Below are 72089 nucleotides of genomic sequence, written 5' to 3' on the forward strand. Positions count from 1 at the left end.
AATAAATCTTTCAATCCAAACACTGTAATGTTTGCCCTCTACATGTCCAAATTTTCTTCACTAAAATTTGAGAAATGTTGAAGTGGGACCTGCTGCAGAAAGAGTTGAATTTAAACGCAAGTCAAAATATCGAGCGCAAGTCCAGAATGCTTGCATTTGATTGGTTGTAAATCAAGCTATGTTTGATTTTTAGAGTTGCGTTTGATTGCAACTCTTTTGTGTAACAGAGCCCAGAAGAACTCTCTTGTATTATCTCATGAGTTCTTATCATCCTTCAGTACATTTAAATGAGATTCAACTTTGAAGTGAGCTGCAATAAACATTGAGCCAAGACATGGCTCTCTGGACTGCTGAGCACTTTGAAATCAACAAAGCAAAAACACTTCTTGCCCCTGCACAATGTCATGGGAGAGTGAACAATATCATTTTGTATATATTCAAAGCGGTATTTTAGAAGTGTTTGCTTCCAAGTTTTGTTTGTCCTTTTTACCTTGCACTAATCAGGGTAATGAGAGAAACATAGACAAATAAAGAGACAAAGAAAGGGGTAGAAAGGAGAGAGGCAAAAAAAAAATGCTGAGTGAGAAGGAGAAGGAAAAGAGAGAAAGAGAAAGAGGGGAAATGAAGGTATAATTACAAAAGCTAAGAATCACTTTCATTGCCATTAAAATCCTATTATGTTCATATTCTGCAAGATATAAAACACAGATCATACATTTTCCAATAACAATAGAAACACAAATCGTTAAGACAGTATGCAAACACTTGGAGCCTCGGCACAGGCACAATATGGATAAAAATCACAGCTGAGCAGGCAGAACTACCATGAAGAAGACTGTGTTCTTAAGTGCACAAATGTAATTTAGTAATGTGATAGACATGGACTTAATCTTCATTTTGAGCCTTTATATTGTGATCGACACAAACAGAATGCTGACTTGGAGGAGAACATATGAATCTTACGAGGTCAAAGTTGATCTAATCTTGATTTTAAAAAAATGACAACAATCATTCATTTTCATAATGTGAGATAAAAATATGTATGGATATAACATGAGTCAAAATATAATGGAAGGGTTGCCAATTTGCATGTTTGAAATAGTGATTTTAATGTTTTCATTACATTGCCAAGTTGGAGAGTGTAACGACTAGCATTTATAGGCATGCCATTACTTACATGTAAGTATTTTTTTCTTTTCTACTGTAACTCTCATCATTCAGAATAAAAAAGAAACAGCAATAGTGTTCGATTAAAAGGAGACATGTCTGATAAGTATTGATCAGAGTTTGGCTTAACAATACCTGACTCACTCTTATAACAATTTGTGTGTTTACTTTTAGATAAGCACGGGAATTACACATCAATAAAATTCCTATGATATTAGCATACCTGAATTAAACCATTGCTTTGATTCAATTGTAGTCTCATAAACTAAAACAGACGTATCAAACCCCTTTATTAGACTATTTTGTTTACTGATGATCAAGATGACAAATGTTTGTTGATGGACTTTAGATTGTATGCAAATGTGATCATATACTACGTTGTACATTAGACTCTGGAATCTGGGGAGTGTTTCACAAAGATTGAAGTATGACTTAAATGCCGATGCATTCACAATATGCAACGTGCAATCTTATTGATTAACACGCAGTGGTGCGTGTCTTCTTGGCATGATCTGACCAATGCAGTCATGCCTATAATAAAGCGTGCAACTGGGCATTCAAGTGCGACTCTAAGTCACACTTAAATCTTTGTGAAACACCCCCTGGACTAGCAAAGGCAGGTTTATTTATCACCTGCACTCGGGGAATGATATTGCATTTGGCATCAATTGATTTGATATACAAACAAAATATTTTGCTAGGTGTAAATGCTATCTTCATACCGGTAATTTAACCGGCTGTAATATACCGGCTTGACTGGATATTGAAAACAACATTTTTTTTTGTTTTAGAATGGTCAGCAACTCCTTGAATAAGATGATCTAACTTTTAAAAGAGAGGATAAAATATTTTTTTTAATAATAATTTTTAAAAAGGTGAACATAGATGTAAATTTGACACATAAGAAATAAGTAGGGCCCTAATCAGCAGTTAAAACTTTGACTCACTTCAAGTTAAACAAAGTATTTAAATAGAGTATAGTGCTTTTTCAAGGTTCTACATTTTGAATACAAAACAGCTGGGGTGTCTTTTAGAGGCTTATTAAAGCATAAACATCTACTATTGGAAAAAACTTTATTTTGAATTTGTCAAACAATACCCATAACATGTTATAAAGGTGAGCTGCTCTAGCGAAATTAATGTGCTCTTGATTAATATATGATTTCAATTAAATGTAAACATTTGCAAGCAAGTCACAAATAAGTCATCAATAATGGACTGTTGATGTATGTATATATACATGTCAATTTACCACAGTAAACCATCAGCTTTACATCAGCATATTAAGTGCTTGTTTTAAAAAACCAACATGTATTTTTTATTCAAGGTAAAGCATGATAAGTTATTTTTAAATGAAAATAAATGAGACTTTTTTCTTTTAATTTCTATTAATCGTTAATAGGCTCATATGACTCGTCGTTAGATAGAGAATTCTCTGATGGAGTGTTATAAACATTAAATGATGCATCAATCAAATTTGTCCCCTTCCCTTCCATCTTATTCCCAGCGCAATTACTGTCCACAGAAGATGATGAGAAGGATTTTAAAGAAGACAAAGAATGGAACAGATTATGTCCTTCTACATGTACACGTATGTCTTCAAAGGAATGAATTGTTCTACTGTTTTTTTTTTTAAGTCCTTGAAATATTGAAATACTAAATAAAGCTGGCCAGAGACAAAGTGCATTCACAATGACATTTCCTATGAATATATATATTTCATCTGTGTCATACGTGTCTCAAAGAACAGACATATGAAAAGGTTACTGCATGTGGAACATTACATGTACAATGGCAGATTTTAATCTACATCGTAAATGCAATCAATAATTTCAATGAACATGTACGATAGAAAATTAAGATAACTTTTTTGTGTGTAGTTTATACATTCATAAATTCGTTAAAGCATTCCATTGAAAACATTTTTCTTTCAATTATTATTGCTTGACCAATAGTATGGACGGTGCAAATATTTATCAAATAAAACACTGAATTCACAGGTTATCATCAATCACAATACCAATAACCCCTGATGGTTTACAACTTTACCGAAGATAACAGGAACACTTTTAATGAGAGATATGAGTGTAAAATAATAAGCAAAGTGACCTTTCAAGACATACATGTACTGTAGGCATGAAAGGGCAAAAATGAAAAATAATAAGCTCTCTAAGAGATGCAAATTACAAATAAATACAAGGAAAAGATAATCCAACAGGAATGAAAATACTTCTTTTGCCACAAACAGAACATTTACAAGCTCAATATCTAATACAAGGAATAACATATCACAATGAAGGTTGCTGAATACAGTATACTTTCAACACTAAAAGGTGATTCCTGCCAATGCTCTTTACTTACATTTAAAGGAGAATGAAACTCTTGGAGCAAGTTAGCTTTTGTGAAAGCAGAAAAATCAAAGAATAAGATCAACAAAAGTTTGAGTAAAATAGGACTAGCAATAGAAGAGTTATGAGCATTTGAATGTCGAGATCACTAATGCTATGGAGATCCTCCCATTGGCAACGCAACCAAGATCTATGATATCACAGATGAACAACTCTCCCCTTTTGGACACTGAAAATATACCCCAAAACATCTCTTTTTGCTCATTCTAATCATATGACAAACGATTCATCAATGATATAATGTTGTGAAACCTCTGTACTTGTCCTCTCATAAAGAGAACGCATCACCTTGTGATAGATTCTATAAAAGTGAGAATATAAGTGAAATAAGTACTAAAGCAATGAGGGAGTTGTACGTGTGTGACATCACAGATCTTGGTCGCATTGCCAATGGGAGGATCTACATGGCATTAGTGATCTCAATATTCAAATGCTCATAACTTTCTTATTATTCATTCAATCTTCCTCAAACTTTCAACAATATGTTTCTTTGATTTTTCTCTTTGATATGGATTCAGCTGGTTTCAAGGGTTTCATTCTCCTTTAAGAAAAAAAAATATGACCAATGTTGGTCAAATGCGAAATGCACTTTGGATAATTGTGTAATGGTGAATTATTAAAGATGCATGGAAGTTCAGAATGCAAGCAATACTAATATTATTTACTTTCAAGTACAACATTTTCATTTTAATACAAGGTTCATAAGTTATTGAGTGTATTATAGATGACACTACGTGGACAAGCCAGAATATACATGTAGTACCGGTACTCTGGAATATTAATGTATACTTGAACCACTTGAGAATAATTGTATGTAATCATTCTCTTTTTGTCAAATATCTAGGGTTAAATCCTACATGGCGGCTCCTTGTTTGCACAAAAGCAAGCTAGACTTAATTGAGACAACCCAATTTTCAACTTCTTCATACATGTAGTGGATTCATGCATGTATGTGTACATATATGCCTATAATATGTTTTTTATAACGGCATTTCTTAACCTCATACAGTACACCAGAATTTTTTAGCCATCTGGGGCCTGTTGCATAAAACTTTTTACCTGAGAAAACTCTGGTACAAACTGAAAACTAAGGTTAGTCTGATTTCTGCCATTGACTTTAACACAGGGCAAAAACTCCAGTAAAACAACCTGAGATTTCTCAGGTATAAAGTTTTATGCAACGGGCCCCTGGAGTACATGTATGCCGACGTACGTAGGCTATGGCATGCCATTTTCTTATTCCAATTTCATAAAATAAATCATTGCCTTTTGTAAACACACATAATTATTCACAAAGAGAATTTAAATCATGATATATTGTGTTGGTAACAAAATTTAAATCGTAATACCAAGAAATTGGATTTAATGGAGAAAATGACTGGCCGCATGTACACTGACAGCACCTTTTAATAGTAAGGAACTTCTCCCATGTTTTGGCTATTCAAATCTCCACTCTTCGTTTTAATAGTCCAGTGGTATCTACTTAAGCCAAACAGGCTTTCATCACCATGATTTCAGGGTTTGATACTTTAGCTTTGATTTTTTTTATTTTTTTTTGCTGGGCAAGCTAGAATGGGGGCTATCCCATATAACACAAACCAGTAAAAGTATTGACCAGTATTATCTGTCTGGCTAAGGCCCCCCAATGAGGCCCACCTACATGTACATGTATGGTATGGGACTAAGCATAAATTGACAGTGTATAAAAACGTCAGAAGTTTCAGTTTGAAGATTGTCCAAACTAAAAAATAAGCCTATGCCTTGCTTAAACACCAAGCGGAGCATGACTGAAACATTAATATCAATTCAGCAAGTAGATCGGCTCTTTCTATCTCCCGGTCTATATGATGGAGTTGACTAAAAGGTTAAGTAGCTACAATAGTAATAAATAATTTTTAAAAATCTTCAATATCTTTTTCTTGAAAGGAGCATAAGTGAAGGAGAAGCAGCAAAATGCTTGAATAAATAAATCCAGAAACTCCCTGAAAATAATATTCCTTGACGTCTTTCATCTTTATCAACCGATTGGCTACTGAATTCTGTAAATCCCTTCGGCTTCCTTCAGGGACAACCCGCTCTCAGTAGGCAATAGGTTAGAAAAAGAGGAACAATTTAATCTACTGCATTCAATATGAATGTATTGATGCTATATAAATTACATATCCTCAAGGAGAACTGCACTTGTTTTCACTATACCAGTACAAACTAATGACGTCAATTAAGTTCCATCAGCAGCATCTTGTTTATGCTGCTAATAGACAATAAATAAATTCCTACACATAACTGAAATTACCTTCGTGTGATGGTGTGCATTTGGGGGCAGTAAACAAGGTACAGAATATTGTGAAGACAATTTCTTTTCTAAAGAGAACAAAGATTCCTGATAATATCCACAACAGAAAACCATATGAGCCAACCTATTCCAATGTCCTCTAGACATTGTTACTTTGGCATCACGCCTGTATCTTGGTCAGCTATTCCCAGTTGGGAGTTGGACTGGCCATTGTTGGGTCACTTCCTTTAAAGCCTACCAACTCACGGAGCAAAGCCTAGCTCTTCGGATCCAGGTGACACTCTGAGGAAAAACCACATGGATCACTTGTTTGGAGTCTCTTCCTCTTGATTAGACTTTTGATGACCTCAACTGGCAGCACTTGCTCTCAAGACCTTCCGAATTCTGGACTTGGATAAGCACTTTCAACTCTGTTAGGTTGGACACCTGAATACACTACAATTGTATCTCAGGCTTGGCCAGTAATGCCATGCTATCAAGATCTTACCTATGTGACATCATCAAAGATTTGCTTTTTAATAAGTATCATCACTTGCTTCAAAACATTCACCGAGTTTCTAGACTGGGGTAAGCACTTCAGGTCAATGACATAAAGGTTTGCTACTGGACACTACTGGACATGCTACATGAATGATCATGTCTTGAGCTTGGTCAGTGATGCCATGCCATCAAGATCACATCCTTCTGGACATCATCAAGGATTTCGCTTCCATGAATACCTGAGGAGTTCCAGGAGTATGGCTAGTATGGACTTGATGAAGGATGGATCCAATACAAGACAGACTGCTCATACCAAGACTCTACCGGGCCGAACAAGGATCCAGAATGAACGACACCGACTGTTATCACAAGCGACCACCATGGTCCTACAAGAACTGCATCTATCGAGTCTTTGTCTCGTCAGTTATTCCTGCATGGCTCACTTGTTTGAAAACCTATCTATGAGTTCCTGGAGCGGTGCCAGCTCCTTCCGGTCGATGAGGTTGAATTCCTGGACAAAGTAGATGAAGTGCTTGAATGAGGTGTTTAGGTGGGCTTCCTCCTGGAGGTTGACGATCTCGTCAAAGTGTTGGTGGTAGATGTGGGCATACACCCGGAATAACCTCTTCAGAATCGTCTTTGCTATCGTCATGAAGTTCTTGGGGAAAGGCACACCTGTTGAGGCATTTGGTAGAGAAAGTGAAAGTGATAGTCAGAAAGAGAAAAGTTGGTCAAGTTTTTAATTACTATTAATTGATAAAATGACTATTATTTAGTGGCAAATATATTCTCCCAAACCCTTAAGTTCAATCCATGTAAAACCCTCATTTGCCGCCAATAATTAACAGCTGTAACACATATCTTCACATAATATTTGTTGACTAAACAAATTCTGCTAAACATGGATGAACCCTCTGCTGCCAATGATTAATAGCCACACCACTCTTGCATGAGGTAAAATACATATCCTTATAGATCATATCTGTTCATTAATGTACTGACTAATGATTTTCCCAAACCCTGATTTTCAATACATGAATGAAATTGAAAAGGTTTTATTGAAATTATTGCACTTTGCAGCCAAAAGGCTGAATTGCGTACAATTTACAGGCATATATACATAGAGTGTACAGATTTAAAAACATCAAACTTGAAATGATGACGAAAATATAATGCAACTTAATATATTATGTATACTAAAAGGAAAAGATGAAGTAATAAAAAAATGCAAACACAATGAAACCTCTGATGCCAATGACTAACGGCCCAAGGCATAAAATAACATCTCCCAACTGTTCATCTGAACATTTTTTTTCTCTCTGAATTTGCATTATACACTCTCACCAGTCATGACAGAGAGATTCGATATTTCAGTATGTACGTTCTAACTGCTCTCAAGAGAAATAGAAAATGAAGGATGCATGCCATTTACACACTTGGAACGATACTTTATTCACAAAACAGTTTCCTTGGGGTGTTTCACAAAGAGCTAAAGTCCTGCACAGAGCCAAAGCACACCTGGGCCTCCGTGTTACAAAGAGTTGCGATTGATCTGATCAACCATAACTATGGAAATCCGGAAATGTTAACAGTCTCAAACGAATGTTTGTTCAAAATATTTTCTTGATATGCTGTTTATTCATACGTTCATTTATTTCTTGACGTGCTAACGTGCTTCTCTTTGATTACAATGGAAAAGGTGCAAATTTCCTGTAGAAAAAAAATTATAACATTGATAGATTTCCATTCAGTTGAGGTTGATCGGATTAATCGTAGCTCTTCAACCTCATTGTTAATTATGCAGTACTTATGCACAGGTCTTGCACGGTCTGCCTCGTGCAGCGATGCTTCATACACAGCACACAGCTGGGAAGTTTTGAGTAACGCTTTGCGTGAAACACCCTCCTACAGATACAGTACCCATTACAAGGTAAGAATGGATCCTCGTACAAACCTATTTTTGAAGGGAATATTGTTTCATCGTCCAGTTGATCTTGGACCCATGTCATGAGGTAGTCGATATATTTAGGAGCTGAACATTTGATCGGTTTCTTCACAGTCTGACCATCGGCCCAATGGTATTCATATCTGTAAAAAAAAAAAAATTAGTCACAGCGATACATGCATGTATCATGAGGCCTTTATCATTTTCAAGCTCTAAGCTTAAGATGAAGGTCTCCCACATTTCAAAATATATTATGTCGATATATGTATAATTTTTTTCTGCTATTTGTTTTAATAATAAAAAAAAGAAATTTATCAGGTATAAATATATTTCAATTAGATTGTTAGATTGTATATATGCATATGTTATTAATTATGTCATTTGCTTATTGTTATGTTATGCTAAGAAAAAATGATTACACTTGTATATACTTTTGTCATTGGAATGTGGAAATAAATAAATCAAATAAAATGTACAACCAGGAAAATAATCAACCATTTTAGTCTATACAGACTAAATGTGGGGGTGTCATGGTCTAGTGGTTACGACGCTTGTCTTTCCATCACAGGGGCAAGGGTTCGAATCCAAGCCATGGTGTGTTTTCCTTCAGCAAGAAATTTAACCACATTGTGCTGCACTCGACCCAGGTGAGGTGAATGGGTAAAACCGGTGTGATTTATTCCTTGAATGCTTTAGCGCCTATACGGCAGCTCAGCTACAGCCATAATAACATGATACCAAGTATCAAGCGCAGTAGAGTATATGCAATTATAGTAGCTGTGATATACAAATGGAACATATTATTATTATAAAAGAGAAACTGATAATGATAATTCTAGATCATATGGCTTTGAAACAATTAGGGTACAATGTACAATGATGATTACTTCGAACAACTAATAGCTGGATTGCTTATTCTGACATTTTGTGAAAACTGTCCCCCCCCCCCACCCCATCTATCAAGGTCAGGTGACAAACCTAAATTTTCAAACCCAAAAATTTGCAAATGGCATGGGTTATATTTTCATGAAAGACCGTCTATTTTATAGCAGATGATGCAGATCTCTTGAAAGTTCAAGGTAAGCTTTAAAAATACATACAGTACACCCCTGTCCCGAAAATATATGTTTTTCAAAGTTTGACAGTATCAGGAGTAAAGACTTACTTTGGTCCAGCGGACATGACGGGACATTTATCTGTCGTGCAGAACTCTGTGATGGTACCATATAACATGTTGATTTGATTGAAGAAGTCCACAGCTGTACAAGGAAAGAATCAAAGAAACAAAAAAATGATGATGATAATAATAACAATATTATGCTTTCATGTAGAGCTCTATTGGAATGAAATAAATCGCTGTACAGATTACCCTGATCGTCAGATCCTGGCTTGCCTGCACATAATGTATGCACCTTTTCCACTCCCAGGGGAGCGTGATAGTAAATGTATGTAGAATACGACGGAGGCGCGATAGCTCAGTCGGCAGGGCGGGGGTTTCGGATTCCGGTGACCCGGGTTCGATTCCCAAGTGGTGCGCTAGTGCCCTTTGGCAAGGCATTTATCCTCATTACCAGGTCCCTCGGAGAGGACCTTAAGCCGTTGGTACCCTGGTTGCTTGCTCACAGGCATTCTTGCTTTCTTAGCAGTCAGGTAAAAACACCTCGGTATGTCATGGAGTGCTTCATACCGATGTGCTTCACCTGGGGGTATTAAAGATGTAGAGTTGGAACTCCATTATTGATGCTCACATTCTCAACTGATATACTTAATGTGGGTTGACAATATTTGCAGTGTTTTCTTATGTTATTACATAAAATCATATTTTTTTCATTATTTCATACTTGTGTGAATAATATGTCTCCCTTATAATGAAATAAGTTCCAGCAATAAATATCTAATGCACTAAATCAGTTGTCAATCCAATTTTCTAATTCTTGGAGGAAAAAATTTGAATAAACCTAATTTCATATAATAAAATACAAAAGAACAAGTGGAGATGTGACATCATCAGCCCACCTAATGAATATTCATGACGACTGTTTTCACAAAATATTGATTAACTGTAAAATTCAATAACTTTGTTATATGTTATCCGATTTTGATGAAATTTTTGGCATTTTTCTCAGTGAATTCTACTCTATTTATTAAGCTATACATACTTTCAGCCCGCACCATCCCTTTAAAGAGGGGAAGCTTTAGGGGTAAAAGAAAACACACAAGTGTTGAAAGATAGACTACCTCAGCGAAGAGATAAATTAATGACCGAGTCTACAGATCTGCAGTTGAATACAGCCATAGGAAATGAAATCTGAGACACGTTTATAGGGACATTGTGTAAACACATCACTCTCACTTATCATCACATTCATGATGTACATGTGAGTAAAGCCTACAACTTGCTATAAAAAAAGACCCCTGCAGTTAATGATTAATCTCAATTAGCATTTGGGATGATCCATTATTATTAAACTTCTCAATAGGCTGGAGACCCATGGGGAAAAGAGTGAGAATTAGAAAGAGGGACTGGAGAGAGAGGGAAAAGAGAAAGAAAGAGAGATATATACAAACAGACAGACAGACTGAAAGCAAACAAACAGACAAAACCTTAGAGACAGAAAAAGACAGAGACACAAGATTAAAGGACAATTCCACCCGGACAAAACGTTGATTTGAATAAAAAGAGAAAAATCCAACAAGCATAACACTGAAAATTTCATCAAAATCGGATGTAAAATATTTAAAAAAAGTTATGACATTTTAAAGTTTCGCTTAATTTCACATTCACAATTTAACAGTTATATGCACATCCTGGCTGGTATGCAAATGAAGAGACTATGATGTCATCCACTCATTATTTATTATATGAAATATTCTAATTTTCTCCTCATTGTCAAGTGATACAACGATTATATCCTCCCTGAACATGTGGAATTAGCATTGTTTAATACTATATGGTTCAGTCAAGATGGTCCTTATTGTCAAATCTATAAAAAATGAAATATTGTATAATTCAAACAATTGCATACCACGGAGTTGTGCATATCACTGTTTTGTGAAAAATTTAGAAGAAACTTCAAAATGCCATAACTTTCTTATTTTACATCCCATTTTGATGAAATTTTCAGCGTTATGCTAATTTGATTTTCCTCTATTTATTCAAATCAACCTTTTTCTGGGGTGGACTTGACCTTTAAAAACAGTTTCGATAGTCTTGTGAATGTCAAAATGAGGTTTTTGTTTTTCAAAAGTAATATTTGACCAAAAATGCAAAACAATCAATTCTCGCTACCCCAAATAGGAACAAAAATCTCATAATGCGCGAGACGAGATAATTTTCACTCCGTCGGGTCGTCATCACCACTTCCGGTTTAGAGTCATGCTCGCGCGAGGTTCGCGATACTGAGTTTTCCACCACGCTGAAATCGATGCCAATCAGCGTAATATGTACAGAGTATAATACTTTTTATTACATTTGGTCAGTTTTGATTCCATTTGAATTATAAATAAAAATAAAACATATATTTCACGTAAAAATAATTTTTATTCATGTTTTTATTTGGTTATAAAAAAAATCAAACAAAAAATGAATATCTTAAAATTTTGCATTTAGCGACCGGCCTGACATCACGACAGTATTCAACTAGACGCTAAATATATACAGCATTCATTTCGTTCAATTTTTCGTCGACCACAAAATTGATAAAAATCAGTTTTGGAACTTAAAAAAATTTTAACTGACAGATGAATACCGTGCAATGGAAAGCGTCGGGCAGAATTAGTGACTTTAGCAGAAAAGGCCGTTAAACTGTATCGTGAAAGAGAGGGTTGTGATCACGAACTTTCCGAGCGAAAGCGACGTTGTGTTGTTGTGCATGACGGCACTGTTGATCTGTATGGCAAAACAGTGCATTGGACTTCCGAACAGGAAGTTGTAATACCGAAAAGCTATCCCATAATGCAATTATAAAAAAAAGGGATTACAGGGATTTTCCCGGATCTCGGCGAAATCGCTATTTGGGGTAGCGAGAATTTGATTCGTTAATGTCTATTCATACTGTCCTCCTTGATTTGTATGCTGCGTAGAAAGGGTTTAAAGAAATTATATGAATTCTTGCAATTGCTGTATTTGTTTCGATTTCTTTATGTTCATTTTTTAAATATTATTTTATTATGTATTTTATATAGAGGGCCAATTTTCACAAGCTCCGGCTTCACTTTGGTCCTAGGTAACCATTATATTACGCTTTGTGATTGTTTCATTTTTTATATAATTGAACTTGAAAATGAACTGTATGAGTAGCATGCACTGTGCATACTTAATGTACACATACATACATGAACATGTACAGTATGCCCTACTGCATTGTTACAGCACAAGTTCATCCATTATACCGTTCCAGAACTATCTTCCTTAAAGGGGAATGAAACCTTTGAAGCAAGTAGGCTTGTGTCGAAACAGAAAAATCAAAGAACAAGAACAAAGAAAGTTTGAGAAAAATCGGACAAATAATGAGAAAGTTATAGCATTTGAATATTGCAATCACTAATGCCATGGAGATCCTCCCATTGGCAATGCGACAAGGATGTGTGATGTCACATGTGAAAAACTTTCCCTTTGATGGACTATAAAATACCCCCAAAATGTTTCTTTTTGCTTTTTCTTATGGTGATACAAACTCTTTATCCATGATGTATTCTTTAAAATTGTGTATTGCATGCCCTCATATAGAAAGAACACATGATCTACTGATAGATGTGATAAAAGAGGCAGTTTAAGTGAAATATATACTAAAGTAATGGGGAGAGTTGTTCACAAGTGACATCACACATCTTTGTCGCATTGCCAATATGAGGATCTCCATAGCATTAGTGATCGCAATATTGAAATGCTCATAACTTTCTCATTGTTTGTCTGATTTTTCTCAAACATTCGTTGATCTGTTTCTTTGATTTTTCTGTTTTCACACAAGCTATCTTGTTCCGAAGGTTTCATTCTCCTTTAATAGTCGCTCCGATACCTGCCTATACACACAGAAGTAATCCCTGGCTGCCGGAGCCGAGGTGTTCGGGAGGATAATCGCCACATAGACCCCAGCATGCATTACATGTACATAGCTTGCATTCTTCTAATAGATTCTCATGGATTTTGGCCTACGGTGGCAGCACAACATGAGAGCTGCGAAGACGAGCTGATGTACAAGGTTGTCATGCCTCCATTGCAATGCATTATGTACAGTTGGCTACAGCTGTAAAATTATGTACAATTAATTTATTCATATTGGTCTATTATTGGTTATATCTGGTTTATTCTCATTTGTTTAATTTATTGTTATTCTCTGAAGAGAATTTACTTTTACACTCTGGTTTGTGTTCAAGGCGTGTGTTTACATTTTGATTTAAGCTTAAAAAAATATCCTGAATGCATCCTTTACCCATGGAGGTATACCAGCGTTTTTGCTTTCATCTAGACTCAATACTACTGTACAGTATGTCAATTTTTATTGTGTCCTTTGTCTTTGATTATTTGAGGCTAAACTTGAAATAGAAAATACATTTTTTTTCTTTTATGGCATGATTTCAATCTCATTTTTGTTGGCATGTTTTTCCAATGAAAATGAGATGGTACTGCTGAATTATTTTATCCCATGCAATTGAGCTTTTTGCCACAATGACAAACTAATAATGAAAATATTTATATAAAAATATTTTTTAATTGAATCGAACAAATTCTTGCGAAAGAAGATATATTAACAGTTGAAATTGTCAAATGTCCTCAAGATCATTTCCAATGAACTATGTAGTAAATTACAATGTATTACTGCATTTTCAGTTTTCAAACCCAATTATTAAAACATTTTCGCCAACTTTCAAATTCAAGGTTACAAGATTTTCATAACATTAAACAAGATGAAATTTAAACGTAGAATATAGATGACCATATGGCAACTTTGGATGGAAAATTAATCTCCAATCCAAATTTAGAGAGGCAGCTTGTCAACTCTGACACTCTGTTCATTTCATCGGCAATGCAAACATTACAGTACCCACGCAATCAGCATGAGATTTTGCCGTGCGTGCGTGTGTGGGCCGTGCAAACACAGCTCTCCTGACGATTGAGTGAGACGATGGATCAATACCCATCTAGGATTGCATTTCCAATTCGCATCTTTCATCTACTCAGTTGCCAAGGACACAGCCGAGGGGCTTTGGTGATGAGAATACGGAGCATTCCCTTTTATTCGCTTTGCATAATGTCACAGAGTGTATAAGTCCACTTTGACACCCCCCCTCCCTTAATTGCCAATTCGTCCACTGCCAACTCGTCCACTCACCAGATGGTCTTCCTTCATTTAGTCTAATGCCACTTTGTCTATAAACATTTCGTCAAACAACCATTTGGTCCAATAACCATTTGGTCCAATCATCACTTCGTCTAATCACCATTTCGTCTATTACCATTTCGTCTCATAACCAGTTGCTCTAATACCCATTTTCTTTTCATTCATTTTGCACAATTAACAGTTTAGTTTAATTAGACCAAATGGTACATGGACTAAATGGCTATTGGACCAACTGGTTATTAGACAGAATGGCATTAGACTAAATGAAAGTAGACGATGTGGTGAGTAGATGAACTGATGATAGACCAAATGGTAGTAGACGAGTTGGCAATTGGACGAATTGGCATTAGACGAATTGGAAATAAACCCTCCCTTTAATATTAAAAAACCCAGGTAGTGGATAGAGCAAAAAATAAAGGTGAAATTACCAAACTGATATACGCGATATTGCGATTTTTATCTCACATTGTAGTTTTGTAACAATTTGTACCATACTACGTACAGAGAAATTAAAGTATTCATACTTTACACCACAATTCTGTATAATAAAGTTTACAAATTCAAATTCAAAAGTTTATTGATATAAAATCCTGACATTGAAGTATCAGCATCAAAACAAAGAAATATAAGAGAAAAAAAATCATAAATAAAAAATAACTTACAGCAGTTACAGATATTAATAAGTCATTGTCCCCCTTCCTTTCCCATGTTTCTAATACACCCTTTCCCTCCTATTCAGGTTTAAAAAATAGGTACTTTCAAAGGACATTCAACTGTCCATGTTCAAGTAAATCTAACTCATTTATTCATAAAAATACAAGTCTATAGTTGTTTGTTTTCCATGAAAATTGTTTTCAGCCCAGCTGTTCCAACCAATCACCCTAGCTTGGCTTCAGGCATAAATAAAATCCTATCCACCAGATCTTGCTTCAGAAAACCCCTGATAAAAACAGGCAAATATTTCATAAAAGGATTATGTATAAGATTATTTTTCTCAATGAACTTTGCCTGACTTGGGGTCGATGAGTCATCAGCAGGGCATTCCATTATTGACTCATTACACTGGAATTCCTCTAGTTCCACTAGAATTCCTTCACTATTATGAAATATTTTTTTATTCAATCAAAGTTGCTGCACTGGCAATATTGCAATTCTTGATTAAATTTTTTTTCACATTTTTATGAAGCTCTTTTGTTTGCCTCTGCATGAATACATATATGGGCTCACATGAGTATTACAGACCCCCATTCACTCACGTGTTAAATCATAGCTCATCAAAAAATCATCAAAAATCAATCCCACGATAGATATTGCTTTCATTCACCGACATTAGTAACAATTAACAGTACATTAAAACTAGATATGTTAATCGGGTACTTGTCCAACTCAATCAAAGTTAAATGGCCTGAAATAAGACTAACCATAATTTCGGCCAGTTAATTGCCAGAAAAACCCGAACTGCATTGTGGATAATAATTAAAATGAAATACAAAAATGCAGTCTAGCCTCCCCAAATGCCTTAATCATGAAAGAGTATGAACATGACATTGTTTCTATCATTTATATTTTGATATACATGTACAAACATTTTGTCTATTTTTAATGAATTATTTTAATGAATAAAGTCATGTGATCTTTACTTATGCCTGTACGGCATGCTTTGCACGCGGATGAATTACTCTCATGTGCCCATATGAGGGACGACAGAAATAAAAAATGTCTCTTAGAGCGACAGTATTATTATGAGAAACAAAAAAATGGCAATTGATAATGGCGATAATTATACTACTACTACTACTGTACATGTAATAATGAATAATAATAATAATAATATTAAAAATAATAATAGAAATAAAATAATAAAATAATAATGATGAAAATAATAGTAATAACAATAATAACATTTACTAATAAATAATTATAAATTTATGAATGAATGAATAAAAGATACAAGTGGCCCATACAAATAAACTATAAAATGAAATAAATTCCTTATATAATGAGAATAATGAAATGCAAACTTTTACAAATTACCCTCAGAAGCTTGGTCATTTCAAACGTCAACGTCTGAATTTAATCCTTGAAAAGCTTATCATAAAGTGGCAAATAGGCTAAATTCAATTTACGAGTATCTGCCATTCATCATCAATAAAGCCTTCTTTGGAAAGTCAACAAAGAGCCTTTTATGTTCAAAGGCCTTCTTTCAAAGCAACAAGGACAGTGCCCTTTTAAAAATCAAGTACATGTATCCTTTGCTCAAGGAAAAATAAAGAATGTTTTGTTTTTCTGATGCTCACCATTACTACTACATGTACAAAGAAAGAAAGCAGTTTAATCATGGAGCTATTAATGGTTTAACCATGGAGGTAGTAAAAAACATGTATGCTTGCTTATTTGTATTTCCACTTCACATATATGCCTTACATTTTTTTTAAATCAATACCCCCCCCCCAAAAAAAAAAACCAATGTTTAAAGTCATTGGCGGTATTTTTCTTTTTGTCTGATACATGTGCCTTGATCAACCGACCATGCAAGGCTATGATTCTCTGTTCTCAGTCTGCCAACCTACAAGCGAGTGACTTTCAGGAAATTGCTCCACCCCCCCCCCCTAACAAAAAAGTAAAAAGTAGAACCATGGGTAAATTGCCAACTGCCAACTCATCCACACACCACATGGTCTACCTTCATTTAGTCTATTTGCCATTCTGACCATCAACATTTGGTCTAACAACCATTTGGTCCAATAACCATCTGATCCAATCATCACTTCGTCTAAATCACTAGTTCGTCTATGACCGTTTCGTCTCATAACCAGTCGGTCTAATATCCATTTTATTTTCATTAATTTTGCCCAATTAACACTTAGTCTCATTAGAACAAATGGTATGGACTATGGCTATTGGACCAACTGGTTAGATGAAATGGCGAGTGGACGAAATGGCAAGTAGACCATGTGGATATTAGACGAACGGATGGCAGACCAAATGATAATAAACGATCGAGTTGGCAATTGGACAAAGTGGCATTAGACCAAATGAAAATAAACTGAACCACGCCCAAGGGGCCTGTTGCAAAAAGAGATGCAATCAAACGTAACTTAAAAATGCGTGCAAAGAGGTTCAACAAAATTCAACTTTTTTCAGCAAACAGCCCAGGAACAAGTCTTTACAGTATTTTCATGAATTGTGAACAGAAATACACTGTACCAACTACACAGTACAAATAATGGAAGATCAGCTCTAGTTTATTGGCTATTATACTGCTCTTTGACACAATCAATAATTCAATAAATTGCTCAAATGTAGGCACTCATATTTTATTGAAGTCCAAGGACGCGCGTAATCTATTAAAGACGAGAACTACATGTAGGATAACTACTTGATCTTTATCTTGTATCATAAAAAAGGGTGCGGACAGGTAATAATAAATATTATCTTATTTGAGTACTACATCTGTATAAACTATTATTGATACTAGTTTTTGTGTGTGTGTTTTCCAGTTAAACATAAATTAATGTTGTGGTAATAAAGTGAAGAAAAAAAAGAAAATCCATGTTAATCACCATAAAAAAACATGCACACATATAAAAAGAAAAAAAAATGAATAAAATATAATATATATATATATGTATATTGTGTATAGACTATAGTTTTATTAAGTTGTATGATTCTTGTAGAAGTGATGAGAAATTACCCCAAAAATTACTACAGCTAAGTATCATGTCATGTATACTGCCAAACTTTGGCAAAAGGAAGCAAGAGACACATCAGTCAAATTTGAGTTATTGTTGTTTCTGAAACAGCCTACATGTATGTATGTTGCACGTTCAGGCAAAATTTGGGGAAGAAATTATCATTCTGTGGAAAGATATTGAAGAAAATATGCTGTTAAATTGCATTGACGCTTAAATGACGAACACACATTGCTCATTCACAACAAATAACACTTTGTAACTTGCTTCCTTTTGCAAAAATATGGCAGTATACGGTATTGTTTACATCGTATTAGACCTTTCTCTATGCATTATTGCCATCTATGATTATTTGACTTTAGCTGTATTTTTTTCCACTTAGTTTTGAAATTTATTAGATGATACACGGAATAAGAAAATCTTCAGAAGATCTATCATAGTACGTAGGATATGGACAGGAAATCAGGAATATCTGAGAAATATCACGGGCTTTCCCTATTGGATTTCAACTTGGAAATTGGAATGATCGAATCTCATGTAAGCCTGACATGATAACAGATACTACATGTATGTGGATTTTCTAAGAACATGTAATAATGGTATTACATTATTTCCTATATCCAGGTCACTATAGATGACATTTCCTCAAAATGTCCTATTGCAAGTGTACTAAAATTGTATATGGAAAAGGTGCATTACGATTTATTTGCAAAAAAAAATTTTCATTAATGAAATTTGTCAGTAATAATCCATTTTGGCAATGCACATTGTAAGTCACAGTTGAGCTGAAAATTTACATGTAATGTAGGTATCTTTTATCATCATTCAGCAAGCACAAGGGCAATACATGTATGACCAATATAATTGATTTTTTTCCTTACATTTTATGGTAGAGTATTGCAAGCCCTTTCTAATAAAGCCTTCAGAATTTTCCAAAATAACCATATTTTTTAAATAGAAATTTGATGAAAAAAAGGGCAAATTACTCCCAAATACTGCAATAGATGCGTGCACAGGACTATACTGTACTTACTGTTTACTGCGACCCATTCATTGATGTCCTCTCCATCCGGTAAACTGACGGCCTGCCGCAAGTTACCGCTACCAAGCGTTGCCTCCGCGTGTTTCATCAACTCATACTGATGGAAACCCTCTGGAATGTGCTTCTTGGACTTGGTGCGGAGCGTCTTGTTGCGATTTGAACTACTGCAGATTTCGAGAAAAGAATAAAGAAATAATGAAAAAATAATAATACACTGTAATAATGATACCTAGTTTTTATACAGCGCTTTTCCCATTAACGGCTCAAAGCGCTTTCAAGCATATTATTACCCCGGTCATTGGATTCATTTTTTTTCAATCCCACACAAAAGTGCCTCATAATGGGAAATTCAAATATACAATAGCTTTCGCATCCTACCGGGTACCCAATTAACACCTGGGTGGAGAGTGGAAAATGCAGATGAACGCCTTGCCAAATGATGCTAGCGCCGGGTGGGGTTCGAACACATGACCCTCTGATTGAAAGGCAAGAGTCAGAACCGCTACACCACTACACCTCCAAATGTAAGTCATGGAATAAACAGTCAATGTTCTTGCTATAGACATGACTCAGACTTCTTGTACCACTTGGGTGCCTTTCACCGTCTTATACAAAATTTGGGTAAAGAGAGGTGACTTATAGAAGAGCCTCGTCTTCAATTTGCCCGGATTTTAAACCATCCTCTCACAGAAGCTGAGTATCATAGATTTTAAAAGTACATGAAAGTTCATCTGTGTTGGGAAAAGATATTCAAATATAAAACTTTGATCTTATTCTTAACAGACATATAGATACAAAATTTACATAAATTTCTTATTCTGCTATTCACTGCAACGTTTATCAACAATTTGACTTCCTTACGTAACGATCATCAGATCATGTACAAAAGCTTGTAGCCTTTTAATTTAAAGAGTAAGCCTATTTCCAAATATATAAACTTCAACTTTATATTTGCTACTCTTCAAATGCAATATTAATGAGAATCATCATGAGAATTCATTATTTCAAATTTCTCTTCTGATTACTCTAAATTACAAATGTTTTAGTTCTCATATGTTGTGTAAAAATGAAAATTTAGGTATATGATCCCCTGTCGATACAGAAACAAGCCAATTAAAACAAAAAATAGAACTTAACAAGAGTAAAAATCTCCAGAGATTATTTGCAAGCACACGCTAGGGGGTTCCCTCATTAAAATCAAAACCAGATGAAATTGAGAGCGTAAATTGGTTTTGATTATGAGAACAGTGTGCTAAGTTTCTTCATGGACAGCATTAATGCACAGCATGATTGCAAGTCAGAGAGAGAGAGAAAGACACTGTTCTCACTACCGTCCTAAAACTAGTTTGGTGGAAACTAGTTTAATGTGTAATGAGAACGGTCGAAGCAGTCTTCAAACCAGTTCAGAAAACCACCTCGCGATGTAGTTTTGAAAATCGCTTTGCCTCGTTAAACTGGTTTTAGCATAAGTGAGGTCACAACCGTTCTTCGGGAAGCGATCTTCGCACATCTCGAGCACACTACTCCACACACTGTATGTGGAATGCCTACGCTGCGGTTTCAAATTTCGAGCGAAACATGTCACCCCATTGAGAGTGTTCCAAGACCACTTTACGTGGAGTGGATTTGAAAACCACTTTTGGGTGATCAAATGGGAACGCTAGCAAGCGTTTCCAGTTTTAGAAAGTATAATGAGAATGGTGTCCAAGAGGGGGATGAGGGCAACAGGCTGTGTGATAATGATGTGAAATAAAACATACATGTAACAACTAAAAAACTCTTTACAAAACAGTTCAACAGCCTGGAATAATAACCTTAGCATATAAACCTCATGCTCACTTTAAAGATAAATTCCAGTTGTGGGAACGATCTCAAAATGACTTTTTACGGAATTTAATATAAAGATCACCAAAGTGTCTGTTTGTTGTATGAATAAAAAATATGTGCCAAAGGATTTTGGAAGAAATTGTTTAATTGCTGAGAAATGAGCAAAATAAGCGTGGATTCGGTCACTTCTGTCGGGTCTTTATTCCAGCAATAATGATACACTGTCCCACGTGTGCCTATCTGTGTTGGCGATCTTCAGTGTGATCGTTTTTTAGCTACATGTAGATATTATGATTTCACAAAGTTCAGTTTATGTAACTGTACCAGATCTACATGTAGATCCACAATGATATATCAATACTTTACCTTGGTTTTACAGACTTTCTCACGAAATCAGTGTTTAACTGCAACTACGTTCATTTAGCTTTAACGCCCATCGCATCTTTTCTTTTACATTGCTCGTTCACCCTCATGTATGCTGGTTTTTATATACTCCACAAAACATCTCTGAACCAACCCCCCCCCCCCTTGCCCAGACCTGCCAACCTCTGGGAATGAAAAACTGTATTCTGTGATACAAAAAACTGTATTTTCCCCCCAAAAAAGTGTATTTCATAATAAAATGCTTGGTGCACTCGCTCATCGCGGCGCTCAAGCTGCATGCAAGCTAAAATGCGCACTGCTCTTGCAGATGAAAAAAAAACCATTGAAACTTGTGTATATCTCACCCTGGTTTTTACAAAATGATTGAAAAAAAAAACAAGTTACCTGAAATTACATTGATCTAATAACCATATTTGTGTACGTTTTATGAAATAGAGACATATAGAGATGATTTTTCTCAATAAATTACGATTTTGTTTTATAAAAAAAAAAAAAAAAAAAAAAAAATTACAAAAAACATATTTTGGTTGCAAAAACGTACTAAATACGGATAAAACGTACTGGTTGGCAGGTCTGCTCGCCCCTCCCCCACTATTTTTATTGACAGTTGTACTTGTACTCTTCTGATAAATTGTTTATAGTTTTAATGTCATTATAATTGTTCTATTCTCTCAATTGATTTGTGGAATAGATGATCATTTTGTGCCAATGCAAACCATTTCAACTCCTGAGACATCGCTTTAATCACTTTAAGGACCTGCCCAGTGAAAATAATTTTTATGACTGATTGCAATCAACAAACTACAAAATCTCAATATTCATATAAATGCATTGACTGGTAAGAGCAGGGTATTTACATGTATGTACTCAATTTCAGTTTTCCTTCTGGAAGATTGAATACATATTTAACAATACTACAAAAGAATTTACAGAAAAATTGTGAGAATTATTTGCTTTTAGGTCTGTTTTGTTGTCTTCAACAGATAACAAAGTGAGCGGAAATCGGATGAATAGCCTTGGCATAATTTCATAAAGAATTTTTCTGTCCATGAATTTCATGGGATACAGCTGTGATCCCTGAAACCAGTACATAATTGCTATTAAGGTATGAATGAAAACCTTTCTTTGTACCTTACTCTAAACTTGACATGAAAGAAGCTTCTTTGTACCACGACATCAATGGATGCATGTTCTTGAATGATATGTCTCACTAGCTTCCGTCATCAAAGTCTCTGGCCTGCTTTAACCTTAGCCACACAAGACAGTGTGCTTGTTAAAAGCTACAGAGGATGGAGGGGACCTTCATACAGGTAGAGAGATGCTGAAAAGCATTGTCGGTGGAAGCGAAAAAATTAAGGGGGGGGTCCACCTGAAATTTAGGGATGGACACAGCTAAAAAATTGGACAAGCCCCCCCCCAAAAAAAAAAGCTATCAACAGAAATTTTAGGGGGGTCTGTCCCCACCCCTCAAATTTAGGGGGGACAGGACCCCCCCCCCCCCATCCCCCTGCTTCCGCCGCCTATGCTGAAAAGGGTCTGATATTGAGATTGATTGGAGGGAATCCGGGAGGGGTGACATTTTGGGAATAATGAAATCTAAAAATGAAATGGATCACACCCTTGTCAATCAAAGTGATGCTTACATTTTATAACAGAATGATACATCAAGTTTGGAAGCTTTGCCTCCCTCAAAACAAATTTGCTTTCCAAAATGCAAAAAGAGACGATGCAGATGAAAATGGTACCAAGTCTTATAGATGTAGAACACATCACGTTGGTCCTTGAATTTATATGAGCCCCCCCCCCACTTTACTTGCTACTGTACATAGACACAGTTACACTTGCTTGCTAAAGACAAACTTTCTTTTTTGGGGGGTGGGGCAGGGAAAGTCTTGAAATTACAAGGAGTTTGCCAGTGTAGTGGTAATAATACCTACATGCAATAATGATAAAGTAAATGTTACACTATATTCTAATCCGTCATGGGGACAAATTTGGTCTGTCGTCTCAGCTTCCTTGAACGACGTATATGAAATGTACATGATGTAGGATGTTGACTCATCTAGTTGTATTGACCCAGTTTCTTGATTTCATTTCTTGATTTCAACATTTCAAGGAAATGTACACGTATGTAGGACTCCCATTTTTTCAATCGCGACATTCATCTCAACATTGATGCCTCAATGATACTAATACCAATATCTTCACAGCCCACAATGAGCTTCTTTCCTTCCAAACTTGTGTTATGAGGATGCTATCCCTCAGGCGTTGGAGATAATTTTCCTGACATTTGAACTTGAAATGAAAATAATCTTTAGCCCTGCACACCGCTTCCTGTCATTCCATTCGTTTCCACATGCTTTGTTTCCATTGCAGAACCACGTGCGTTATGTTATCTACACTAGTGGCATAATGATTTTTTTTTTAAAGGAATAGAGGGAAAAGAACATCATGGCAATACGGGGAAAAATTTGCAAAAAGTTGTGGGTGAGCAAACAGAACGTGCCAAAAATTTTGACCAATAAATAGAATGAAAATCAAAGTTTTTAATAGAATCTGATATAATGTTCAACAAATACATGTCGTATCATACATGTATACCATATTTTTTCCTTTCCAGTTCCCCTACTTATTTTCCCTTGGTCATGGAACTTTTTTTTTGGGAGGGGGGAGGAAAGTACATCCGCCATCCCCCACCCCACAGATAAGTTCCAAATAAGACACACCTCCAGAGCTGGGAGGTTGGAGATGTTCATGTGATTAAATTGTGAGTGATCAATATGTCTGGAGGTGGGTAAAAACTTGTCTTTGATAAATCCGGAAAGGATCATGTTTTTTTTTTATGAGCGGATATTTATACGAGGTTTCTGAAGAACCATTAAAAATACACTTTACATAAGAAAATCAAAGGTTGATGATAATCACCATAATATTTTTACGGCGCTATAATACATCTGTTTATTGTTGCAGTTTCTTTTTTTTTAAAAATTGGGTGTTCAAATGTGAAAAAATTGCGAGTATTTTTAATGAAGTTTTGAAGCACAGGGATCTGTAACACAAAGTGTAGCAATTGATTGCAAAACAATTGTTTTATGATTGATTGCAAATCAATGACAGCAATATACAATCAATTTTGAAAATCAATCAGTCGCAATTATATTAAAGCTTTGTGTCTCAGGACCCAGGTTGTCAAAAAAAAACTAACATCACAATCAGACACAGTATGCCATACTACAGAGAATTTGGGAATACAGTCTCAGGCATGCAACTTCTGTACAGTAACATAAATATTGGATAAGAAAAAAAATGCACACATTTCTCTTTAAAGGGGAATCCAACCCAAATAAAAACTTAATTTTATAAGGAAAAGAAAAATCAGACCAGTTGATCGGTGAAAGTTTGAACAATATTGGACAAACAACAAGAAAGTTATGAATTTTCAAAAGTTGTAAATATTGGTAATCACTATACCCATGGAGACTTCAAATTGGCCACATATGGGATGTCATAGTGATGTAAGGCAAGGACTACTCTTCCATGTACTCCAATACATATTATGGCTAAAATGTCATTTTTCCCCAAAGTTTTATTTCAAATTATATTTTTCTTTCATGAGGACATAAAACAATATACTACCTGGGTTATATTGAGATTACTGCCCCAGGGGAATGGGTACTTTAGAGAAAACCACAAATCCCTGATAATAAAGTACATGGCCTATGGGAAAGTTGTCCTTGCCCCTTGTCATAATTTACTTACCCAGTTGCCAATTTGAAATCTACATAGTATTAGTGATCTCAATTTTAAAGCAGAGATAACTTTCTTATTGCTTGTCCGATTTCTTTCAAACTTTCACCATTCTGTTTAATTTATTTTTCTCCTTCCCAACACAACATTTAATGGCCAAGGCTGGATTCCCCTTTAAGCATGGTGCTTTAAAAGCGATCACAGCATCTCAACATCCACACACAGCAAGGAGCTTCAGTGCGGAAACCCTAACACCATTCATTGTATGTATCTTGTCACTATTGTTGAACTTTCCACTGAATGCTCCATGGATCAGATCACTTTGGGGATCCAAACAAAAGTCAGTAAACTTCTAAAACTGATATACCCTGTAGATATGAATTCAGGGGCCCGTCTTACAAAGAGTTGCGATTGATCCGATCAATCGCAACTATGGAAAACCAGCAAATTAAACATGTAAAATGCATGTTTGTTCCAAAAAAATTCTAAATATGAATGTATATCCAAAAATTCATTATTTATTGAAAATTTGGTGTGTTCTCCTTTGTTTACAATGGACATTTTGCACATTTCCTGTAGAAAAAAATTATGACACTGATGCATTTCCATGGAGTTACGATTGATTGGGTCACTCGTAACTCTTTGTAAGACGGGCCCCAGGTCTCTCATGTACACGAAGCTTTATATATGAAGGGGTCTAAAGTAGATCTGGATGCTGATCATGTATTAAAACCTTATGATAAAACTGTTCAATTTTGAGACCTCACATTATAATCTTTGGGCCCATGTGTCTTGGATGCCACTGTAATGTTGTGCCCTGCATCGTTTCATAGAGGTACAACTTTCATCATGCTACCAGCAATACATGTACGTTGTAGACCTATACATTGCTAGTTTTTATCATGTTCATATAATGTTGGGTCTACTAGTTTCATGATTTGAACACTATCCCCCCCCCCCCCTTCCCTCCCTACAGCCCTCATTCAAACCAGGATGATAAGGCCATCTTAAATGTCAATTGTCCACACCAGGGACATTCAAACAAGCAATAACACTGTTTTCATCATGATAGGATTGTAAGGAAAATCAGAAAGGAAGCTACGACATTTTAACATTTCGCTTAAAATTTCCACTTAATCTTTATCATTCACAGGAGCAAAGATATCAAAATAAAAATAAACTCCAGACTTCACTGCTGGTCAGTAAATGCATTTTCTTTAACATTAAAGGTGAAAATTATAATTAAATTTCAAGTGATCTTCTAGGTTGAAAAGAGGCTTTGAGACAATGCGCGGTCACAAAGAGTGGTCAATGACCTCAAATGAAGTCATCTAATCTGCTATTTTGGCCAGAGGCTATCCCTTACATCAAAGCCAGTACAGAAATCATATACCCAATCACCACACGGACAGGGATCTCTAACAATGCACTTGTACTGATGGTCCAATGGGCTATGCCGCTTTGGCTATCTTCTGATGTCAAAAAGAAGAGGTCAAAAGCCCAATGAAAACAGATACACGTACATGTATATCAAAGAAGCAATAATGCATCACCAATCACAGAAAAAAATACCTCGGTGAGGTTTAAGAACCCTCAACATTGCACCAAATGAAATATCAAACCACAATCAATGTTTCTGAAAAATATATTCATATTAAAAAGTTCCAACAACAGTAAAACCGATTGAGCACTAAAATGTACATGAATGACTATTGCTTGTCCTGAACGGTATTAAAATTTAACAAATAATCTCAAAATAAACTGACTGAACAGGATTTGATTCCAGAACTTATAACACAAAGTTGCAATAAATAATTATTGCTTGACATATTTTGACATTGGGTTCAATGTGTTGTCGCATACCACATCACGTCTTGCATTAGTTGCTGTTATACATGTACATACAAGTACGAAAATTAATTTGTTGACTTTGATTCAAATGCAGTTTTAACACAAAACAGTTTTTTTTTAAAGTCATAATGAAATATTACACTTTCTGACTTTTTTTTAGGCAAGCCTACTCTTGCAAAAACCAGTGTATTTTATGGAATGTACAATAGGCCTATGCAAACTCCAGTACCATCACTGGGGGCTAAAGGCTTTAATTGGCCCCAAAGATAGTATGGGCAAGGAGATTTTGAGGTATGGGCAATACTATAAGCAAATATGAGCACGTTAAAAGCCCAAGCTACATGTAATGTATGACCCCGAAGCATTTCATTAAACAAATAATCATTGATATTCACTGACTATTTGTTATAAGCTACTGACATCCTTGCATCTGATTGGCTCAGAGCAAATTTGTCAGTAAAAATCACTGTCAAGATGCTTCATGGAACATTCCCCCGGAGTGGTGCCTCCCACTCCCACCATGATCTCCTAATTAATGAGAAAGCAATCTGGGCTACATTTGGATTCCTTGGATACCTCTAAGATCAGATGACAAATCAGAACCATTCATCAACCCTCATCTTCTCTCAACTTTATACGTTTGGAACGATCATTAGAGTAAAACTCACCCCAAGATCTGTGTACTATTGATAAAGCAAGCCCTCTTCTCTCGCCTTTACAATTGGAAAGATTAGAGTGAACTTCCCCTCAAAATCTGTGTACTGTTTGAATATTAAAGCAAGCTCTCCAATTTTTTACAAGTCCATGCACTATTGAGGCACATCTAAACAGTTCAGAGATATAAAACTGCATAATAATTGGTGTTAATTCATTTTTCCTGACTTTAAAATAAAGGACCATTTTTTTAAAGTGTTGAAATCACTATTCAATGATAAAAAGAAATATATATTTCCAAAATATAGATGCAGATCATGCAGGCTATGTTACAATGGAAAACACTCAGTCCCTCGGATAGGACGTTAAATGGAGGCCCCGTGTAGAGGAGAGTCACCACCTTTGCACGTTAAGAACCCACTGCACTATTCGTATAAGAGTAGGGGGAAACCCCGGTGTAGTGGTCCACCTGCATTCCCCCCATCAGTTATATCGGGAGAGACCTGCGGGTCATAGTGATTCAGTTCGCTTTTCGCCTCCCAGGCACAGGTGACGCCAAACAATTATAATAATAAAATAATCATAATAAAAATCAAAATTTCAATGCTTTACCACAACCTACATACATTTATTACATCAAGAGTATTATTTTAATTCTAAAAAATAATAAATTTAAGAAGTTGGTGTTTTCTTAAGATCATATTCATTCATAAATTGGAGAGAATACCATTTAGAATCCTTGAGGAAGTCTGTGCAAAAATATATGGTACAAACTATAGAACTGAAAAGAGGATTGAACATAAATGTTCATAATGATGATGGTATGAAAAAAAAAAACATAATCAGAATTAGTTTCTGACTTTCTGTATTAAAAAGCTATGATTCGAGGGCTTTATCCCTGACTTAATATATCAAAAGGCCTTGGAGGTAAAAAAAATAATCATTGGGTAAAGGACTAAGGTAAGGACAATTCATTGCTAGGCATGCAGGTGGATCATTAATCAGGCGAATAATATGCTTCTACCATGAACAATTTGCATTGAAATCTGCTGAATTGCATGTAGAGCAGGCCTTTGTAAATGTATGTCTGCTTTAATGTACCATCAAATATCATGTATGTTCTACACTATTTCTCTCATTTCCATGTAGAGTGTACCATAGACGGTGAGAGAGCCACAAATTATGCCCAAGAATGGTTTTGACGATTGAATGACCAAATTAACAGAGGTTTTTTCCTCTGATCCTCCATCTGTGTGATGGCTGCAGACTGGAGATGTACTGTACATGCAGTGTGTACTGTGTACGCATGGTTATTGCCATGGCAACAGCACACAACAACATGACCGTGTATCCCTAAAATAGAGAACTAATCAAAGACTATGTACAGCATTTTTTCAAATTCCTATTTTCGTTTTAAATTAATCACAGACAAGTAGAACATCATATTTCAAAATCAATATGGTTGGCTGGGTTTTAGAAATAAAAGAGTTCTGAGATACTCTTTAAGGATGTAAAAACATTTACCTGCTTTCTCATTTTCTTTTGCCTGGAATTGTTTTTAACCTTTCACCGAATCAGCAAAGCTAAGATGGAACAATATTGGAAGTACATTGAATCATACTTCTAATCACATAAAGTACTTCAAATCAAATGGGGGCATCATGGTCTATTGGTTAAGACTCTTGTCTTTCAATTTTGTCAGTTTTGTGTATTTCTCTGTGACAAATTCCGATTAGAAAGATGAATGTATTGCAAAGTTAAATCATTTGTGACGTATTGAAGGATGGTATGTCGAAGACGTGTTGTATCCTTGTTTAATGATAAAAGCTACACTGTATCTACATATGCTTTCAACTTCCCTGTCCCTGACACACATTACTATGAACTTTTAAGAAGATCAGTAAAAAGAATGAGACATTGAAAGTTCGCAGGGACACAAAGAAAAGTAACATAAAAGGTGAAATGACGTCTCAGCCTATTGCATAATATTCGCAGAAGCTCAAGGGAAACAGAATTCTATATTTCAGCCAGATGTATAATTCAATCTACACTGAATAACTAATGTTGCAAAGTCCGGGTTATATATGCTATCTGCCCGCACAGGTATAATTAAACAAAAAACCTTGTAAATAAAAAATGTCAGATGCAATGTTCATGTGCTAATCAAAGAGAAATGGACGAGTGACAAGCGGAAACAAGTATAAAGGATGAGGAGAGACTTACAAAAAATGCACAATCAAGAAATCAGGACACAACTACATTGTACAAACAGTACTTATACACGAATATCAATAATAATTTCAAAAGAAATATATTTAGTATTAAAGGAGACAACTGTTAAGGACACAAGGCAATGGACATTACCCATGTCATATCCTGGTATCATTGCAAAGCACTCTTTACTTTGCTCATTATTGGGTGTGGCACAGTTTACCTGGTATAGAAACTGAGTCATTTCAATAATAGAGGATGTAATAATATCATAGAGGGATGCTTGATGCATCCAGCGTACAACAGTATTGTATTCGGAAAATATTATTCAGCATATTGAAGGTACATGTACATGTACATATGCTTTCAAATCAAATAGAGTGCTAGGATAAAATTTATAAAGCCACTCTTGTTCAAAATGGGTTTAAATCTGTAAATACAAGCAAATGGATATGAATCCTTTATCATTCATATCATAGTGTAGTGTTGATAGTGAAAGCTTCAATACACATGTAGCGAGCAAACATGTGTTAAATTTCACAAGACAATTTTTGTTAGCCAGTCTGATGGCATGTACAATAATGAGGAGCAATGAAATTTTAGATCTCAAAATCAGGTACACTTGCATATAAAATAAGAAATAATAATAATAAACATTGCTTACAAGCATATAGCACATATCACAGTGATAAGATCACGTCTCTATGCACTTTTAATAGAGGAAAAGAAGATAATGAAAAACCTGTTTAAAGAGGAGCGTATAATCAATGATGTATGTGTAAAAAAAAAGGAATTTCTTCAAAAGGAACTTAAATAATTCTTCAGTATAGCTTGTTTCACAATATCATGCAAGTCGTTCCAACGCTCGGCAGATGACATTTTGAAAGAATGAGAGCCACAGAAATAAGTATTAATTTTTGGAATTACCAGTAAAGATTTCTTGTTTGATTTTTATTTTCTTTGGGGTACATATTGATCAATGAATGAGTCCCCATATCAACCTAACCTCCCAATACTATTAATAATTTAATATCAGCATAGAAACATGGCTTGAGCTTTACACCTGCATATTTGCATGTCATCACATCGTTCCACGATCATTCATGAATGCATCAATAGTAATGAATACTCCCGTGGCAAGTTCATCCACATACAAAATTCATTCCCAATATGATCATTGGTGTTTTGAAAGTCTGTGGGGGTTGCCAATACCCAAGAATAGGGCAGACTTCAGTTCGAGGCTCCTGCAGTGTATGGCTGTATGGTCCCTTTTCATTAGGTGGTTTCAGACTGCCTCGAAGTTCGTCACTTCCAGGTATTCTCTGATCGGGAAATTTATCCCGATCAGAAAATACCAGGTATTTTGGTAATGTGAAAGCAAACTACGCGTAATTTCCCCGAAAGAAAATACCCACTAAATAGTAGGTACTTGGCGAAATTACGAGAACTTTCGCGGGGATTTTTCCAAGGTCGCAGGTATTTTGGCAATGTGAAAGCAATTTACGGGAACTTTTAGCCCAGCGTGTCGTTGGGCGCGGGTGCTGTGGGTGGCTGCTGGGCTAGTGGTTTTGAATCTCACGCCTTGCCTACTTATTAGACCATTCTGCGCATGCTCCTAACTTCAGGAATTTATCCCGAAGGGTATGTTTCGGGGCGGTGTGAATGCAGGAATAATCAATGGGTATTTTTTAGCATAAAAATGTTCTCGTAATTTAACGGGGATTCTTGTGATCGAGGCGGTTTGAAACCGCCTTATGATCATTGGTGTTTTGAAAGTCTGTGGGGGTTGTCAACACCCAAGAACAGAGCAGACTTCACATCTAGGCTGCTGTGTGGCTGTATTGCCCCTCTTCATTGAGCCTCGTAAGATTTTGTTTACCTCCATTGTACTGGAACTCCGTCACGCCACACAAATAAAACAACCAATCTATATTGATGCATTGGTGCATACAGACCTTACAAGTTGTTTATTGGAGGTCCCTCACACATTGAATGAAATGAGTGGGTTTTATATAGAGTGATATCTCCTTGCTTTTACAAGCCAACAACTGTAACTGATGGGGGGGGGGAATACAAACAAAGTGCAGGTACATGTGTAAAGTTTATACCCTTTGACAAAAAATTATGGCAATTACTGGCAAACTTTGGATCTTGCCTAAAATCAGGTTATTTTATGATTCTGGTCTTAACCTGAACCAGTCTATAGGTCCCCCCCCCCCCCTCCCCCTCTATCCACAGGGGTAAATTTGGGAAAACCATGTAATTAATCATCCAGTGCTGTTGTGTAAATTCAATTTTTTTAAATTCATTTTAATATGTAGGCTAGCATCATTGTGGAGCGTTGTGGCCCAGTGGATTAGTCTTTGGACTTTGAAACAGAGGGTCGTGGGTTCGAATCCCAGCCATGGCGTAATTTCCTTCAGCAAGAAACTGATCCACAGTGTGCTGCACTCAACCAAGGTGAGGTAAATGGGTACCGGTAGGAAATAATTCCTTAAAAAGCTGTGTGCGCTATGAACGCCTAGCTTAGCCGGGTAATATAGGAGCGCCTTGAGCACCTAACAAGGTGGATATGTGCGCAATATAAATACCCTACATTATTATTATTATTATTATTATTATTAAAAATACAATACTTGTTTGAGTTTTTTTTTTCATGATCATGGGGGCGCAATTGACTGGCTTAAAAAGAACTGCTTGTGTTATAAAGTATAACCACTGTTATTAATATTGAGAGGAAAATGATGACAATAGCGTTGGAAATGAAAAGACCTGAAGGCAATGATGGTTAAACCCGTTCAAAATGATCACATTGAAGAAAGAAGATACAGTATTAATCAAGTCCAAAAGGGAATGATTTATGCCCATACACAGGTCTCTTCCTGGCCTTTGTTATAAAAAAAATAGGAAAATACAAAACACAACCATACAAGTAATCAACACATCAATCATAAACACAAATAATTAATGAGGATGATGTACTGTATGGACTGAAGGATTGTACTTTTCAGGAAAATTGGAGGCAAAAATTAAAAATAAATGGGATTTGCAAACTTTAGAATATCAACACTCTACATCTTTTTTCTTTCATGATACACCTTCATCATGCAGACGTAGGCCTAAAGTGGTCCTCAAAAGGTAGTGAACCCCATCAGAAAATTAACACATTTAAAGTGTTCAGGTTCTATGGTGTTAATTGTAAAGTGAGGCGATATAATACTACATTCAATAAAGTTTTGTTTCTCTGGACTCGCCGAACGTTGTAGTGTTGTTGTCTACATTTAACCCCCAAAATGAAGGAGTGCATTCTGTGATGGTATTCACTTACACTGTACAGTACAAGTACATGTACATGTATTAATAACATAAATTTTTATCAGGGTAAAAAATTCTTTTCACAAGATTATTTTTCACGTACGTGTTAATTCCAAATGACACTTTGAATTGAAACCAGGAGCACTTTACAGGGGCTCTTTTGCATCAAAACAATCAGGGCTGCAGTTTTATTTTTGTTTCCATTTATTTATTTTTGGGGGTGCCCTCTGTCCTGTATATATATTTTTGTTGGCCTGAAGTCATCCAATTTCATCAGGCTTGCAGTGAACTGTACAGGAATTCATATTCATCAGACAAGACAGATCGGTCGGGTAAAGGTGACTGATGGCTCAGATGACTGATGGCAAGATGACTGATGGCTCAGTTTGTAGATCTTTTTTTTTTCTCCTCAAATACGAAATGTGACTGTAACTATAAAATGATTACATGAAGTTTATCAAGATATTAAGAGGATAGGATAAGCTGAACAGGTCTAGAATTTAAATGTAAGGCTCTCAGACTATAAAGGACTCTGTTCTGTCTGCAGATGGTAATTAGAAACCACCAAAATAATAGGATTTCTCAAGAATTCATAGATTTTAGACTTTCCAACTACTATTCATCCAGACCTCTTGCTTTTGTTATGAGATTACGCAAGACGCAATACTATAATCACACAACCATAAAAGAAGAGAGCCAAGAGGTACACGTATATAGTATACGAAGTGAAACAAACTATAGATATAAAATGATAGTGCAATATTATATTCATTTACAAAGTACACTTCAAATTCAAATGATTATAATGTATTCCATTTAGTTTCATTTTATAGTCTGATGACTCAGATCAATGTATAATAAACCAGGTAGGCAATAATTTTCTATGACGAAAAATGAAAAAAAATGATGAAAATCCATAATTTATTGTTCGAAGTAGACATGAAATGAAATACTCAAAAAATTTGCTTTGCCCAATTTATCGTGGGCCTGGCAGCCGCTGTGCAGCGCCAGATCGACGAGGCTCTATCGCTTGAATCGTTGAACGCCAAACAGGGTAGCAGCAACTCCCATCTTTTAACGTCTTTTGGTCTGACGCGGCCGGGGTTTGAACCCCCGACCTCCCGGTTGTGAGACGGACGCTCTACCAACTGAGCTAACACACCGGTTCTAGATGACTAGATAGATTTCGGAATTTTTTTTTTTTAAAGAGATACATGTACATGATACAAGTAAAACAAAATAACGAAGGGTACATGTAGATGATTATTAACAGATAGAAGGGGGGGGCAAAAGAATAAAATATGCCAATACATGCACATGTAGTCATGGAGAGTAAATTATTCGCTGAGAGCAGTGCAACTGTCGATAATGTAAGACTCAGCATAATTATCAACACACAATTCAGTCAGAAAGCTGTCATTAACATACAATCCCCATTCCACAGTCATCCAATTTAGAGACTGATCACTTTCTATTAAGTAAAAGTGTCTCCAACAGACACTGTGAATCTACTTTAGGTGCTATTCAAATATCAAATTTCCTCTGAATTTTCATGAGATGTGCCCTTTTAGCAATCGTTCCAAAATTGAGCTCGATTCCGCATCTCCGGTTGGCAGATGTGTGCAGACAGAAGCACCTTGGTGATCATACAACAAATGCCAACCATTGCGGTTTCACAACCATTGTCATAAGCAGTGAGAAGAATGAGAAAAATAAATGGGTAAAATAGCCCATACATCACACTTGACAGGTATAGCATTTATTTTCTTTTGTGTATAAGAGTTAAGACATTTATCAAGAGGGGAAAATATTGGAGTGGACAACAAAATAGCGCAAATTTTGAAGTGCATGGTAAACAATGAGTACCAAAGGTCACACCGGTAGTATTAGGCAAGATACATGAGCACTGTGCGTACACTGTACTTGGGTTACCTGTAGAATGGGCTGTCCAGAGACAAATGCCCTAGATTCATGTAGAGAAAGGAACCCTACCAAATTAATGCAAACTTGATAACTACACCATTTCTCATCAGATTCTCATGAAATTTCACATATTTTGCCAGATTAATTCTACTCTATTCACATTATTTTTTAGCCTAGAGTATCCCTTAATACTTTTTACCAGTGAATATGTGTGTTAAAGGAAAATAAAGAATGACATGTAATCCTATTGTTTTAAAGTCCATTAGTCCATGGTCTAGGTTGTTTGGGCCTGGTTTATAAGATGTGCAATCGGTTTATTTTCAGTTGGTCTAATGCCAATTCGTCCAATTACCAACTCGTCTACTATTTTTTGGTCTACCATCAGTTTGTCCACTATCCACATGGTCTAATTGCCATTTTGTCCACTCACCATTTGGTCTAATTTGGTCTAAGTGTTAATTGGGCGAAATGAATGAAAATATAATAGATACGTGTATGACAAAACGGTCATAGACAAACTGGTGATTAGACGAAGTGATGATTGGACCAAATCATTATTGGACCAAATGGTCGTAAGACGAAAGTTTGATGGACGGAGTGGCATTAGACTAAACTGAAAGTAGACCATGTGGTGAGTGGACGAGTTGGCAGTAGACGAATTGCCAATTTACATGTACATGTACATGTACATAAAATTACAAATTTCAAACAATGATTCTGAATCATTGAAAGTGGGTACTAGCATGACAAACCATTTACAGTAGAGGTGTTGTGGCTCAGTGGATAAGTCTTCGGACTTTGAACCACAAGGTCCGGGGTTCAAATCCCACCGCAGCACTAACGTCCTTTGGCAAGGCGTTTATCTACATTTGCCACTCTCGCCCCAGGTGTAGTAAATGGGTACCCGGTAGGAAGAAATTCCTTGAATGCTCGATGCGCCCGATAAAGGGTAGCCGTGCTAAAGCCGGGGTAATAGTATGCAGCGCTTAGAAACACTTGAATTAAGCGCTATACAAATGTTGCACATATTATTTATTACACATGATGCAGCAGTGACCATGATTGGTTGGTGACATTGATTTGGCATTCAATTGCAACCCTTTATGCAACCAGGCCCTTGTCGCTTGTAAAGTAACAATGAAAAGGTTAATCTAGAATGAATGATGATGGCACTGGGTAAGGGCACATGAATATTCAATTATATCTGAAGGCAATTCCTAATGAAAATGGAATAGGGGCATGCATTATTGGCATTAGGGTCTACAATACATGTATGTCTGCCCGAGTACTGACGTCAAACAGAATAAATGTGTACAAATGTATACTGTATAACTGTTGACATAATACTACATGTAGGAGACAGGTTAATTGAAGAAAAAAAAATTTTTTTGCAATTTAAAGATTGTCTATTTAAGTTTTCAGAAAGAAATTGTCAATGAAAATAATACCTGATTCTTTACAATATATCACATTGATTCTTTGTGAAAATATGAATTTGATTGCTACAACTTGTACATTTAAATGAGAAATGGTTCCCCTTATATTTCTTTAAAGGGGAATCCAGCCTTGGCCATAAAATGTTGTGTTGGGAAGGAGAAAAATAAATTAAACAGAATGGTGAAAGTTTGAAAGAAATCGGACAAGCAATAAGAAAGTTATAGCTGCTTTAAAATTGAGATCACTAATAGTATGTAGATTTCAAATTGGCAACTGGGTAAGTAAATTATGACAAAGGGCAAGAACAACTTTCCCATAGGCCATGTACTTTATTATTAGGGATATGTGGTTTTCTCTTAAGTACCCATTCCCCTTGGGCAGTAATCTAAATATAACCCAGGTAGTATATTGTTTTATGTCCTCATGAAAGAAAAATATAATTTGAAAAAAAACTTTGGGGAAAAATGACATTTTAGCCATAATATGTATTGGAGTACATAGAAGAGTAGTCCTTGCCTTACATCACTATGACATCCCATATGCGGCCAATTTGAAGTCTCCATGGGTATAGTGATTACCAATATTTACAACTTTTAAAAATTCACAACTTTCTTGTTGTTTGTCCAATATTGTTCAAACTTTCACCTATCAACTTGTCTGATTTTTCTCTTTCTTATAGAAACAAGTTTTTATTTGGGTTGGATTCCCCTTTAATAAATGCACTTTAGACACTTTAATAATCCTACATGTACGAAATTATTTCATAACAAAACACATGTAAAAAGAAAAGCTTTAAAAGTTTCCTCACGAGGCTCATATTCTTCGCTTGTTGAGTTAATTTACAATCAAAATGAAAACAAAATACATGTAATTAGGCCTATAAAACCTTTTTAATTGTATTTTTTCCTGTTTCCATCACACCTGTCACACAAGTGTTAATTTACAATCTCTTTATTTCATGTAAGTTTCTACAAAAATTGGTCCAGTCATGCCTCACATTTATTTAAAATTTAATTCATAAATGCCATGAAATACAATATTATGTAAGACAAGGCTCGACATTAGCGGTGGCCCGGTGGCCCAGGGCCACCAGAAATTCACCTCGGGCAACCATTATTGAAAAATATTAAGTTTTGGTGGCCCGAATCGGGCAACCAATAATTTTCAGAATAGCGCAATTTTTCTCCCCATTTTGCACGCATTTATCAACTTTCTACATTTCAAATTGCAAGCCAGTTCATCATGCGCCCTTTTTGTTGATCTACACACAAACACACACACAAAGTTGGCCTACCGCTATAGCATTAAGTAGCTTTTATCCAGCCGGCCGTGCCGGCCGGCTGGCGTGAGCTTTGCATGCTTGAAGCAGCTGTGCGTTAGCAGCCTATTCAGTTTCAGGGAGCTGCAATACGAAATGTTGCTTTTTTTTTGCTAAAATCTGGTATATCCTGATTATTTGCAAGCATTAAAAAAGAGGAATCATGACCGATTTCTAAATGAAAACACATAGGTGAGTACATTACAGTCCCACGTGTGCATTTGTATGTATGTTGTTACTTGGTTTCTTTCGAAGCTGGGTCTTTTCTGGTCTTTTCTAGCCAAAAATAAACAGACAGTTACTTTCTTTCTTGTTTATAAATGACTTCTTAAACAACTCTTAAGAAAGTAAATACTTTGGGAAGGCATTTCATTAATATGAAATGTAAATTTTTCCAACATTATGGCAAATATAGGGAAGGAATTTTCTCACACCTTTTTTTTGCCGTTATTATTTTCTTTCATTTTTTTGGACAGTGGTTAAACCATTTATACCCATTTATTCATTTTTAATGTTTTTCTTTATATTTTTCGGGCCACCAAACTTTAATATCGGGCCACCAAAAAAAATTATTTGAAGGTTTTGGTGGCCCGAACGGGCCACCACCAAAAAAAGTTAATGTGGAGCCTTGTGTTATTGTGTAAGACATTCCTTTTCACATCCATCATACAATATACTACAGAAGATGGGATTAGACTTAGGCTACTCTTTCAATCAAAGTACCAGCATTTCCTTCTTGGTGCTACCGATTCCCTGGGGCCTGTCTTACAAAGAGTTGTGATTGATCCGATCAACCGCAATTATGGAAAGTCAGCAAAGTCAACATATGAAATGCATGTTTGTTCAAAAATTTTCCTAGATATGAACTATCCATAAATTAATTGATTTCTTGACAATTTAAATTTCCTGTAGAAAAAATTATGTCACTGATGGATTACCATGGAGTTACGATTGATTGGATCAATCGTAACTCTTTGTAAGACCGGGCCCAGGTGCTACTGTGCACAAGTCTATCTCCAATGGTAGACTTTTTATTATCATAGGGCCTCCTGAGCATTACAAATATGTAATTTAATATTGAATAGTAACTGTCCATTACAATTCTACAGTATGATTTTCAGCTACATATGTATTAATCATTATATACGTGTGTATACTGAAAAAATAATTCACGTACAGAAAATGCATTGTCGGAGGTTTTAAAAGAAATGAAGGACTGACCATATAGCCAATTGGTATTTTGTATTCAAGTCTGTCAGTGTGTGTACTGCATACAGTTCTGTATGTTCAGCTACCATGACAGTGCCCCCCCCCCCCCCAGGCCCCAACTCAACATTCACATTTCACAAATGTATCAAAATGACCCACCATTGTTTGTACAGGTGTATGTCCATGTAAAATTGACAATGTCAATAAGGTCCATCTGACAATGAACAGCATGACACTGTCCTTATTCAAACAAAGTAGGCCTACTCTACATGGTTGTAGGGCAAACAATAAGTCAAATAATGATTACATAATCTTGTGGGAACAAACACCTGTGACATGGGCCACAGGAATGTTGTTTTCAAATACAAAAATCACTAAAAATGTAATGAAATTAGATTAAATTTTTGTAAAATGTACTTTATAAGCAAATCTTTCTACATGTGATTGTAACATGTACGTAGTTTATCAGAAGGTGTAACGGATAAAGTACACCCACCATGGGTGCATTTACAAAGGGGGGGGGGGGTGGGGAGAGATGGTGGAGTGGGCCTCTAGCCTCTGGACATTTTTAAGTTTGTAAACTTACAGTGCTCAACCCCATGGTACATACTACATAATTTTCATGTACATGTACTTTTCAGTGTTAGTACAATAAAAAGAATTTTAAAAGCTAAAAAATACAGGTTCTGCCATTAGTTTCAGAGAATATTAAAGATTGAGGTCATCATGTACTTGGTAAGTTTTCAACAAGCTACTGGAAGAATCTTTATTATATGATGCAAATTCATGCAAGATTCCCATTCTAATCTTACATTTTCATGGACATGTACATGTAGGCCTACATGTACATGTAATACATCTTGTGTGCACATTTTTAAAATCTCTTTATGATTCAGAATGGAAAGTGGCCAAACCACAAGTCTAAATGGGAGGCCTATTATTGTAAACCACAACCAAAAATGCCACTTTCTATTTCTTTTCAATGTAGAACAATATGCAGAAGCACACTCCTTTGTGCGTGTGTGTGTGTGTGTGTCACTCTCTCTCTCTCTCTGTTCTACCTGAGCGCCTGTTGATTTTTCAACTATAACAATAGTAAACTCAAAGACTATTCATAAAATCAATATCAGAAGAAGGTATTATCAATGTACAGTACATGATAGAGTATGTAGGATACTGAAAAACAATATGTTTACAAATAATAGTATGTCCATTGACTCCATACATGTACATAGTACAAAATAGTATAAGTTTGTGAAATCTGACAATTACATGAAACTGCCAAACTCAAAAGACTAGATTGATTATTACGATTGTTAAAACAATGGCAATTCATATGTTCATGGAGGAATAAAACTTAACAAATTAGTTTCACATGGCAATGAGGAGAAATATTTCACATTTTAATTTCAAATATAAAAAATAGTGAGTGGATGACGTCATCTCTCCCCTCATTTGCATGTACCGACTAGGATCTGCACATTAAATTAAGCAAAACTTTATTAAAGTTTAAAAGGTAATCTTATTTTAATCAAATTTTGATGAAATTTTGCATTCTCGAATGATTGTACTTTCCAAAAGATTCCCAACACTATTTTGTGACCACCATGCCCCTAGGCGGTAAAAATCATCACAAATTCATGCTTGTCTTCTCCAAAGACAACACTCCACAGCGCTCTAAGCTCTTCTTATATAATAAATCACAAACTCACAGAAAACAGACATTCATTTCATCTCAGCTTTCGTATATTCATCGCCAAAAACAACTGCACTCGATGCATTTAACCTTAGTCTGATGAAGCATATATTGATTAAGATAAGACTTCAGATGAATCATAAAATATCAGGAGCACGTTTCTCAACACCATCATAAGTCTAACTTCTTAACTAAATCCGTCCAACGTACAGCTAAGCGAGGTTGGCCTACATGTACCATTTCTTCTATGTATTTTTGGCACATAAACATGATCTATTTTGCTACTTTTTCAAAAACCTTAATTTTTTTTTACTTTTCTAGTGAAAATTTTTAAAACCTTCTTACGCATTAGGCGTAGCTAGGAAGGTGTAGAAATCAATAAAATTCATAAACTTAAATTCATTTATGTCTTAAAAGATGGATTTCCAGGGAAATCCATCTTTGTTTTGGTGCTTCTCTTCTGCGCCTACTGGAAGAGTGTCAAGACGTCAATGATGAAGAAGTATATATCATTATTTTTAAAGTCATCATCATTGCGTCAAGACTAATGAGGTACGGTATGCTGGTAATCGGCCGGTGCGAAACTGCTTTAGCGCCCAGTTCTTTTTATATATTTTTGTGAAATAAAGACAAAAATCGATGAGCCCCGTTGGGGGGATTTTGCATTGTTACCCCCCTAATGCCATGGTGGCTGCACGATAGCGAGCCATCTCTGTGTACGAGGAGAAATTAAAAAAAAAAATTAACGTTAAAAAACTTCTCGAAACAGACGGCTGCCAGCTGTCTAGAAGATTTTAATGAAACGGGTTTAATACGATTGGATCTAACTCCGTGGTTGGTAGATAAAGACATGACTAACTTGCCAAGGTGTTGAGAAACGGGCCCCAGCCGCCAGGCCAGCCGGCCAGTCACTAACGTTAAGTTGGTTAACGTCACCCCCGCAGCGCCACCGGCATCCCATACTGCATCTCTCCCTTAACTCTCCCGGCGCATTCTGTCAGTAAATACGTACGGTACCAGTACCGGTAAATGGTAACCAAACATCGTCGTTTCGACAAGTTTCAATACTTACAAGAAACTCATTTTCCCTGCCACGGTGATGTTTATTGGAGAACAGCAAGAGGGGACAAAAATTCATCAGCAAATGAAGCCAAACAAAGGGTCAGTTTTAATCCTACATCACTTGAAACAAATGAGTGATACCGGTAAATTGTGTCAATATTCGTCTCTTCGATCCGCGGCCGCCTGTAGATAGCTATTCTGATCTGCGCTGCATATGCATATTGTGGAATGTGCGCTCGCACGGCCCATCCGATATACGGCGTACGCAAAAATACTGAAACTGTCGCATATTTCCTGTGTGAGCCAAATATGGAATGAACATTGTAACTGGCAAACTGAAAAAATAAATAAAAATCTTAGCGAATTTTTTTTTTGAATGAACGAATCTTTATTTCCATTTCCACAAAATATCTCAGAAAATACATTGTAATACTACCGTAATTGATCACTACCACAGCGAAAAGTATATCAATTTTTTTTTAGATAGTTTTCACTTCATGTTTTGATTGGTTGATTCAATTGATTCATTCATTTACTTCCACATTTCATTAAAAAACAAACATAACAAAATTTAGTACAATTATGCATTTCAATATTCCAATGCCAAAAAAAAAGAGAAAATCCATTTACATAAAATATTTAACTGAAATCTCATACTGTGGGGGCCTCATTTAAAAAGTCAATTAAAGACTTATTATCCGACATCTGTAACAAAAAACTTTTAGATTTGCAGAGAAACACTAGGGAAAAGGCAAAATGGGAAAAACAATCAGATTGATGAAAAAAGGGTAATTGATGTAAATGAATATAGGGAATTAAAGTTAATGTAAAGTGTTCGAAGTTTAAATTTGAAACTTCAGAAAGGAGGAGCGGTGTGTGCTCTGAAACCATGCATAAGATATCAATCATTCTGATTAATATTTTTTTAGTAAAATTAAATTAAGTTTTATCTGATAAAATATTTATTTGAAGACCCCCAAACGCGATAATTTCATAAATGAGATATGAAAATAGGCCAATTAGATTTGGGGTTTATACACTCTTAAAACAAATCAGTCAAATTGACATAGTCAGCTGGGTGCAACTAATAGTCTCAAGTCATATTTTAGAATAACACAGTTCTTGTATCCCAGGACAAAATTCCAATTGAAACCCATTGAACACCCATTGAATTTTCAATTGGTTTCAATTTGCTTCAATTTGGATTCAATTGGTTTTAATAGGTCCAATGGGTCCAAATTAGATATACCAATTGAGATCCTATTGTAGCGTCAATTGGGCCAACTTGCCCCATTATAATTCAATGTGGGGACCAATTGAAAACCAATACCCATTGAATTTTCAATTGGTTTCAATTTGGATTCAATTGGTTTCAATAGGTCCGATTGGTCCAAATTAGATACCAATTGAGGTCCTATTGTAGGGACTATTGGTCTCAATTGGGCCAACTTGCCCCATTACAATTCAATGTGCGGGGGGCCAATTGAAGACCAATACCCATTGAATTTTCAATTGGTTTCAATTTGTATCAATGGGTTTTAATAGGTCCGATGGGTCCAAATTAGATACCAAATGAGGTCCTATTGTAGGGACTATTGGTCTCAATTGGGCAAACTGGCCCCATTACAATTCAATAGGGGACCAATTGAAGACCAATTTATGTCTTATGGGGCCAATTGGTCCCAATGTGTCTTCAATTAGTCTTAAATTGGTCCCAAACTGGAATTATAATGGGACCCTGCAAATGCCCAATTGGGTTCAGACTCGTTTTAATTGGACCCACTGGGCCACTTGGTCCCCAAATTGGTTTTATTTGGCACCAATGCCCAGTTGGGTTCAACTGGGACAAATAGCCAATTGTTTTCAATTGAGACAACGTAACCAATTGGTTTCAATTGGTATTCAATTGGGATCATGTGATCAGCTTATTTGCATAATATATGCATAAATACAATTTTATTGTTTTTGCAATGTACTTTTTAATCATTTACCATTTTCCAGTGATATATAAGTTTGAGAAACAAGTAAAGAATTAGTAACAAAAAATGAAATACCCATAAATGATAAATGGCTCAATTGCATTAGATTGAAAGTTCATTAGTAGAACACTAACCATAACCAAACCACACTACATGTACATGATTTAAACAATTGCTCTTCACTGGGCGTTGTGGCGTGCGCCTGTAATCCAAGCTATGCGGGGAAGTTACAAATTGATGCAGAGGTTCGAGCCCTGGTCACGTCTTTCGGATGGTGACGTTAAAGGTCGGTCCCAGACGTAAATAATCATATCTGATTGATACACGTCTGACAAAACTCAAATACACTGGGCGTTGTGGCGTGCGCCTGTAATCCAAGCTATGTGGGGGAAGTTACAAATTGATGCAGAGGTTCGAGGTTCGAACCCTGGTCACGTCTTTCGGATGGTGACGTTAAAGGTCGGTCCCAGACGTAAATAATCATATCTGATTGATACACGTCTGACATAACTCAAATACACACACACTGGGCGTTGTGGCGTGCGCCTGTAATCCAAGCTATGTGGGGAAGTTACAAATTGATGCAGAGATTCGAGGTTCGATCCCTGGTCACGTCTTTCGGATGGTGACGTTAAAGGTCGGTCCCAGACGTAAATAATCATATCTGATTGATACACGTCTGACAAAACTCAAATACACACACTGGGCGTTGTGGCGTGCGCCTGTAATCCAAGCTATGCGGGGAAGTTACAAATTGATGCAGAGGTTCGAGCCCTGGTCACGTCTTTCGGATGGTGACGTTAAAGGTCGGTCCCAGACGTAAATAATCATATCTGATTGATACACGTCTGACAAAACTCAAATACACACACACTGGGCGTTGTGGCGTGCGCCTGTAATCCAAGCTGTGGGGAAGTTACAAATTGATGCAGAGGTTCGAGCCCTGGTCACGTCTTTCGGATGGTGACGTTAAAGGTCGGTCCCAGACGTAAATAATCATATCTGATTGATACACGTCTGACAAAACTCAAATACACACACTTGGCGTTGTGGCGTGCACCTGTAATCCAAGCTATGTGGGGAAGTTATAAATTTGATGCAGAGGTTCGAGTCCGGATGGTGACGTAACGATCGGTCCCAGATGTAAATAATCAAATCTGATTGATAAACATCTGACAAAACTCAAATACACACACACGCTCTTCACCAGATGGAATAAAAGTTTACACAATATATATCTCTGCCCTTTACATTGATATATATGCAGACAGACAGTGTATGCTTCTACAGTAGCCGTGAGCAGATATATTGGTGGAATTTTCTAATTTCCTACTGAGATAACATTGTTCTACTAATTTTGCTTGTGTTAATTAGAAGTTCACATTGCTTCCCCAAATGGTCCTCAATTTGGACACCAATTGAAACCAATTGAAGTCAATTGGTTCCACTTGCATGGTGTCCAAATTGGGAACCAATTGAGACCAATTGGCTTTATTTCCAGTTGAAACCAATTGATTTCAATTAGGACCAATAGTCAATTGGTTTCAATGTGTACCCATTGTTTTACTTTCCATGTACTCCAAATTGAAACCAATTGCCAATTGATATTCAACTTGGATATTCAATGCATGGGTATTCAATTGGAAATTTGTCGGGATAGCGTATCAAGTTATGACTTAAAGGGGTATACTCCGGGCTGGAAATCAATATCTAAATAAAGAGAGTAAAATGCTGAAAATTTCATCAAAATCTGATTTAGAATTGTAAAGTTTAGCAATATTTTGTGAAAATTATATGCACGTCATCATGAATAGTGGCATTAGTTGGGCTAATGATGTCACACCCCCTTTTCCCTTTTTCTTATGTTATTACATGAAACTATAATTGTTTGATTTTTGATACATGATTTTATGTGAATGATATGCCTCCCTTAAAATGAAATATGAAATATGACAGTGATATAAGTCTCCCATATCAGATTGCTGTAAAAGCTGTCAGATCAATATAATTTTCATTTTAAACTGTGGCTGGGCTCGCTTGTTTCGCTCTCCTTAACCCGGCCAGAGCTCCCCGAAGGCCGAAATTCCCTTTTCTCTAGTGCACCCCATTTCAATCTGCCCTGGAATATTCTTACTCATTACTACATAAGTACTTTACCAAATCTAATTTCGTTCTGCTATAATGTCTATTATTTTTAGTGCTCTACTCATAAAGTAGTTGAAAGTTTCAGTTTGCGTGCGTATTATAATATTGCGTGGGAACCAGGGGCCGATTGCACGAAAGGGTCTTTCCAAGGACCGTCTTTCGTGTCGCCCATCTTTTATGATACGCCATGTGAAACGCATTTCAAATAAATTATCTGCAAATATATTTTATTTGTCCGTTAAAATAAACAAAATATTTGTTTATAAAATGATATGATATCTCATGAAATTGTATAAAATTTGATTTAAAAGCAAGCTTACGAATTTTATTTGTTTATCATAAATTTCAGAAACACCCCGCTTATAGCGCATCATAAAAGATGGGCGACACGAAAGACGGTCCTTGGAAAGACCCTTTCAATCAATCGGCCCCATCTCGTCATGCAACAGGCCCCGGAAATAGGTTTTCATAAGAATGGCTTCATTCAATCAAGCAACAGCTCAGCCAAATAACCCTGTATCAGGAAGAAACAGGATGGCGACTTCAAGCCCAAGAAAAGTACTTTTTCGATCACCAGTTTCTGTAGAGGATATACGGTCCACTGGTGAGATTTTTACATCCTTTCCTTTAAAGTTCAAGCGATTTCTTAGCCCCTGTAATTGTTAATAGTCCCACATGTTCATATCTATGCATGCAACAAGGCCAAGGGTGACCAGATTTCACAAAATTAATAGTAATAACTAATACGTGACAATCGACAAAGCAAGCTGCACGAGCGGATCGACCAAAACTAAGCCGGATCAACCGAGCCAGGTCTTAATAAAAAAATAGGAGAGAAAGGAAAAAAGAAAGTAAGAAAAAGGAGGGAAAAAGAAAGAATGAAGGAAATAAAAATGTATCCTTCATTCTTTGAAAGAAACAAAGAAGAAAAACAGGAAGGAAGGGAAAGAAAGAATAAGGGAAAAGAATGAAAGGATGAAAAAAAGAAAATGGAAGGAGAGAAAGAACGAAAAGAAAAAGGAGACGAAGCAAGGAGGAAGCAAAGACAAGTTTAAGGAGAATGAAGGAAATTTAAAAAAGAAGGAAAGAAAGAAAAATGAATGAGAGAGAGAAAGGATCAGGAAAGAAAGCTGGGAAAGATTGGAAATAAAGATGGAACCAAAAAAAGGCAAGCAAAAAGAAAAGGGTAGAAAAGAAAGAAAGAGGAAAAAAAGAAGAAGAGAGTATTGTCATTTTTGTTTACACTGTAAAAGAAATCTCTGTAAGATGCGCACGCGTATAGTGCAAGCGTATTTGAAGTCAATAAATTGACGCAATCTCACTCCTTTGCCACAACTCTTGGCGGAATGGATTTCCATTGGTTGAGTGACATGAGAGAGCTATAAAAGCGCATTTCTAATTGGATATTGATTTAAAAATAGGTGTCTTACAGAGATAAAATGAAGATAAAATTGTTCTCAGAATACCAATTCAGAAAGATTTAAGGGTGTTTTATCTTACTGATTTTAACGGAGATAAAATATTTTATGTTATCTGAGATGAAAGGGATCTCAGAATACCACCCCTGTCATTATTTTTTTATTATACTCCTATTTTTTTAAATCTTCTTTTTTGCTTTCAGATGTGCAGATGGATAGGCTGGAAGTTGAACAACTAACGGAGACCTGTCTTAAAAAGGTCCAGGGAGGTAAATCATTTTAAAAAATTTCTTTTCTTTTGGATTTTTTTAGTCCTAGTCTTACAGTAAGAACTTAAATTTAATTAAAGTAGAACTATATTGAAAATCGTAAAAATGGAGAATCATATATCAAATTAAAGGAGAAAATAAGGAGAACACGATGGTGTAAATCATTTATCATGGAGACCGATGGAACTCAGTTAATTGATAGTTTAAAGTTCTCTCTCTGAATGCTTCAAACACGCAGAATTACGTCCGCGAAATTGGGGATTTTTTATGACGTCACTTTCTGTACGAGAGGCGTGATTGGCTCTCCAACGTGAAGCTCCACTTGCATGCACAACCTGTTGCGAGGGTACGTTTTCTCTACATTGTCACTGAATACTTCGATCCCGAAATGAAAAAAAACCCAGAAGTTTATCTAGATTTGGATTTTCAAATGGATGATTATGAAGATGAAGAGAATGATGATGAAGTTTCTAGCTCTAGAAAAACAAAGTGACGTGGATAGAGGTATACATTAGGGGAATTACGCCGGTGATTATAAGTCGGATAATTCAACTTGCATGCCGATTCGCTACCAACACATGCAGCTGATAGCTGCTCCGCGGGTCAAATCCATGAAAATGAATTCCATCACGACCACATCCAGACAGAGTCTCTTTCTTCTATCAACAACATAATGAGAATGAAAATAATGATATAACTGTACTTACAAACAAGTGAATATATCCGAACCTAGGCTGAAGGTAAATCAACTCAAGGAATAACAGCAGACGATATGCACCGACGATGAATTTCACGAGGCTGGGAGATTGTCACTCGCTCTGTTAGATAAAATTTCTATCTCATTATTTTGACTAAAATAATTACGAAACTCGGAGAATTAGTATTCTACATAAAAATTAAGTAACACCTGGTACTATATTTTTTGAATTACGATAAAACCTTTTTGAAGCAAAGAAAATGAGGTGAATTAAAATTAGATATAAAAGATCATCCGCCTAGCTCGCATTCGATTGTAAACAATCAGCAAGGCGAGCACATAGAGTTGGATAAAGCTACGCTTTATCCAACTCTATGGGCGAGCAAGCACTGAACTGAAAATACGTATTTTCAGTTCTGTGGAGCAAGCTGGCCATGTGCTTTTGATTGTTTGTTTACAATCGCATGCGGCTAAGTGGATAATCCTTTATATCTTATTTTAATTTACCTCAATTTCTTTGCTTCAAAAATATTTTATCGTAATTCAAAAAATAGTACCAGGTGTTACTTAATTTTTATGTAGAATACTAATTCTCCGAGTTTCGTAATTTAGTCAAAATAATGAGATATACATTTTATCTAACAGAACGAGCTAGTGACAATCTATTCCAGCCACGTAAAATTCATCGTCGGTGCATATCGTCTGCTGCTATTCCTTGAGTTGATTTACCTTCAGCCTAGGTTCGGATATATTCACTTATTTGTAAGTACAGTTATTTTATTATTTTCCTTCTCATTATGTTGTTGATAGAGGAAAGAGACTCTGTCTGGATGTGGTCATGCTGCATGGAATTCATTTTCATGGATTTGACCCGCGGTGCAGCTAGCAGCTGCATGCGTTGGTAGCGAATCGGCTTGCAAGTTGAATTGTCCTACTCATCATCACCGCCGTAATTCCCTTAATTTACCACCATCCACGTCACTTTGTTTTTCTAGAGTTAGAAACTTTATCATCATTCTCTTCATCTGCATAATCATCAATTTGAAAATCCAAATCTAGATAAACTTCTGATCGAAGTATTCAGTGTCAGTGTGGAGAAAACGTACCCTCGCAACAGGTTTTGCATGCAAGTGGAGCTTGACGTGGGAGAGCCAATCACGCCTCTCGTACAGACAGTGACGTCATCAAATTCGAGCCAATTCAGAGACCGATGCGAGGCATATTTCGGAGAGGCATTTTAGCGCTTTTTAATTTGCGATTTCCACCTTATGTATTATTTTCGTTATTTTTGAATGACCTAATGGTAATCCTCACATCATTACCTCTCCACTGATATATAATAAGGCCATATTCATAATCAATATATTTCTCCTTTAACTAATAAAACTCAGTTTCAAGGGCAGTATTTTAAAGCTGTTGTACGTTTGTTATACCATTGTAAAGCTTAGTATCTCCTCTTTCATCTGAAATTACTTGGATTATTTCTCATTCACGCATGAGTGAGCAAAAACATTTTGAAGAGGGGATACCACAAAGTCATTTGGTGGGCTGTATCTGGGTTTCAAAAAGAAAACCACATTTCTAAAAAGTTCAATACCTGCTCTTTAATTTGATACCTCAATTACAGAAAATGGTCAAGAAATAACAAAGTTCTGGGTATTTGAAATAAGGCTTGAATTTCATAAAATTAAGATGTTCTACAGGCTAGCGTTCAAACTCACTTGACACTCCGTTTTGTTGACGATCAGCCATGCATTAAGTCTTTTGTTAACCATGCGATAGCTTTTTGTGGGAAACGGGTGAAAACACGTTTATTTAATGAAATTATGGAAATACAAGCATTGTTTCGAGGGAACATAACTTTTTTACTTCTTGACCATTTTTTGTGATTAAGGTATCAAATAAAAGAGCAGATATTGAACTTTTTAGGCATGTGATTTTCTTTTTGAAATTCAGATACGCCCCACCAAATGAGTTTTTGGTATCCTTTCTTCAAATTGATTTTGCTCACTCATGCGTAAATGGGGAATAATCTAAGTAATATCAGATGAAAGAGGAGATTCTAAGCTTTACATTGGTAGGTCATTTGTCTATTGTATTTGTGATTAATCATCGCTTAATCTCGGTTTCGTTTTTTCTGGGACGCACTGTGTAGGCCTTTATGTTATTTAAAGATATGTTTTATAGAAAGCCTTCTTAAGTCAAGAGTGCCGTGACTCAACTTCTCAAGTCCCAAACTAGTAGTAGGGTTGCTCAAAGAGGATGGTAAAAGACATAATTACACTTTTCGAGGAGATCCAATGAAAAAATGATATCGGCGAAAAAAAATTACATGGGTCAAGAGCAATTAAATTGTTACTTTGTTGGATCATGAACCGATTAGTGATGGAGACTCGTCGATTAGTTAATGAATTCACTACATGTGACTGTCATTGTGCTCTGAATAACATTCTCGTCATATTAGAATTTGATCCTACTGTGTTCTGCCTTCGGTTAGGCCATGAGTTGAAAGAAGCTTTTTGTGATCAGACAGTAAAGGTCCTATGACACAAAAACCATCTTATTTTGGATATATATCTATTCTTGGGTAGTTTTACTTGAAAAATACGAATTTGCCATCGGTTTCTGTGTACGACGAACCGGTGTTGAGTTATTCCATGGAAATGAACTTCAACGCCCACTAAAATTTTCGAAAAAGTCGGCCGATCGACCTGTCAATCATCGTGACGTCATCGAAAGAAAGCTTTCTCAGCTGTGCAGCCGGACCCCTAGTTATTGCACATGTGAATCCACACGGGCACCAAACGTCAGCAACACTCAGCAGATTCTTCCCCTGACGTCATAATTGTCACATGATATACGAAACCAAATCGGGCTGAATTTTTGTGGGCGTGGCGAATTTGGCTCAATTTTCAATATAAAACTGCCTTTGAACCTGATGTGGGATGTTTTTCGGGTAAAATTTTGATGGAATCGTTATTAGTAACCACTAAGCTAACAAATAAATCAGCATCTTTGCTGTATTTCATAGGACCTTTAATGTTGCACAAATTGTATGTGCAGAATATGAGATGATATATCACCTAAATCCTGGAAAGTCGATGTACAATTCTAGTTTACCTCTGGTTATCTTAGCTTGATGTGTTATATTTGGGAAAATGAATGCATATTTCAAGATAGAGACAATATTGTGAATGATTGTTTATTGTTTATGTAGTCCCTTTGGCCGTATTCTGAACTCTAGTTTAAATTAAACTCTGGTTTAAAGTTGTGGTTTAACTATGGAGAGCCAATCTCTATTAGTACGTGTTTAATTTATTGACTCCTATGACACTCAAATGATTTATAACTGTCTCAGAATGATAAGTGAAATATTTTCTTCATTATGAAAGCAAAGGGAAACAAAATATGAGAAAAATACAATATAAGCAGAATTTTCTAGTTTTTGGCTCCCACATAACTTTAGCACAGAGTTAGACCATGACTTTAGAATGTGGGCCTTAGTTTCCACGTTTCCACCTAATATTCCAGAGATACATAGCACATAGCAGAGATTGTTTATCTTTCAATGTTACTGAGGTCATTATGTGTGTGCGGAAGTTTGCGTATCGAATAATAATATATTTTATATCACAAAATCGTCTGCTTCTGAATTTTGCTGCTCCCAGGGGCCCATAACACAAAGCTTAGCAATCATAGAAAATTTGTCTACGCTTGATTGCATTGACTACACCATCAATCATGAAAATAAAGCGTACGATCAATTGCTAACCTTTGTATTATGGGACCCAGATCTAAAGCATGTTGATTGAAAGTCATATTCTGATACAGGCCATCAGCCAACAAACACCAAGGAGAGGGAATCTGTCCCTTTGTAAATGATCAGATACGCCTTTGGTAGTCACTATTGTCAGAACACCTGTCACTAGGTGGCGGATCTCATTCGATCAACGAAAGGATTGTGTTGAATGTCCATCTCTAATAGGTCCATAGTTGGATTGGAATTTTGGGGGAAAATATTCACAATCTCTTCCATGTCACTCAATTCTTTTGGATATTTTTCCAAATAAACTATGAATTATATTTAAGATTAACATTTGAACATTTTTTTCAATAAGAAAAATAATTAGGAAATATACTAGTGAAGAAATAACATATTGAATACACATTTTTCTGTATGAATAAGAATTTTAAAGCCATTCTGAAACTTAAAAAACAAATCATTTTGATATTAGGGTGGAAATTGCCACTTTTTTTTGTAGAATTGCTACTAGGGTATTGACAGTGAGGAAGGATATCTGATTGTTTCCACAGAAGCTGCCATCAATGTTCCCCTAGTCATGACCATTATAAAGCATAACCCAGACTCCTAAATTTCTGAGATGTTGGTATCTTATGTCTCACAATGATTGCCAACTGCCAACAAAATAAAATACAAAGGAGTAACATGTTTCACTTGAAATATTGCTGATTATTTCCCCCAGCGTTTTGTTTATGAAATGGCAGATGTATTTGCCTTTTTTCCATGAGGTTTTATAATTCAACTTTCCCATGATGCATTACTGAACAAAGTGAAAGAGGAAGGGTCGGATGATCATGTTAGCTTGTTATCTTTAAAATTTCACTTTGTTTAAATCTTTCAGAGGTTATTGAGCAGAGACTGAACGACCTTCGGAAGAAGCTGACTTGGCTGTCTGAGACTGACTGGAAGTACAGGAGACCGGAGGAATTAATTGGCCTTGAGAAATGAGCTCATTCACCGACATCGTTGACAATGTCTTCTTCTTCTTCAGGGTAGACCTGTGTCCTTCACACTTGAAGATTACTACAGGCGATTCGTGTGTCTGGTGCTTGTGCTAGACGGTGCAGTTGAGCAAAAATAAAATCACAAGTGCAAGTAAAAGCAATGGCTGGCATTTTTTTTTATAGGCTGCCTGCATCACCATCAGTCTCTGCCGGAAGGACTCGACTGACGGGGCGGAAATTACGTCATTGAGAATGTCATTCACGATTCAAGATGCCCTAGATACGTAGGTTTTTATCTTGAAGACCATCCTTGTCTGTGGGGAGGCAAAGATTTGGGAATGAAAACTTAATGAGCAGGTAGGCGCTTGGAATGTTGAATGAGATCAAAGAGTCTGCCCGCCTGTTGTATGTTAAAATGCTAGGAGAAACAAGTTTTTCTGTACACGTGTCATTGACACCGACATTGAGTGTGTCATTGAGATGACAGAAGGTCAATTCCTGTTATCTTTTGGGATTGAAAGGAAGATGGTGAATTGTTTAGAAAGTTGAATTAAAAGGAAATTGTCATTTTGTTTAAAGAGTTAAAAAGAAGGATTAACACAAAAAAATGACAATTTCTTTGAAATTGGACATTCCAGAGAAGAAATGGTTATGTGTGATGCCATTGATGATGTCATTAATGATGTCATTGACATGGAGTTTTATAGGGTTGATTGAAGGCTTTACAAGTATCTTTTGGGATTGAAAGGAAGATGGAGAATTGTTTAGAAAGTTGAATTAAAAGGAAATTGTCTGATTTTGTTAAAGAGTTAAAAGAAAGATTAACAAAAAAATGACAATTTCTTTGAAATTGGATGTTCCAGAGAAGAAATGGTTGTGTGATGCCATTGATGATGTCATTGACATGGAGTTTCATAGGATTGATTGAAGGCTTTGCATGTAGATAATACACTTAAGTATGATGTAGGTGTGAAATAAAGAGTGGAATTGATTTATCCTTGATGGGATCTCCGGTAGAATATAGGGGAACATGAGCAAGAAAGAAACACAAAAGGCGATGTCAGATTTGTTCCCATAATGTGAAAAGGTCTTGCATCAATTGCAAAATAGCCCTTTAAAGGTCAAGTCCACCCCAACAAAAAGTTGATTTGAATAAAAAGAGAAAAATCCAACAAGCATAACACTGATTTTTGTGAGGAACAAGATGTACAGGTATCGTGAAGCCATCGATAATGCATCCATGTTGAAATGAACAGGATAAGAAAAAAAAAAAGAACCACCGAACAGAAGCTCCGAACCTACCCGTCAACCCTGATTGATATGGTGGTCATTATTTTGAATTTTGTTTATATTTGGGTTTAAAGGTGGGTAATGGTATTCTGGTAATAATGCTTCATTATATTCCTCATATATGTACTTGAAATGTTGCTGTTCAATTGGTGAACAGTTAATCATTTTTAGAGGTGTTGGGACTCGGTGGTTAACTGTTTAAACCACAAGGTCTGGGTTTCAAATCCCTCCACATTCATTTCATTTGGCAAGGCATCGTTCATCTACATTTGCCACTCTCCACCCAGGTGTAGTAAATGGGTACCTGGTAGGAAGGAATTTCTTGAATGCTCACTCAAGCTCCTGATCAGGGTAATAGTACTATGCAGTGCTTCGAAATGTTGTTGCATATTGTTATCATCATAAATTCTCATCAAACACAATGTGGGTTTTCTACTGTTTGCTACATCTTTGAAGTTTGAACTACTATAGCCACAATGAAATTTATCTGGTGACTGGTGTATGCGCAAACTGAAAGCGTATAACGTCGTAATACACCTTCAGACCTGCCAACCAGTACGTTGTAGCCGTATTAAGTATGTTTTTGCAACCAAAATACGTAAAATACGTTTTTAAACTAAATCGTAATTTTTTTAGAAAAATAATCTCTATATGTCTCTATTTCATAAAACGTGCACAAATATGGTTATTAGATCAATGTAATTTCAGGTAACTTGTTTTTTTTTCAATCATTTTGTTCAAACCAGGGTGAAGATATACTCATGTTTTAATGTTTATTTTTTTCATCTGCAAGAGCAGTGCGCATTTTAGCTTGCATGCAGCTTGAGCGCCGCGATGAGCGAGTGCGCCAAGCATTTTATTATGAAATACACTTTTTTGGGAAAAATACAGTTTTTTTTATCACAGAATACAGTTTTTCATTCCCAGAGGTTGGCAGGTCTGCACCTTGGTAAAAGTGTGTTGGACTATGTATTATCACAGCTTTTCGGAGATGAAAATTTGTTGTGCTATGAACTGTATGAACCAAATGTGTACTTAACAAATAAGCATGCATTCCCAAGACGGGGGATTCCTTGAAGGAAATACATGCATGCACTAAAGTAACCAAAAGGGGCACATGTCTGGGACAGATTAAACTTATTAGTTTTGTCCCTGAAATGCCATATGATTCAAAATTACTTGCATTTTTCAGAGAAAAATTGTTTCTGAAGTGAAATATATTAAAAGCAAACAATCACTTTCCAGTTTAGACAATCAACCACAACTATGGAAAGCCAGCAACTGCCACATCTGAAATGCATGTTTGTTCACAATGTTTTCTTGATATGTATATTCATCGTTTCATAGCAATTTGGTGTTTTGCCTTTGTTAACAAAGGACAATTTGCAAAATTCCTTTACAAAAAGTTATGACACTGATGGATTTCCATTGTAAGACGGGGCCCTGATATCTGTAATATACATACAGGAACTACCAGTTTCAGACGAAAACAAGTATGGGGGTGTAATAATTATTATTTATCTATATAAAAACAGAAATATATGAAACTGTTAATCTACAAATTTGTGAATGTACAGAATTATTATTTTTTCAATAAAATGTTTAAAAATAAATATGTTTTGCTATGAATATTGTTTGAAACATTGAATGAATGGCATTATGTTTTGGACTAAAATAAAAGGTGAGAGAGGGAAAGAAAGGGAGGAGAGAGAGAGAGAGTGGGGGGAGAGCTAGTGAGAGAGAAAGAAATGGAGAGAAGGTGTAGAGTGTTATGCAAGAGCACATCGAAGCACAATGATAAAAATGACTGAAAAAAAAGATCAAGGGATATGTAGTAGTGAAATGAGATAGAAAAGTAAAGTAGGTGAAACACATATATGAAACTGTTTTTTATGTATTTGCATCCATCTATTTATCTAATCTATCTATCTATCCATATCTATATATATGTCTGTCTGTCTATCTAATCTATCTATCTTATCTATCAATCTTATCTGTCAATCTTATCTATCTATATATCTATCTATCTTATTCTATCTTCTTATCTATATTGTCTATCTATCCATTTGTTTGTTTATTCATTTCCGATATTCTAAAGAAGGGTAGCCCGATCATCAAACAAGCTAGTTTTCGTTTGGGCCCCTTGTAACAAACACAAATATCAAACAAGATGACATCTTCAAATATAAACAACACTAGTAGTAGAACATAAATGCAATCTATGATTTGTTTTGCATATCAAGTTCTATTTTCTTTACTCCGAACATTTCTTCTACAATGTGTGGTCTATTTGATCACCGCAAGAACTGGAATAGACTAGAGACAGAATAAAGACAAGGATGTATATTGAACCAGTGGCGTACGGATGGGGGGTGGCTTGGGGCGTTTGCCCCCCCCCCCCAAAAAAAAAAAGAGAGAGAGAGAGAGAAGGAAAGAGAGAAGAGTGAAACATTGTTTTCTGAATATTTTGTCAAAATCTATCACAAAATATGAACATTGGCCAAATATTAACATGATTAAGGATGAGAGAAAGTGATTCCTGATATATCGAGATCGGGGAGGAAAAAGATTGAATACGAGTTGTGTGTCCTGTTGATAGATGTGGAATAGCGCCATCTCTTGTTGAGACTTTGACATAGCAATCTTTTTGTCGATGGCCATGCGAATTCTGTGAAAGTTGGAATGTATTGGTCAAGCATTCGTCAGAGAAAGACACTGATATTGATTTTCACCATCTGAATTTCTTCATAAGTTTTCATTTATGTTGAATTTATTTTCATTTTGTTCCTAATGATACTGGGTTATTTTCTTTCAAGGCAACTGTGTTCGACAAAAATGATTACATAATGTATGCCTAGACAAAAATATTAACATTTATTTGAAAGTACATTTATTTCCAACTATAAAAGCATCAATAAATTTTAAGAACTTGAACAAAACAATGGAGGTAGCAACTCAGAAAGCACAGCTTGTGATGAGTGCACCGTGACATAAACAATAAATACATAGTACATGAAAAACTTATCTAAACAGAGTACAATACAAAACAAGGGGAAAACAAATGGGGGGAAAATTAAATTAAAAGAAGGGCGACTTTATATAAATTACTAGTATATCATTTGAGACAGAAAATAAATCGCCAAACCAATCATCCCACAACTAAAACTATAAAGCAAATCACAAATTTTAGTGACTAGACGTACGTTTTAACCATAGACGTAAGTTTTAACTATTAACCATAGTTTTATACAGTATTACGATAAATGCAACACTATATACCCCATTATTTTTACGTTTGTAATTTGTATGTAATAATTTTTGCAATTTTATTTACAATAGAAATGGCCCTTGATGAAAATTTGCACATTTACATGATTAATGCACACACATTTAATTCAAATAATTTTTTCAATGTAATCCTTAAAAAATATTCCCTTCTCCTCCCATTCATGTAATATAATTATGTACCATTCATTTGAATATTAAGGATTTTGCATTTTCGTGATACATGTATATGGCTGAGTCGGAGTGTTCTGAGCAGTCTGGAAATACGGCCGCCTGCGCTCGCACTGCTCGTGAAAGTGAATTAGCGCCCTCATACTAGTTCCTCTGACGATTATATTTTCAGGTCTTTGTTGTGGTCATGATCATTTGAACTATATCCTTTTTTTCAATTTCTGATGTAGGTCCGAATTATTTACAGGTACGCCGTATAGGCATTTTCAGATATTCTGTTATTATTTTCTAGAATAATATATTACAATATTCCATTCAGCCACTTCGCGTTCTATTTTTTTAAGCCCCTTTTGTTGTTCAAAAGCGGGCTTTGATAAATACATAAATGTCTGTTATTGTGAGGCCTACTTAATGATTATTTAAACATTATCAGTTTTCTGTTTTGTTGTTGCTATGTTCAGGTATTGGAAGGGATATATATCTTCTTCTTTTTTTTTTTGGGGGGGGGGAGCTCACATTCTATGAAATTGAAGACTATATATGTTGTGAAAACCGCAGGTCTATATAAACCTCTTCAAATGTTCCAGTAAAATGAACATGTCCTGTGCTATTGTGTACCATTTCCATTGTTCTGCAAGATGTGTAAACTTCAAAACCCATTTCATATATTAGGGGTGAAAACGAAATCATTGCAAATACATAAAGGTAATGCAAATGTAAGCCTATTATACATAAGTGAACCTTATTATCAAAGATATTTGGTTTATGCTATTGAAAGTCACGCAGCGACGACAATCAAATGTTGGCTTGCCAAAGAATTTGGTTTTACCAAAGATAACCTGCTGAATATTTAGATTTTTTTTTTTTTTTTTTTTTTTTTTTTGGGGGGGGGGGGGTATTTGTTCCCCGAGGTGAGTTTTAAGAGCAGTAAACATAGGACGTTCAATTAAGGCATCTGACTAATAAAATAGGCCTAAATGGTAATCTTATTTTATCATTTAAAATGCGATTACCCACAGTAATTTTCTATATTTTGGCCCATATTCTATTTATATGGTGGAGATAGCGCATAGAGATATATAATTAGTATACATCTCTATGAGATAGCGTCTCCTCCATTTCCGTAGATGAAACGGCTCTGTCTGACCACATAAGGCCCAATATCACTATCAGTATACTATCACAAACATCGGATGTAGGTAATGATATCAAACATCTTGTGAACTGTTCACCATTCCTGATTGAGTAAACGATATTTCCGTTTACTAATTCTATCCCCCATGCATGGACACAAATTTTAGAGAATCATGCTTGCTTGCGACCAAAGAAAGACTTGTATCGGCGAGTCTCAAGCCGCCACGTCTCCATCCATCTATCAGCGCGGCCGCAACCAGCAAAATTAATGGCTAGCGTTTCGGCTCCCCTATCCCCTCACGCCTCGCAGCTTGGCGGCTTATTCGACTTAGATGTCTGTTAGCAAGTGCTGTAAATCACCGGAGTCGAGGCGGCACCTTAGCGGGGCGGGCTCGGGTTCTTTGGCTTCCATATGTCCGATGGTTATTTTTTCCATCCGATGTGTTTACGGAGTGACGGCTGCAGCGCCGTGTAATCTCTGCCGTATATTTTGTGTGGCATGCCTGTCAGATTTTGGTCAGATGTAGGCCACGGTTTAGAGATAGTAAACAGCGATGATGGGCTGGATTAGGAAACTGTTGATGTATAACCTGTTTTTCCCGAGACAGTAATTTTTTGTCCGATCGATTTCCATACTGATACTGCCACAGAGAAAACTGCCGATAATATTCCAATGATATGGATAATAATTCTCTATCCTATATCTTTCTGCACGTTTCCAATTTATTTTGACATGGTCCTGCCCCAGCCTTAATTTTTAATTTTTTTGATTTATTTATTTATTTTTATTTTTTACCAGATTAGCTTAGGGTTGGCCGTTCAAATTTAGTGTTTCCTTAGGCCTACCGTGTCTCTGAAATTCTAACCTGATATAAGTTCCCAAATTGAGGGGCACCGTCCCTATTGATGTTTCAAGCACTAACGTATAAAATAACTGAAAGAAGAAGAAACCAATTGAGGAGAGACATAAGAAGAAAATGAGGAGAAAGGAATGAATTGCCCAATGTTCCATTGAGGAAAAAAAAATCACCTTATATAGGCCTATAAGTTCATCTCGCCCACGCCTCTACATAAAAACATACGTTGCTCCCTCCGGCTATGGATTTATCTCCTTTTTTTCGTTATTGCAATATGCAGTTCAAAAATGTTAATTTACCACCTGCCTATTATAGGTCTATCTATATAGGATAGGGCCTACCTCTTGATATTTCACTTTATTATGTAGGCCTACAAAACATTGTATGGTATATTTATGAAATAGGTGTATAGCCATTTATGTTTTAGGCCTATTCTATACTGTGCTTGAATTTTAAAGGTTCGAGGAGTAACCCCATTTTCAAAACGGACATGTATTAATAATACTAATATTATTATGAGGTAGAATAAATGTCCATCACTTTATATCCGAATTATATGTAGAATATAGAATATTCAAAAGTATGATCTATTATATTGAAATGGTTGCCCCTTTTAAAATGATGATATTTTTTTACAACCGCCCCCCAAAAAATTGTAGGCTTATATAAAATATGTGTATGTATAATATATGTACGTATATGCTTATATATAATGCTGACTGGACTTTGCTCTTCGGAATAAGAACAAAAAATCATTTGTGCATGAGTATTCATAAATCATTTTGAAAAGCTAGATTTTTATTAGTTTCGTTTTAGATTGCCAAAGGACAGTGACCCCGAGGTGTTATCTCCCCGTAGCAAACTCGCCCACAGGCCAGCTCACGTTTCGACCCCGCCTCATCGACGCTTTCTCGAATTTACTTCCGGTTTCCGCCCTGATTCCGAAACACCATTCTCAATTTCGCTCTCTGAAATTATCAGTCAAATTCATTTGGTATTATTGTAAATAATACAGAATTGAAATGGCACTGAACGCTCGAATAGGTGAACATATCTATGCATAAACATAACATTTATAATATTTTTCATCAGTGTTTTGCTTATCCTCATGTTAAAAATATGTATTTTTTTAAAAGTTATATATGATTTTCAGGTCTCACTTTCTTGTTAATTTCTTCTTCTTCTTCTTCTCTTCTTCTTCTCTTCTTCTTCCTCCTCCTCCTCCTCAACTTCTTCTTCTTCTTTCTCTTCTTCTTCTTCTTTTCCTCTCCTCTCCTTTTCTTCTTCTTCGTCTCCTTCTTCTCCTCCTCCTTCTCCTCTCCTTCATGTCCTTTTCTTCTTCGTCCTATTCTTTTTCATCTTCTTTCTAATTCTTCTCTTGATTTCACCATCGTTCTCGATGCTGTTTATCTGTTTATAGGTTCTGTGCTGCTGTAGCCCCCCCCTCTCTCTCTGTCTATCTTGTCTCTCTTTCATTGTCATGCACTTGTTCAATTTTGTCTCCTCCTCATCATTATCACCCGCCTACATTATTCTTTTACTCCCTCATTTCTGTGATTGTTACATTTTCTATACTTTTCACCTACAAAATACCCAAAATACAATTTTCCCACATCATTATGCATATACAGTAATTTATGTTTCTGACACACTACTTATCACTTATCACTCCCTTCTATTATTTATGTCATGAGGCATTTACTATTTATAAGTTGTTTCTCTTTTTGTCGAAATACTTTTTTTTGTTTATCTACCTATATTCCTTGAATTGTATATATTTGTTTTGTATTATTTTGTACTTCTTCTTTTGAACAAAATGTTGGCGAATGCCAGTGACGTTCCAATAAATTCAATTCAATTCACTATACTTTTTAATATTTTTTCGTGACATTGACGTCATTTTCGTTATGTACAATGAGAGACATAAGTGGAAACATAACCAGTATGGTTAGTAGGGCAGAGCCTGTCACAGCACTTCCCCTCGAATAGATCTCGTTAAAAACCTCAAGAGCACTTGTTAGAATTAGAGAGAAAAAAATCAAACAAGCGTAAGTATAACACTAAATATTCATCAAAATCAGATGTTTGAATTACGGTTAGGCTCCTACAGAATTTCGGTTAAGATTCTCTTAACTTCACAAAACAGTTATCATGGTTACTGGTATGAAAGTATGAATATAATTTGATGATATGCAATGAAAGAACCGAATACAATCACTATTTTTGTTTATTTTTATTTCATGAAATGTCGACTGTGACTTCAATTTTTTTGGGGGTAAAACTGATCGCCTCAACTTTATTGAATCATATCATTGTATTCATATTGGCCTAACTATAATTTTATTTCGTTCTTCTAAAGTTGAAATTGATTTTTTTTGGGGGGGTGGGGCAGCCTTCTCGATAGTACATGTACATTATTAGGTTACAGCCCGATAGACCGCGGGTCCGATAGACCGCGGGTCCGATAGTCCGCGGGTCCGATAGTCCGCGGGTCCGATAGACCGCGGGTCCGATAGACCGCGGGTCCGATAGACCGCGGGTCCGATAGTCCGCGGGTCCGATAGTCCGGGGTGTGTGTAAAATTATGATCAGGATATAGTGAGATCCAATGCCATCAAGAGGTCAAAAGGCCAATGATACGAGTCCATGGGGTTCTATAACGATGACCCTAAGGACAATCGCCCCCTGACATCTACTTAAAAAAATAAAATATTATCCCCATATTTTTATCGTCAGGGACTGTTACCCCCCCCCCCCCACCGGAAATTTACCCTCTATAGACGCCATACGGAACCTCTAAAATGCCCTCGACTTGACGACATGGCGAGATACTTTATCTTGCCATGTCGACTAAATAAGCTTATTATGTCCGCATGGCGCGATACGTTATTCTGCCACTTATAAAAAGTTATATGTCAACATGGCGAGATATTTTATCTTGCCAAGTCGACTTAAATAAGTTACATGTCAACATAGCGATATATCGGGATTATCGCCGGGACTTGTACACTTCATATCTCGCCATGTGGACATATCGACTTGACAAGATAGAATATACCGCTATGTCGAAATAATAAGCGTATTAATTACTTAGGCGGCGGAAGCGGGGGGGGGGGGGGGACCTTTCCCCCCTAAATTTGAGGTGAGGGACGGTCCCCCCTAGAATTTTAGTTGAGAACCTTTTTTTGCTTGTCAATTTGTTTTCTACGCCCCCCCCCTACATTGAGGTGGACCCCCCTAAAATCTTTTTGTCCCCCCCCCCTAATTTTGGTTGATAACCTTTTTTTCTTGTCAAAAAATTTTGGTGGTCCTTCTTATAAATTTTGGTTGATTTGCTTGTCAAATTTTTTATCTCTGTCCATCCCAAAATTTCAGGTGGACCCCCTAAATTTTTTTGCCTTCCGCCGCCAATGATTGATTAAGACATGGCAAGATAACGTACCACGCCATGTCGTCACGTTGATGGCATTTTCAAGGCTCCGTACTAGGGGTAATTATCCGGGGTAATTGTCTGGAGGGTGAATTTCCAGGGGGGGGGGGGGTATCAGTCCCCGGCGGTAAAAATATAAGGATAATATTTTCCTTGAAGTAGTTGTCAGGGGGTGATTGCCCTAATTGGGTTATTGTTATAGAACCCAGGCGCGGATCCAGGATTTCGTGGGGAGGGAGGGGGGCCAAATTTGACCTGATTTTTGGCGCCCATAATTATGTGTACTTTTCGAAAAATGGCGCCCACTCCTTCCGACCAGGCTAACTTAAGTGCCTTGAATGGATTTTGAATTATATCTTATAATCACATTAAAAAAACCAAAGACCACTTTTTCATGTGTTCTTGAAAAAAAATCCATGAATATATAATGTAATATCAATGGGAGCGCGAAGCACGAGCGATTGGGGGGGGGGGAGGGGGCAAAATCTTTGCCCCTTGGATCGGCCTATGTATGTTGACTTGAAAACCACTAACACTTACATGTGGGATTGAAGCAGAGGATGCATATCTCATTAATCAAATATTGCGAGCGCGTAGCGCGAGCTGAATTTGATAATAACCCTTTTTTGTGACCCTGAACAGGGTATCTATCTCGCTAAACAGACTTAAAACTCGAAAACATTGTTTTTTCTGTTATCGTAAAAACGGGATATTTTAATTCAGCCGCATTAATTTAAGTTTTTTTGGGCAGGACATATATTTTACTATAAACAGGCAATACGAGCAATGTTGCGCCCCCGGTCGAAAATGAATTTGCATGAAGCCCTCTAAGTTCAAGGTCAATTTGGCGCCCCCGGTTGAACATAAACTTGGCGCCCCCATGTGAAATATAACTTTGCCCTCCCTCCCCCTCTCTGAAACATGTATTTGTCGCATTATGGTCAAAATTCAAATTAGCGCTCCCCTAGTTCGAACATCAATTCGGTGCCCCGCTAGATCGAACATCAATTCGGCGCCCCATAGTTCGAACGTCATTTTGGCGCCATCAAATCGACGTCCAGGGGAGCGTTTCATGAAAGGACTTGTCGGACGTTTTATCCGACAAGTCCCCTTTTATCCGACAGTTACCATAGAAACAGTGACTCTCAGCCAATCAAAATTAAGGAAAGATATCAGATCTGACAACTTGTCGGACAAAAATGTTGATGAAACGCTCCCCAGGTCAACATCTCCCTCTTCCGTTTCCCATCTCCCTTTCTTTCTTTTTTCTTTCTCTTATCCTCATTCCCCTTCCTTCCTTTCTCTTTCTTTCTCTCTTTCTTTCCCCCTCTTCTTTTCCCCCTTTTCTTCTCTTTTCCCCATCTTTTCTTTCCCCCTTTTCTTCTCTGTTTCTGTCTTTTCTTTCCCTCTTTTCCTCTCTCTTTTCTTATTTTTCCTCTCTTCCCCCTTACTCTCTCTTTTTTCTTCTCTTTTCCTCTCTTCCTCTCTCTCTCTCTCTCTCTTTTCTTATCTTTCTTCCCATCTTCCTCTCTCTTTAAATATATTTCAATTCCTTCCTCTTTTTTTCTTCTTCTTTTTCCCCTTTTCGTTATTCTTTTCTTTTCTTTCTTTTCCCTCTTCCACTTTTTTCTCTTTCCCCCTTTACTTCTCCCTTTCTTTTTCTTTCCTTTCCCCTTTTTTCTCTTTTAATTTTTTTTTCTTCTCTCCCTCCCCTTCCTCCCTCCCTCTCCCTCTTTCTTCTCTTCTTTTTCCCTCTTCCTCTCTCCCTCTCTTTTTTCTTATCTTTCTTCCCATCTTCCTCTATTTAAATATTTTTCTCTTCCTTCCTCTTTTTTTTTCTTCTTTTTCCTCCTTTTCCTTTCACCTTTCTTTTCTTCTCTTCTTTTTCCCTCCTCTTTTTTTTCCTCTTCTTTCCCCTTTTCTTCTCCCTTTTTTTTGTCTTTCCTTTCCCCTTTTTCTTCTCTTATTCTCTTACTTTCTCCTTCTTACTCTCTTTTCTATTCTCTTCTTTTCCCATCTTCCTCTCTCTTTTTTTTATTCTCTCTCTTTTCCCCTCTTCCCCCCTCTTTCTTTTTGAGCTGGGTGTGGGGGTAGGGGTGAGGCAGTTCCCCCTCGGCCCCCCATGAATCCGCACCTCATAGAACCCCATGGCCTTGTATCATTTGACCTTTGGACCTCTCGATGACATTTGATATCTGATCATAATTTTACACACACTGCGGACTATCGGACCCGCGGTCTATCGGACCCGCGGTCTATCGGACCCGCGGTCTATCGGACCCGCGGTCTATCGGACCCGCGGTCTATCGGACCCGCGGTCTATCGGACCCGCGGTCTAACGGACCCGCGGTCTATCGGACCCGCGGTCTATCGGGATGTCCCCCATTATTACACTTAGTCGGTCATTGGTTGTAATGATCTTGCCTCCAGGATCATCTAAAAATAGCTATAGCCTACATCATTGTGACGTAACGACACACCCCCGTTCGACGCTTGGAGCACTACATACACTAAACATGAAATCATATCATCATGACACAAATTCCTCCCAATCGGCAGCATTCCTGCCAGATAAGGTATCTTCGGCAAAGAGATTGGGGCCAGGCGAGGTTTTGAAACCGATTTCGATTATTTTTGTATGTCAATATTGTTCTTCGTAATTATTTTCGTACGGCATCCCATCAGACGATATCCCCCTATCGCACGCTTTGGTTAGAGGTTCGAGTTCCTTTACTTCCTGGTGGCATCAGAACTAGGATTATGGCGGGAAATTGCTGTTGTGATTCATGTAACCCGAGAATAATGAGAAAAACCTTATTTTACTGAACTTCAAGAAGAATAGAATAAAATGGCTTTCCCCTCTTTGTGCGTCAAAGAGTTGTGGTTCGAACACCAATAGAAACCAACGTGTCAAATCCAGTATCCATTTGATATGTCTGCTGTCACTCACAATTTATTAGTGCCCTATTTTATTATTATTTTTTTTTACTTCGAACTTCAGTTTTTGTGACGGCTTGCAAGGCGTTGAAACCTGCATTCGGTTTGAATTATCCAGACGTTCTATTTAAAATATTGCATCCTATAGATGAAACCAAGGATGAGGGTGTATAAAGTTTTAATTTTGTAACACAATGGACGACAAACTCCGTTATGTCGTGTTATATAAATTTTGAAATAGTTCCCAATAATTGTCTTTTCTTAGGGGAAATTTATAGTCGTGTATGAATAGGTGCCTGATGAAGATACAATCATGATAAAATGTCGCTATAAGCATGGAATAGGTCCATGCTATAAGCTACTTACGTGTGACGTCATAAAGAGTAAACATTTACATCACGATTGGACTCAACCTTAATATTATTTGATTTTCGACAAACGTACCCGAGAAGAATTGTTTAGATATGATACATGCCTAAATTTTGGAGGACGCGCCCCCCCCCCATGGATATGGGGGATATGGTATAGAAGCTCTGATTCGTTTTTTTAATATATATGCCTATAATTTGAGGTCTCGTAGAAACTGGCAAAACATACATAAGAATCCTAGAGTTCGGGAATCCACCTTTCCCTTGTCTTGTGTGTATATACTATAGTTAGGCAAAGAGGGTTGACTTTTTAACTCTTTTTTCCCCCTGAGTATACACTGTTAGAAAGATAAAGTATACAACTCTTCCCAATATGATGCGAGAAGCATAATCGTAAAATATCTAATGAAATGCTTTGTCTATTTCTTCCCTATGATTACGATGCATGATTATCATTAATATCATGTAACGAGAGTTATGGTGTAATACATGTATATGAATACCGTGTGGAGTCATGTTTTCGGCATGACATAAAATTACAACGCTTGATTCGACACGAAGATGAAGTTAACGACACATTTCGAGAACTTTCTCTACGGTGGCTGTAAATCAGGAATAAAATGGCAAGCGGACCCTTTTACGGTCGTTCTACCGCCGTAAATGTCGCAATTTCGGCGGGAGTTATGAGGCCATATATTTTCATATCGACGTTGATAAAATAGAATGTCTCGGCGTTTTATTGCACTCGTCATACCGACTAAAAGTGGAGAGAATTACGAGACATTTCTGCATTTTGTCTAAAATGGTATAGAAGGATCGAGAGCGGGGGGGGGGGGGGAGAATTTATGGAGCGGAGTGCGAGTGTTGCTATATATCAAGAGTGTTCTCTGTTGGTGAAATACATGAACATTTCCCAAATGAGACAGGGGAAACTGTCTGGCAAGAGACTAATAAATAAAGGGACATTATGGAGCCGTAGTACCTTTTATGGAACGAATGTCATCAAGCAAAGATGGCAGGCAGAGATAACCCAGACTGACAGCTTGGATCTAGGAGATAATGAAAGAAGTGAGGATCGAAGATGAGTAGAAGGGGGGAAAGAGAGAGAGAGAGGGGGAGAGAGAGCAAGGCAGAAAGAAACGTATACATGGTAGAGGAGAAGAAAAACAATGATACTTTAGGGACCCCCTCCTCGTCTGAGGAACCTGTCTGTGTATACTTCGAAATGGTAATTTTTGCAGTGCTTTGTTGCTTGAGTTTTAATAAAATTAAAACAAGAAACAGATAACCTCCACAAACGACAATTATTTATTTAGTGATGCAAAAACATGTTACTGTAGCGGGAGAGAGAGACTGAATGACTAATGATAGCGTGAAAAGGAGCAATGGGAGAGAGGGAGAGAGAGAGGGGGGTGAGTGTGTGTCCATGGGTGGGGGGGGGGTGGTGTGTGTGTGTGCGCGGGTGTGAGGATTTCTGTGTTCATGGTGTTGTGTTAGAGAGTGTGTGTTCGTGAGGATCCTTTCTGGGGTGTTTGTGGGTGTGCCGTGAGCACCATGGAGTGTGTGTGTGAGGGTGAGGGTGGGTGTGTGAGGGTGTGTGTGTGTGTGGGTGTGTGTGTGTGAATGAGAGCAGGAGCAAAGTATGCAAACATGCATGATTATAGCTTGATGCTAATAGTCTCCAAAATCGACAGACTTTACAGAGGGAACTAGAAAATGAAAAAGGTAAAGTGAAATAAAGATAAGAAGGAGTAAGAGTAGAAGACTGAGAAGAAGAAGAAGGGGGAGAAGAAGAAGGAGGAGGACTTCGAGAAGAACACGGAACATGATGAAATAAGAATAGCTCCAGTGACAACATCGATGGAAAGGATGTGATTGCTGGTCAAAATAATTTAGTGCCATTAGGACCAAAGCATGAGGGGATAAAATTGAAAAACTGGAAAGTTGTTAGTGTGTATAATTCCGACACCCCAAAATATCATAAAAACAAAAATTGACACCGAGAGGTCGAAGGTTTCCAAAGAAAATGGTTTGAATCATTTCTGTTTTAGATGATTATTTTCATCTCTTAGTCTTACCACCACCCATCCCTTCAGCAGTTCCCAGTTAAAAGAAAATAAACCTTTGAAACAAGATAGCTTTCCAAAATCAGAAAAATCAAAGAAACAGATCAACAAAAGTTTGAGAAAATTTGAATAAATAAAAAGAAAGTTATGAGCATTTGAAGTTCAGATCATTATTGAAAAGTTGATCCTCCATTGGCAATGCAACAAAGATGTGTGATGTTGCACGTGAACAACTTTCCCATCACTTTTGTATACATTTCACTTAAAATTCCTCTTTAGCACATCTATCAGTAGATCATGTATTCTTTCTATTAGGTTGGCATGTAATAGACATTTTCAAAGAATACATTATGGATGAAGAGCTTGTATCACCATAAGAAAGAGCAAAAAGATACATTTTGGGGGTATTTTATAGTCCATCAAAGGCTAAGTTGTTCACGTGTAACATCACACATCTTTGTCGGATTGCCAATGAGAGGATCTACATAGCATTAGTGATTGCTCATAACTATTTCATCATTTGTCCGATTTTTCTCAAACTTTCTTTGATCTTATTCTTTGATTTTTCTGTTTCCACACAAGCCCATTTGTTCCAAAGGTTTCATTCCCCTTTAAGGATTGGACCTTGATACTCGATGCCTTTTTAGATTATTATTATTATTTTACAATACACAGAGATACATGGTATAACCTGTTACCCCTCACTCATTTAAATCCATCAGTATAAATGAGTAACCTCAACCGTTCTGATAGTCTAATTTATTTTCAATTTAACTACCTCCATAATGACCCGAGTCAAGGGTAATTAGTCCTTTTCATCTTCTTCACCGTGCTTACAATGATTGATGGTAGTATTAAAAGGTAAAGTGTGACGGCGAGCTCATTGGTGTTTTTATAATGTGGGAAGATTGGTGTTGTGAACAATCGAAGTGAGAGAATAAGTAGAGATTGAAGCATATTCTCCAAAATACACATAAATCAGGGTATAGACCTAAAATTGTCATATAAAATAAATCATCTATTTTCTTTTAATTTCTGCTCATCTATTTTATTTTATTTTTATGTATCCATTCTTCACTTATTTTTATTTTCTCTCTCATGTTTTGGTGTTCACTATCCCTTTTTAAATTTTGTATTTGTTTATTCATATATTCAAATTTATATTAGTCAATTATTTTACCATTGTATTTTTCACTTTTACCTTTTTTGTTCCTATTTTGTTTTATTTATTTTAGTATTTATTTATTTATTTATTTATTCATTCATTCATTCATTCATTTACTATCATTATTTGGGGGGTGGAGGGTTCATTTATACCTCATTTGTTTACTATTTACGTCATTTTTACCACAATAAGAGGAATATTGATCTACCAGGCTATGTGTATTTCACTCTCATTATAGGTATAGGTCTATACTTGCAGAGCATATCCTATTTTCATATATTTTTTGCATTTTGACTTTTTGAGATGTTGATACTAACTTATCTTTATTTGATTATTTATTCATTCATTCATTTATTTATATATATATATATATATATATATTTATTTATTTATTTATTAGTAAATGCAACAACTCATTATACAGAAGCTCCAAATCAAGACTTGATTTTACCTCCAATGTACATGTATAGTTTTATCCATGCATTTTAGAGTGTACGCGAAATACATTGAGCATTGTATGTAAATTGTGAACATGAAACAAAGAATAAGTAAATATGAAGAGTAGCAAATTTCAAAGTATGTACATTCTCAAAGAAGGACTTTGATAAGGCTCTCGTGATATTACAAAGGCAGACTGAGGCCTATATAGCCAAAATCAAGGTCTTATTTACAAAAGTAAAACTTGAGACAAATCTGATGTAAACTACTGAATTTAAGGTACATCGTCTGCCGAAAATGTTTTAAGGCCGAATTTGGAATTTGTGTTCACTGTGGAGCAAGTCACATTGGTTGCGTTTTTATAAGTTTGATTCGAGACGCTTGAAATCGCAGGATGGAGTCGAAAATACAATGATCTTTGATACAGGGCCCCTTGGTCGAGCAGTTTTTTTTTACTGAAAGGGCTGCCCCGTTAGAATAAAATACATAAATAAATCTTTATATAAAAAAATATACAGCCATCAAGCCGAGTCCGAAGTTCCAACATCTGATCTGTAATTTGAAATGCACGTACAGCTAAAATCGTCTGTGTCTCGAACCTATAACCTTTCCATCTTCAGTCTACCCCCCACGAAACCACTCAACTCCGACACCATAATGCTAATTCAAAAGTGCAGTCTTCGCTTCTGATAAAAGATGGGGAGATAATGGTATAATAGAAAACATTTCGACTACTTCACCATGCACGTAAAACCTCGTTTATGAGAATGAGAAGAAATAGATCCGGCTAACAAAGAACGACATTTGCCCATTTAGTTCACCCGGTGCCTTCGTATCGTGCCCCAGGGCAGTGTAGGTAATCCTTGTAAACTTCACATAAAAAAAGGCAAAACCTCAGCAATCCGTATATATATACCTGAACCCTAAAGTCACTGCACTGTACACCAGAACATATTTCATTTCATTTATACACTAGTCATCAGGAAAATCAGAAAATCGAAAACACTGCAATATGAAAGCGGGGATCAGCGCGGAAAAGGAAAGGGAGAAAGAAACGAAATTGACATTATTGTCTGCAAAACAAGCGGAGGATATGTTTTTCTCCAAACAATAAAATTACTTTGTCGAGTTGAAAATGGGGAGGGGTCGATCTGCCAGGCGGGCGAGCTTCATATCCCCTTGGAATTATGCCTTTCTTTTCGTAAGATAGAGGATTAGGCCGGACTTACGACCGATTTACAAAGTACCTCAGTTAGTCCCTATCTATTTCTGAATATATACTTCACATTAGCGATGTCGAAGGGGGAAGCGCAAGAACTGAAAGACCATATCGGTCTGAAAAACGACATCTAATTATCCAGTCCATTTCCCCCACAAAGATCCCACTTTTCTTATGCGTTTTAAAGCTCGGCCAACATGTTAAAAGCAAAGATAAGATAAACCTCATGGAAAGTAGAAAAATTATAAAATCAGTGATTTGTGACAGAAAACTCGCTCTTGGATTTCTGTTTGTAGAGTTTATAGGCAGAATATAGTACAACATTTTCGTCATAAGTTGGATGAATGTGTGTTTTCGTCTTTTTTTTTGTTAGGAGCAGCTGTTAACCATTGGACAAAAAATGACAAAATCCAACCTTATAGAGTATAATGTTCACAAGAACATTCGAAATTTCATTATTTTCTAGCTTTACT

At 36.3% G+C, this 72089-nt stretch overlaps 2 protein-coding genes across 2 annotated transcripts; one reads left to right on the top strand and one right to left on the bottom strand.

The window, feature by feature from the left end:
* Positions 1-5594: 5594 nt before the first annotated feature.
* LOC129281652 (MOB kinase activator 1A-like) lies at positions 5595-42232 on the bottom strand. Its single transcript, XM_064113500.1, has 5 exons — positions 42013-42232; positions 19360-19532; positions 9459-9552; positions 8303-8436; positions 5595-7023 (listed from the first exon to the last, which is right to left on the bottom strand). Exons 1-5 carry the CDS (start codon positions 42021-42023, stop codon positions 6788-6790), a joined length of 648 nt encoding a protein of 215 aa, XP_063969570.1. The 5' UTR covers positions 42024-42232; the 3' UTR covers positions 5595-6787.
* Positions 42233-46508: 4276 nt separating this feature from the next.
* Positions 46509-56159, top strand: LOC129281149 (uncharacterized). The gene is made up of 3 exons (XM_064113296.1): positions 46509-46730; positions 47748-47813; positions 53154-56159. Exons 1-3 carry the CDS (start codon positions 46601-46603, stop codon positions 53258-53260), a joined length of 303 nt encoding a protein of 100 aa, XP_063969366.1. The 5' UTR covers positions 46509-46600; the 3' UTR covers positions 53261-56159.
* Positions 56160-72089: the final 15930 nt, after the last annotated feature.

Source organism: Lytechinus pictus, chromosome 18, assembly GCF_037042905.1.
Source record: "Lytechinus pictus isolate F3 Inbred chromosome 18, Lp3.0, whole genome shotgun sequence".
In the NCBI taxonomy this organism is placed as follows: Eukaryota; Metazoa; Echinodermata; class Echinoidea; order Temnopleuroida; family Toxopneustidae; genus Lytechinus; species Lytechinus pictus.

Bases quoted from the DNA above. Each gene is read 5' to 3' on its own strand.
- LOC129281652 (XM_064113500.1), bottom strand. The intron at 9,553-19,359 runs GTAAGTACAGTA...TTCCTTGTACAG, and splicing joins TGAATGGGTCGCAGTAAACA to CTGTGGACTTCTTCAATCAA. The intron at 8,437-9,458 runs GTAAGTCTTTAC...TTTTTTTTACAG, and splicing joins GTCATGTCCGCTGGACCAAA to ATATGAATACCATTGGGCCG.
- LOC129281149 (XM_064113296.1), top strand. From the start codon at position 46,601: ATGGCTTCATTCAATCAAGCAACAGCTCAGCCAAATAACCCTGTATCA. The intron at 46,731-47,747 runs GTGAGATTTTTA...TTTTGCTTTCAG, and splicing joins AGAGGATATACGGTCCACTG to ATGTGCAGATGGATAGGCTG. The intron at 47,814-53,153 runs GTAAATCATTTT...TAAATCTTTCAG, and splicing joins TCTTAAAAAGGTCCAGGGAG to AGGTTATTGAGCAGAGACTG.